Raw genomic sequence first — 72,089 nt, 5'->3', positions numbered from 1 at the left:
TTATCCCATGATTTACTCACCCTCAAGTCATCCTAGTTGTATATGACATTCTTCTTTCAGTCGAAAACAATCAGAGTTCTATTAAAAAATGTCCTGGCTCGTCCAAGCTTTATAATGGCAGTGAATGGCTGTTTCTGTTATGAAGTCCATTATAGTGCATCTATCCATGGCGCTAGCAACGCCAAGGTCATGGGTTCGATTCCCAGGGAAAGCAAGAACTGACAAAAATGTAAAATGTGTACCTTGAATGCAATGTAAGTCGCTTTGGATAAAAGCGTCTGCCAAATGCATAAATATAAATATATAAAGGCCTTCTGAAGCAAAGCGATGCATTTGAGTAAGAAAAATATCCATATTTAAAACTTTACAAACTGTAATCTCTAACTTCCGCTAACTGTCGTACGCGCGTTCCAGCGTATGACGTAGGACGCTCCGGTGAGAATATGCTAGTTCTCGTGAGAACCAAGTTTTGTTTTGCTCTATCCTCGTCACTGGAACTTACGGTATCCTGCGTCCTACGCTAGAACGCCAGTCTCTCTTGAACGCGCGTACGACACTTAGCGGAAGTTACAGATTACAGTCTGTAAAGTTTTAAATATGGATATTTTTCTTACACAAACGCATCGCTTCGCTTCAGAAGGCCTTTATTAACCCCCTAAAGCCGTGAGGAGCACTTTTATGATGGATAGATGCACTTTTATGGACAGAAACAGCCATTCACTGCCATTATAAAGCTTGGAAGAGGCAGGAATTTTTTTTTTTATAACTTCGATTGTATTCGTCTGTAAGAAGAATGTCATATACACCTAGGATGACTTGAGGGTGAGTAAATCATGGGATTATTTTCATTTTTGGGTGGACTATCCCTTTAAGGTTGGAATACACCACCCCCCACCCCATGCATCTCCTAGCAATGAGGTGCATGTTTCTGCATGAGTTTGTTGTTTTTGGAACCACTTGAAAGTCTGGTAGTGTGAAATCCTCATTCGTTTTGTGCATGATGCCTAGTGTTTTCAAATCTTTTCCCGTTATAAAAGTTGCGCAGTGTATTCCAGCCTAAAGAGAATAAGTGTTTCACCAACATTAAGACTTTCTGCTATGGCTTTCTCTATGTCACTGTCTTCCAGCTGTCGTCTCTGTGCAGCTTCCTGAGCGCTCAGTCTCATGGCCAGGTCCAGCATCTCATCTTCTGTCATCTCTGAAAATTCAAGGGTCTGAATGAAACGTACAGCAAAGATTTCAGGCACAATTTATAATTTGTTAGGAAATTCTGAGTTGCAGTACCTTGTAGTTGGGACTTGTTCTCTCTTCGTCTCCACCGGGCTGTCCGAGAGGAACGTTTAAGGGGACACTCATCCTCCTTAGGATAAAAAAATTGAAATCTAAAGTCAATTTATTGTCATTCCTTTCCTTCTATTTAAAACAAACCCCTGTTTTTTACTATAAAATGTTATAGTTATTAAAGTCTCCGTGAAATGAAGTTCCCTATCGTGACGTATATCCAAGTGAAACGGCTTCTGGAACAAGAAGAAATGTAGGACGGGAATTGATTAGATAGTTGTGGTTTGTTATGGTGGATCTCATGCGAGTGACAGGATGTCCCGCCCTAGTATCAGTAAACACGTCATCAGGCAAGAGATGTTGCAAAAAGGGAGGGGAAGTTATTTTGATTAAAGTTTACAAGAGCACATGATTTTTTTGAATGTTGTGCAATGCATTGAATGTAGAATATTTTGAAAACCTGTCCAATTAATTTTGCAATTCCATTTGGCGAGGTTACTGGCACAGAAATTAGCATAACACAGCCAATACTGAATATGTGGTACTAACTATGAAATTGAGCAGAAACAATTATTGCCATGGCAATTCTCAAAGAGAAGTTGTTGTTTCCCCCACTTAGCCAACTCTCAAACCTTTAAACGAACGCAAACCAACACAAACACATAGACACTAGATAGTTGTCTACTGCACACAGAGTACCTCTTGTTCAGAATCAGATATGACCAGGGTCTCCTCATTGTCCACTCTGCTGACTTTCGCCTTTCTTCCGCTTTCATCCGGTGAGCGCTTCCGGCGGGGCATCCTGCGACCTCAATAACATTAATTCTCCCTCTCTATACACACCTAGACACACTCTATGAGACGCTACCTCAGCTAACTGCTCATAAACTTTTACTGAACACGTTCAGTGCTCATTGTCGGTAATACGATGTTAGTACGGACAGTCAAAGGCTCGAAAAACAAGGATTTCGACTCCAGGATATTTTCACAAGCGATTGTCAAGTCACGTGAGACAAGAGACACAAGGAAAGACGTTACGTCATAGCCGACAGCGCGCGCACTGGCTCGAATCATTTCCGTGAATCGGTTCGTTTCAAAGAACCGGCTCAGTGATTCTTTTACGTCATTACAATTTTAAATTTACGATCCAATGCAGTGCTGATGCTTTTACCTAATACATTTATTATTACAAATAAGGTCAAGAAAATAATTTCGTTTAAGATATTGCACACATTTTACCCCGCTAAACATTTTCTATCCATGTTTAACAAAGACTTGGATGTAAATAGTTAATTTTGTTCTTTGCAACCAGAAACTGTACCTCATATTTTTTGGCACTGTCAATATACAAAGAGGTTATGGATGGAAGTTTCTAAATGTATTAATGACAAATTGGAATGCAATTTTCTTTTGTTATACGAACATGTAATATATATATATAATTTTTTTTTCAAAAAAAGAGTCTGGAAAATGAAGCTTATGTTATTAATCTTGTGATTATATTTGTTAAGTTTCACATTCATCTGTGTAAATTTAGTAATTAGAAACCTCTTTTTTCAGTGGCATTGAATTAATTAGAAAATATGGTTTCCCTTAAGGACAGTACAAACAAAAAACCTGTCAAAACCATTCATTTATTGAATACATTTAAGATTTTGTGAAATATCAAAGCCTTTTATTGTTTGGTCTATTAAGGTTTTAATCACTTTCTTGTATTTTATATTTTTGTATCCTTAAACCTGGCATTTTTTTTCTTGTTTGGTTCTCAAGACATTTAACAAAAACACAAATGCAACAATAAATACATTTTTAAAAAAATTTAATAAAAGGACATTGCAAACATACATTAACTTAACAGAGACATTTTCCTTTTAAATTTTATAGACTCAAAAAAGTTTCAAGTTCAAACAGGGTTAAGTCACTCCACTTACTCTCTAATGAATATAACATATTTCCATAAAAAAACAGTGTGGTATATTAATGCTCCAACGTCCAAATAAATCACATTAATTAGCTACTTTATAGGCACATAGCTGTTTATTATTTTTTATTATTAATTTTATAATGCTGTTTTTATGTTTCTCAATACAGTTTGCTGAAACCAAAAACATTAATTTAGAGAGGGGAAAAAACTAAAGTAAAGTAATATTTCCACCTACAACAATAGCACGAGCGTCCAAATAAATCGCATTAAGACACATACTGACTGTGTACTATTTTTTACACTAATTTTAATGTTTTTTTTTAGTAACTTGTGTGTCTCAGTAGTTTGCTGAAGCTAAAGACCTTAGGGGAAAAAAAACTAAAGTTCAGTTAGCGAGAGAATTGGACTTCGTGAATTCACTAATTGGACTTGTACAAGATTTGAGGTGATAATAATTACATCTTTGTGTAAAATCTGTGGTCTTTGGTCTTTTGCGTTACTTCAAATAACAAGTTGGAAGATTCACCGTGACTTAAAAGGATGCCAACTTTACTTGCCAAGTTAGAAAGTAACGATTCCTATAGCAAATAAACAACTATAGCCTACCAAGTATAGCAACACGTCATGTTTACCTGTTCTAGATTCTCCTAAAGATCCTTGTGTCATCCGCATTGGTTAGTGCATACAATACATTTTTTGAACCATGTAGGGTAAACGATGCACATGTTTATATTTAAATATAATAAAAATGGGTTACAGCATATCCGTATGAAGAGACTTGTGCAGCGCATGTATCGTCTGCGCATGCGCGACCCGCCTCCTGCAAACATCATGGCGCAGCAAGAGCCGAATGGAGATTTTCCATATTTACCTTCAGGGGCGGCCGAGGGTAAGAGAACGGCGACACTCATTCAGAAAAAAATGTGTTGCTTCCGATGCTTTATTTATAAGTAAAACATGACATTTATTCGGAGATTGTACAGTGCCTGAGAGTGGGAAGGAGTGTAAACCATGGTAGCCTAGCTCCGGCTCTTGGGCTGCTGCTGCTTTACTGTCTGTAGGCAGAACAGTGTACACAAGGTCGATGGAAGACATAGTCTGATACTTGCAATTAAATGCAAAGAAAATCTATTCTAGGTTTGATTTGAGCTTTGCATACTTCGCCTTGAAGTTGTTTTGTATGTTTCTTTTATATAACAATGAAATTCCCCTTTGTAGTGACTGTTTTTGATGCTGACCTGTCTTTCAGTGAACCGAATGATAAAGGAGAACAGTGACTTGTTCTCTGATTCTCAGTGTAAAGTGTGTAGCGCTGTCTTAATCTCAGAATCCCAGAAACTTGCACATTATCAGGTAAGATTTCACATTCACATAGACAAAGTTTATATGATCGCACCACATCCTTTGTTCTTCAGCCAAAACGTGGTTTTGAGGGCTAAATATTGATTGCAAGTATTTCAGGCTGTGTTTACAATTACATACTTGCATACTACTCATACTATTTTCTGCAGTATGTATACTTTAAATTATTATTATTATTATTAAAGTATTATTGAAATGCATACGTCGAACGCCTGTGTATGAGTTAAAAGGTATACTTTGCAAGGCTGTGCTTTCAACTGTGCATACGCTCACATACATACAAATAAAAGAAAAAAAGTATACTTTCGGCTGTCCGTGTGATATCATTTTCATCATCACTGTGGGTCGGCAGACGCATTAAACAGCGCTTGTGCGAGTGACTTGAGCGCTTGAAAACAAAGTCCACTAGATTGCGTCTTTTTGCCACGCTCACGGCAAAAGTAGTAAAGAGAATATGAAGCTACGTCATGTTACATGCTGGGAAGGCTCAAGTTTAACAATTGTGGTGCGAAAGTTTATCACTCGCACGTGTTTTAGGTCCTGTCAGTTTAAACGTTCAAGAGATTTTAAACTATTCAGAGAATTGAAAAGACGCGAGAACACACACTTGAACGTACACATACATGCAAAATTGTAAAAATGTCCGTCTCTGTGAGTATCCTCGTAAACACAGTTGCTTATGGCTTAATTGATCGTAAATAATTGAGAGAGAATGGATGTGTAACATTATATTGGATCCATGAATTCGGTCTTAAAGTGACAGCAGCCTAAAATACCCGCTGCTGTCTGTCATTTGATGTTAATCAAACAACAAAAAACTAAGAAAATCACTTTTGTAGCTTTATAATTTTTTTTGTATTATATTTGAATAAAGACTATATTTGAGTAAAGACTATGCATTATTTATTATTATAGTTATTTTACATTTAATTATTCTATTTATGTACCCAAATACTGTTTGTTAACTTTCATGTCTCTTGTTGTAGAGCAAAAAACATGCGAGCAAAGTACGCCGGTACATGAGCATTCACGGTAATGAGGAGCCCATTGCCAAACGGTTCAAGTCTTCAGATGATGCTGTAAGTCAAAAGAAAGACTTATTGCATATTAGATCACAGATATGTTTGTGCCCTGTATTAATGGCCAGGGTTCTGTTTTGCAGACATGTAATGTCGATGAAGGGGCCAAATACAAAGCCTGCAATGTGTGCAACATGACATTCTCTTCCCCAGTGGTGGCACAGTCACATTACCAGGGCAAAGTTCACTCCAAGAACCTTCGCTTGAAGACCTATGGTCAGCAGACTCCTGGTAAGAAGACTTGATTGTCATCAAATTTAGGCCTTGAAACTAATACTTTGTGAGAACTTCTATTAAATTATTTTGTTTACTTATCTGTTCAGAATCGTGGGAGAACCATGATCTTTATTTGAAACAAAAAAAACAATTGCGATTCTCAGTTTATCCAGAAACGTGCTGCTCTACTGTGTCATGTATTCATACTGCATTTCATTCTGTTTTACATGCTAATTGTTGACAATATACAGTATACAGGGAGTGCAGAATTATTAGGCACGTTGATTTTCTGATCATATTTTTTTCCAGGCACATTTGACCAATTCCAAACCACAGTAATCCTAATAACTACAATTGATTTAGTATTTAATAATGTATAAGTGATATATAATTGTTCATGAAGGCTGGAAATGAAAATCACCTTATATTCAGGTGTGCAGAATTATTAGGCATGTTTTCTTTTACAGATAAATTGAGCCAAAAAAGAGATTTAACTCAGACTGAAAAGTCAAAAAGTATTAAATGCCCATGAGAAGGATGCAATACTAATGCAATACTAGACATTGCAGTTAAGGCATGACCATTGGACAGTGAAATGCTCGTTGGGTCAGCAGGATCTGACAAAAACAGGTGGTGAAGAAAAGACACCTGTTAACTGCAAAAGAATTAAGAATTAAGGTGAAGAATTAAGGGTGAAACCATCAGGAACCCTTTAGTCTCCAGCGCCACCATTTTCCAGAGCTGCAACCTACCTGGAGTCTCCAGAAGTGCAAGGTGTCAGGATCTCAGAGACTTCAGTTAGGTAAAGAATCCTAAAAAACGACCCCCACTAGATAAGAATCACAAGCTGAAGTGTTGTAAAATACATGAAGAAGGTTTTTTTATAGGCTTTATGGACAGATAGGTTGAGAGTGACTCTTGAAGGACCAGCACCACATCCTCTAGTACCACTGTTTGAAGAATTCATCTTCCAGAATCTGGCAGTACGTTTTGGGAGTTCATTTTTAGTCCATCTCTGCAAAACGGACTTCAGGATGGACTAAAATGAACTCCCAAAACGTACTGCCAGATTCTGGAAGATGAATTCTTCAAACAGTGGTACTAGAGGATGTGGTGCTGGTCCTTCAAGAGTCATTCTCAACCTATCTGTCCATAAAGCCTATAAAAAAACCTTCTTCATGTATTTTACAACACTTCAGCTTGTGATTCTTATCTAGTGGGGGTCGTTTTTTAGGATTCTTTACCTAACTGAAGTCTCTGAGATCCTGACACCTTGCACTTCTGGAGACTCCAGGTAGGTTGCAGCTCTGGAAAATGGTGGCGCTGGAGACTAAAGGGTTCCTGATGGTTTCACCCTTAATTCTTCACCTTAATTCTTAATTCTTTTGCAGTTAACAGGTGTCTTTTCTTCACCACCTGTTTTTGTCAGATCCTGCTGACCCAACGAGCATTTCACTGTCCAATGGTCATGCCTTAACTGCAATGTCTAGTATTGCATTAGTATTGCATCCTTCTCATGGGCATTTAATACTTTTTGACTTTTCAGTCTGAGTTAAATCTCTTTTTTGGCTCAATTTATCTGTAAAAGAAAACATGCCTAATAATTCTGCACACCTGAATATAAGGTGTTTTTCATTTCCAGCCTTCATGAACAATTATATATCACTTATACATTATTAAATACTAAATCAATAGTAGTTATTAGGATTACTGTGGTTTGGAATTGGTCAAATGTGCCTGGAAAAAAAATATGATCAGAAAATCAACGTGCCTAATAATTCTGCACTCCCTGTATATTACACAGCATGCTAATATTATATTCTGAACACGGTTAGAACTAGTCATTTCATCTAAAAAGCTGACGTGTTGTTTTCGCTCCTCTTCCAGCATTACCTCAGCCCAAACCACAGGTGAAGAAGGATGAAGGGCTCCCTAAAGGTGTGCAGGGGCCGGCAGACCAGGACCCCAACCGCTTCTGCTCCATCTGCCAGGCCTCCTTCAACAATCCCCTCATGGCTCAGCAGCACTACAGTGGCAAGAAACATAAAAAACACCTGACTAAACAGAAGCTGATGGAGACCTATGGGCCGTCCTCTGCACCAGGTCAGAACATAGAAGGGGGTCTCACAGCCTGTATGTAAAACTTCATGTGGACATCAAACAGGAATTACATCAGTAACACTTACATCTCACATGTAAGGAATTACACCTCAGAATTTCATCCAGCCAGAAAAGTAGTGTTTATTTAGACTGCTTTGAAAAAAACTTTTTAGTTTGTTTTAAGCACCGATTTGACGTATTGCGATTATGAAATCACAAAGGCTGTAATTTTTTCTTTTTATGCGCAGGTTGTCAGTGAAGCACGGCTCTGTGATCAGTAGTAAATGCTGCTCCAACTGTAAGCACTGCCAGTTTGAGTCACTTATAAACTGCATTTGAAAAAAGCAACATGTGTCAATCATCTTTCCAAACATGAAAAGCATTTATGAACCTCTTTTCCAACAATGGACAACATTTAATAACATGTTTTTAAACTCACTTTGTAATGACAATTGCGCATCCTTGTATGAGATGTGGCTTCTTACAGTACACAACATTATTTCATAATATTCTATACAATGATAAAGGCTTTGTCGATTAGCATTGAAGTATCAATATACTTTATCATCATGAAATTACCTGAGAAGGCTTGAAGAACTCGAATAAAGCATATATTGTTGTAGTCGTGTGTTTATTAGTCATGTTTAATCAATCAATGCATTTCAATCTTCTGTTTATTTAGCCACATGGATAGTTTGATGCCTATTAGGGATTTCCTGGAACAGGGCTTTCCGATGAAGCAGCATTTACTGCTGATCACAGAGCCGTGCTTCACTGACAAGCTGCGCATAAAATAATCGCAGCCTTTGCCAAATTGCGTGTGGTTTAATTTCGATTAATCGTGCAGACTTACTTTCGGTGGTAAGCAACTGCATCTCTAGTTAACCTGGAATGTTCATTTTGAACCTTTTTAAATTAAATTCCTATTAATCGACATGATTTTTGCCATAAAAACTGAATAAATTGCACAAAACACAAGGAATATCATATGCGTGCACATTAAATTCTGTTTAACGGAATAAACTGGGTTGAAGAGACAGTATATTCTGAATATGATATTCCTTCATATGTGATTATTTTAAGTAGTGGTCGACAAACATATCGGCCGATATTTGAATTTTTCTAATTATCGGCATTGTGTCAGAAGCAGGACTTTCATTTTGATGGTGGGTTGGACTTTTATTTTCCCGGCGCTAAGAACGGCAGTGCATGAGCACACAGCCCCCCACCCCCCCTCCCATTTTCTGTTTTCATTAGTTTGCCGTCTCTCAGTTCTGTCTAATACTTTATCAGAGAATATGTGACCCTGGACCACAAAACCAGTCATAAGGGTTTTGTCATAAGGAATTTTTTTTCCATTAAAAAAAAAGCTTTCCATTGATATATGGTTTGTTAGAATAGGACAATATTTTGCCAAGATACAACTTTTTGAAAATGTGGAATCTGAGGGTGCAAAAAAATCAAAGAATTGAGAAAATCGCCTTCAAAGTTGTCCAAATGATGTCCTTAGCAATGCATACTACTACTAATATATATTTTTTGTACATTTTCCATACTTCATGGAACTGGATTCTTAATATCCTAAGGATGTTTGGCATTACAAAAAAAATGGATAATTTTAACCCATACAATGTATTGTTGACTATTGCCACTAATATAACCATGTGACTTATATGACTGGTTTTGTGGTCCAGGTTCACATATTTTTCTCTGTTTACAAAGAGTAAACAGTATATGAGAGAATATATAAAGTTTGCTTTTTTATTATTAGTAATAGGACAGCTGAGCAAACAAACACTAATATTTTCTCATCTACCGTCAACTTTCAGCAAACACTAATTTATTCAATATAATCAACTATTTTAATATCTAATAAATCGGATTGCCCCGAGCCAATCGGGTGGATCAGAATTGGGGACCGATTAGGTTTTTTTTCCCCCTGCTATCCTGAGCCTGATCCTTTATTTGACTTCAGCTGTCACGCAGATGTCGTGCAGTAGGTGGTGGTATGCACCTTCAAGCAGGTTTGCCAACCACCATTAAACAGTTAACATTAGGGATGCACAATAAATCGGCCACCATTTCATTATCGACTGATATATGTTGGTTTTTAATGTTATCATTATTGTCCCAATAAGACAATTTGGCCGATATATTAAAGCCTTTAAATAATGGATTATTTGCTTCAGCTGAGACGCTTCATATGCGCATTGTTCGCCATGATTGTATTGAATTGCTTGAAATATGATTGGAATCACTTAAAAAAGGAAAATACGGTCAAGTGAAACATGTGCAGTGCAAGTCTGTCATATAGGCTACATTAAATTATAATGGGAACATTATGATTCTGTGCTTGGGTAATGACATTTTTATATTTAAAAAAAAATGAATTAGAGTAGAAACAGAATTCTATCATTAAATTATTATAACATTATTATAAAAAAACTACCATATTTGTATACAAATCTGTGCCTGATATATATCCGAATGAATTGAATTTGGAATTCAATCAAATCGCAAGCTTGTGAATGGAAAGCGAACCATGAAATTTGTCAGTGCCCAACCTTAATCTGTGGAATCTTTGTGTGTTTGTCACAGCAGTAAATGTTACTAAAATGTTAAATGTAATTTCTCTCAGCCTCCACACTGAAGGGCTACCCATGTAGTGTGTGCAATATTGAGCTGAACTCGGTGGAGCAGTACCAGGCCCACATCAGCGGCTCCAAACACAAGAACCAGTGAGTATCTCATGCTGCTTTCATGTTATAGCCCTCTTGAAAAGATTTCCTTTTCTTATTGGTCAACACATAACGTATTCCTCCATTTCGACAGCACCAGACTCAAGAAAGGGCCAAATGCATTCGCCTGCCCACCCGATAACTACCAGCCCGATTTCCAGTATCAGGCCAACCAGGAGGGTCTGGAGGCTGCGGGGGACTGGGACAGCTTCACCGAAGGCTACGAGTGAGAAGATGCCCTCAGCGTTGGCTGCCCTCTGCTCATTTGTGACAAGCTTCCTCTGTTTAGGCACAGGTCAATGTGTGTCTGCACTGTGCATCTCCAAATGCCAGCTATTCTCCACAATACATCTCTTCCCGTCCATTGATTCCTTCTGTCACTCCCACACACAGTCGAAGGGACCACAAAAAACTTTCACCGTTTTAATTTTTTTCTTCTCTCCCTAACCGAAAGCAACGGAGGCGAAACTTAAGAGTGCTGCTTTTCTTTTCCAGTGTTAGGAGTGTTAGTGTTATGTATTTGTTTGGTTTACAAAACTTCATTTCCACATTCTCCACGTACAGATGCAGGTCCTGGAGGTGGTTTCAGGAGATGTTTTGTCTATATGATCGATACTCTTACTCTTATTTGTTGCTTTTTATCTTAAAATGCTCAAGCTCTATGTTTTGTGTTTAATGAATTGTCTGTGGAGTTCAGAGCCGTTGAATTTGGTAGTGTGCAACGTTTGGAAGGTTAGGGTTTTTTGGGGGGGAGCTTGGAGTGCTTTATTTCTTAAGTTCTGGTTTTCTATGTCAATTTTGGAGAAATCTATGTATTTTTAAGCAATTTTAGTCATTTCTTCTGTTTAGACTGGGCAGTAGTTGTCTTTCATTTCTCATGGCTCCTTTCCATTTCCATGTAAACATAATAGGAAGTATGTTGTAATTTCATATGCTTAGAGATTTAAGCTAAAGCTTCAGTTCTCACATCAAACTGAATTTGTCCTAGTGATTACAATTGTCCAATCATAAATTAGTGCCACTCCATAAGAGTGATTGATTTATTTTAGTTTCCATTTAGGCACAAACACATAAGTTCATCTTGACGTTGTCAAAAACGTAGATTCTTGCAGTATATTCTGGTGTGTAACTCTTTTTTACAAAGAAATTGATTAGTTTCAAACGTACTTGTAAGTTGACCGCCTCTTCTCGAATTTCAAGTAGGAAATGAAAAATGTAACAAGTTTTCGATGACTGTTGAGCACATGTGTAATGTACGGCTTGCCCTGTTTATTTTTGCAGTGTACATTGCAGATTGTTCTCGGTATAAGAGACTGATGTCAATGCTAACAATTAGTGTTTAGCACCTCCATATTAAGCTTCTGAATACAAATGATTCAGTTTAAGAGTCCGGGAATTGTATCTTGAAGTCATTGTGAAAGGTTGAAGCGCTGCTTTGTCACTAAAGAACTGAATGTGAGAGACCTGTAATCCTTTTGTTTTCTCAACCAGAAAGACCGTAGATTTTTTTCTCCCTTACGTCTGTTAGATGTATGTTTAATGGGGTAGGAAATCATACAGACTCATAATACATTATGCTATTTAACACAATAGGAGTCGGCAGAAGAACTACTGTAAGTGAGTATAGACAGTGCTGCCTAGCTAGGGAGCCTGAGATGTGATACTAATGTTTTTGCAATCTTATAGGCTTCCAAGCAGCGCAACAGCAATTACGTGTTTGATAAGAGCCTTCAAACTTGGTAGCATTTATGTTTTTGTTGTCATTTTGCTTTTATTGGTCAATTTTCTTTTCAACAGACAGTGTGAGCCTAAAAAATGTATGTTACTTTTCATCCAGTAAAATGTTTTGAGAGAACTCTTGTATTTCAGACATGTTTTAATGAACATACCTGAAATTGCCCTATCAAACCTTATTTTTTAACGTGGAAGTATGCTATTTCTCATAAATGTGCATGAAACGACATTTTAATTGATAACAAATTAATATGATAAATACTAATCTTATCGTAACTTTTTGAAGCGTAGACTGTTTTCGGACAGCTAAAATAACAAGCGGCTGACATCTGAAGCCTTGCATATTTCCTTGCATCCTGTAACATCTTTCTCGTGGTTCGCAATGACCCAAAGGCACAGCCTGTATGTAAAACTTCATGTGGACATCAAACAGGAATTACATAACTTTAATTTTAAACAAAACAATTTTTATTTTTTTTTTACCTTTAAATTACTAGATTTGGTCAATAGAGAATGTAATTTAAGCACATTCTTTACATTCTTTTAACTTAAATGCAAAATAACTCTCCAACACATGTGATAACCAGCTGAAATCAGCTCAAAATAGTCATGTGAAAAAGTTAGGACACCCTATTGAATTCCATGGTTTCTGTATCAGGACATAATTAAACAAATCATCTGGTCCTCGGCAGGTCTTAACATTTGGAAAATAAAACATCAGATGAACAGTAACACATGACATATAACACTGTGTTATTATTAAAATAAAAGCCAAAATGGAAAAGCCATGGGTGACAAAGTTAGGACACCCTATCATTCAGTTGCCTGTTGATCCACTTTTAGCAGCAATAACTTGAAGTAATCATTTTCTGCATGATTTATCAGTCTCTCACATCAATCTGGAGGAATTTTGGCCCGCTCTTCTTTACAACACTGCTTCAGTGTGTGTGATTTATTTTAATTTTATATATATATATATATATATATATATATATATATATATATATATATATATATATATATATATATATATATATATATATATATATATATATATATATATATATATATATATATATATATATATATATATATATATAACACAATGAAATATATTGGTTTAATAAATATAAACTCAAAGTATTATGTTATTTTAACCACAGTAATTATCTAAGTTGATTTGACAAAAGATAAAAAGTTGTTACAACAAATAATGAAAAAAAAAATTTTTTAGTGTATATATATATATATATATATATATATATATATATATATATATATATATATATATATATATATATATATATATATATATATATATATATATATATATATATATATATATATATATATATATATATATATATATATATATATATATGCTGTTTTTAAGATGTCATCAAAAGAGCATTAATGTTCAGACCTTGTCCTCTAGAGGGTGCACTTTACACACTAGTCTTTAGCTTTTCTTGATCCCTACTTTTGGTGCAAGATGGATATTGGCCCAATACATGGCTAATATATCTTCTCTGAAATGTAAACTTCTCAAAATCGAATCAGTCTTTTTGCTTATATTGTTGACGGAACCATTCGCCATCTGTAAATCATCATGGATGAAGGTCATAGATTAGAACAGACGATTCTCAATGGCAGCGTTATTGTCAATAAACCTTTGTCTTTGCTACTTAAACATAGATAATAAATCAACTCAAATGAGTAGAACCAACAAACAACCATTGGTTAAACATTTATAGCTGCTACACTGTAAAATGAACTTTTTTGAGTTGAGACTACTAAATAATTTTTGTACACTGTAAACCCTAACACTTAAAATAATTAATTGGTTTGAGTAGAGCCAACTCAAATTAAACAAATGAGTTCACTCAAATTAACTTTTATGAGTATTTTGAACTTTCATTTCTCAAAACTGACACATTTTAAGTAATCTGAGCCATTTCATTGTTTTGAGTTTTATAAACTTTCTTTTAATTTAGACAAACTTAAATTTAACTAAAACTGGGCTGGGATTTCTATTTCCCAGCATGTTTTGCCAAGTTATATCATGTTTTTTTGGTGCAAGATTAACGTTAAGTGGTAGATTTAGTGTTAAATGTTTTGTTATGCTAGTTTAGAAGAGTTTCTGTTAGGTTTTTTTGTTTTGTTTAGAGTTACCATCATGGTGACCTTAGTTTGAGAGCCGATATATGTTAAATGTATTATGCTATGGATATGCTAATGTTACCAAAGCATTGCATTACCAATTAGCATTTATTGAATTAGCTAGTTAAAGTTAGTCAAGTTTCCACTACTAAAAATTTGAGATTACATGATATTTTCAAGTTAAATGTATGAATTGGTTTATTCAAATATTTCAAGTTCACACCAATTAAAATGTATGATTACAAAATAAAAGTTCTGCTTACTTAAACTTCTTAACTTAAAAAATTTGAGGCAACTGATTGCCTCAAATTTGTTTGAGTTTTGCCAACTTATTCGGGGTTACAGTGTAGCATAAATGGAAACTAAATAGTGGATGTGGCCTGGATCAGGAGATTAAATGTCGAAATTAAGTGTTATGTTTAAGTAAATGGATTCAGTTATAGGGCTATATGATGTTTAAAAGAGTTCTGTTATATTGAGTTTTTTTTGTGGTTGCCATTGTGTTGAAGAGTAGAGCTTGTGCAGTTTATAGTGTAGGCTATATTATGGATACCCAGTAAGCGATAGCTGTTATAGTGTTAGCAGTGACAAACAACTTGTTTGTCCATTGCAAATGTTTGTCATGCTAGCCATAGAAAAGCTAACGTGCAATAACGCATGATGAGTTCATATTACTCTCTTTTTGTTAGCATTAGATGTGTAATAAACCTACTGACTACAAATTGTTACCTCAGTTTAATTGAGTATAGATTCTAGGTTTGCTTTTACAGTGTAGCAACACTAGCCTATTTCCAGTTCCTATATCCCTCATGTGCTGTAAAAATCAATGCGGCTAGATTTAGCCAGGTATTTCCATTCATAAAAAGGCAGTGGGGAGGAGGCTTGACTATTTTCATTGATAAGATCTATTTACTCGAAGGGGGAGGTATCTGGTGCCTTTCCATTCACTGAGAGAGAGGGGTACTGCCCCTCCAGCGAGGCGCCACAGTGTATAAACAACCCAGTTCTACGTATACCAGCATGCTGAAACATAGACTCCCCTGTGTGAGCAGAACAAACCCCACCCACCATCATTTAAAGCGTGTATGTATATTCATCGCAGAGATATTGGCACCGTGTTAGGTTTAGCTCTCCAGTGAATTGCTGTTATTTACAGGCATGACAGATTAATCTCTACAAATTTGCCCCGACAAAGACGTTTAGAATTACCTGGACCTCAGTGCTGTGAAAAGAGGATTGTGTCGAGCTGGCTGTAGCGCAACGTGCTGTAACTTTAGTGGTTATAGTCTGTAGTTTCATAGTTTGACCCCTACATTTCATCCGAAATGAGGCCCGGGGAGCTTTGGGTCATGTTGAGTGTAACTTGATGAATGAGTGCTGGACTTTGGCAGACCCATTCAAGTTTACACTCGCGTTTCTAAACATGCCCTTGTGTATTGAATGGCCACATGGACACAAGTGCTGTTTGCTGAACCCCTCTTTGGGCTGTGTAGTCATCCTTTATTTGCTGCTTGCACGCTTTTTGGCCTGCATGGAATAGACCTCGAGCAAACTGTCCTGTCTTTCTAATTTAATGTGTAGATATTTATTTTTTTCTGTTATTTATCCTAAGGCAAGACACCACAGGTGAATAGGATACAAATGTTAATTAACAATGAAATATGTTTAATGTCTGAAATATGTTTATTTGATATGCGCTAATTTGCACACATTTCCAGAACAGAAATCTGAATTGGATAAAGTCAGGTTCAAAATTCTTGTTTCATATTGTTGATTTGTTAAACAAATGACATGATCAATGAGTCATGACAACATATGTGTTTACATTATTTCCACTAATTAAAATGGGTTAAGCCATTTTAAACTTTATTCTTTAAGTTATGTGAGATTCAACTAATTTTTCACAGAAGGGATATTGGATATCTTTTCACTCCATAAATCAGAAAGTACTTTCAACAGCCAGAAAAAAAGATCACTGCGTTTTTAGGAATAAAATGTTATTGTGGATGATTTATGAAAAAGCTGGGAAGTTCTGGCTCAGTGCAGGAGAAAAAAACTAATTTTGAGGAAGCAACCTTTAAATATACACTATATTGCCAAATGTCTTGGGACGCCTGCCTTTACATGAACATGAACTTTAATGACATCCCATTCTTAGTCCGTAGGGTTTAATATGGAGTTGGCCCACCCTTTGCAGCTACAACAGCTTCAACTCTTCTGGGAATGCTTTCCACAAGGTTTAGGAGTGTGTTTAGGGGAATTTTTGACCGTTCTTCTAGAAGTGCATTTGGTATGTCAGGTATGTTGTTGGACGAGAAGGCCTGGCTCGCTGTCTCCGCTCTAATTCATCCCAAAGGTGTTCTATCGGATTGAGGTCAGGACTCTGTGCAGGCCAGTCAAGTTCCTCCACACCAAACTCGCTCATCCATGTCTTTATGGACCTTGCTTTGTGCACTGGTGCGCAGTCATGTTGGAACAGGAAGGGGCCGTCCCCAAACTGTTCCCACAAAGTTGGGAGCATGAAATTGTCCAAAATGTCTTGGTCTGAAGCATTAAGAGTTCCTTTCACTGGAACTAAGGGGCGAAGCCCAACCCCTGAAAAACAACCCACACCATAATCATCCCTCCATCAAACTTTACACTTGGCACAATGCAGTCAGGCAAGTAATGTTCTCCTGGCAACTGCCAGACAGAGAAGCGTGATTCGTCACTCCAGAGAAAACGTCTCTAGAGTCCAGCATCCGTCGCTTTGCTTTGCACTTGGTGATGTAAGGCTTGGATGCAGCTGCTCGGCCATGGAAACTCATTCCATGAAGCTCTCTACACACTGTTCTTGAGCTCATCTGAAGGCCACACAAAGTTTGGAGGTCTGTAGCTGTTGACTTCTGCAGAAAGTTGGCGACTTCTGCGCACTGCGCAAATAGAGAAATTGTAATAAAATAAACAATTGAATGTGCATTTTGAACATCCCCCACTAGTCTGAAAGAAGATACGTTATGGAAGGAAATCTGACCAGTGCCAAAAAAAATTTTTTTTTGCCAGTATGTCTTGCCTTAATAATTGTATTATTTATGCATTTATATATGGTACTTTCCAAAAAAGGAATTTCATGATAATTTTATGGAGCTTAAAAATTAGTTTGTTTCCCACATGATTTTTTTATGCAGTTTTGAATAACGTGAGGATGAGTAAATATATATATATATATATATATATATATATATATATATATATATATATATATATATATATATATATATATATATATATATATATATATATATATATATATATATATATATATATATATTTATTTATTTATTAATTTTTTTTGAGTGAACTGTCCCTTTAAGAATACCTTATGATTTATTATAAACCTCATAAAGAACCACGGTTTAGATTATTTTGAATATTTTAACTGATGGTACAGTATGTGTTTGGACAGTCAGGATACAGGAAATAGGGGTTGGGGGTTTGCTCATGGGTGAAGAGAGAAAGTGTTGTTGAGGGGCATGTGGGCGGCAGGAGGCTGTATTCTCTGTTTTGCCTGTCACAGTTTCAGGGGGTTATTGTCTAGGATGGAGACATCCGGAGGTCAATGCCTCAAACCCTGTGTGAGGCAGGGAACAAAACAGCCCTGTATAAGAACAGACCAAATGGGAATCACAGGTGGCAGGAATGGACTACATCTATATGGAAATGAGCTCACTGTTCTCAGCGTCCCACTGCAGCCACTGCTAATTTGCTTGATGCACTGCTGGCCTCTTATTTTCACATGGAAAGAGAGTTGTAGGGTGGATCTCACGAAAACTGAGAATGTCCTGGTCAAGAAATTGTTTTTATAAAAACTTTTTAATGACATATAAGCACATTTTTAAGCAAATTGTCTTGCTGTAATGTGTCCAGATTTTTTATTTTTTTTTCTCAGTAAAATAATAATTAATCAAGACCTTTAAAAGTAATATGTTACAGTATTGCAAATGTTAAGGCTCTTTCACACCAAAAGTGAAATAAATAAGCCTCAGGCTGAAGGAAACGCACATTCACTCCTGTACAGTAGAGGACGCCGCTCAAACAAACCTTTCAAGCTTTTATTTTTTATTTGATTTAACTTTGTTTGTGTGTAAATATGCACGTATACATGGATGTATGTATGGATGTTATCTGTTAAACCCACGTGAGCTGTGTTGCTGTCAGTCTTGACCAGGACACTCTCGTAAAAGAGATTCTTGATCTCAATGTGCTTCTTTTCCTGGTAAAGTAAAGGTTATAAAAATAACTGTGCTGCTATTCTGGATTGCAGAAGAAAGTTCAACACTAACTTCAGCAAGAAAAAACCCCACATATGATGTTTATCTAAAGTCATTTTTGTTAATTATTATTGTTGAATCGGATAATTGAAGGTCAGCAGCAATGACAGTGGATAATAAAGGGAGATTAAATGCATAAAGTACATTTGGGTTATTTAACATATTTAATTATTGCAGGTTTAAGTAATATTCAGAGTTTGCATTTCACTGTTTATATTCATTTTGAGGAATACTGAATCTGTTTTGTGCAAATGATACATTAATGCTCACATTTATACTAGAACTACAATAACATCGTTCACACAGCGCATACAACGCCTCTGTACTTACTCACGCTTACTCTTACACTTACTCTCAACATGAGGACAGAAGATGACGTGTGTGTGTGTGGCGTTTTTAATAGTCCTGGGGCACGTTCAAGCTCAAATCGGTGCGTAACATTTTGCTATGCAATGACATCATGTTTCCTGGGAACGGTGTGCAACAGGGTTTGAGATACGTTTTCTCTTGTTTGGTGGGTGTGTCAAAAATATCAGCCCAATCAGCAGCAACATGTGTATAAACCACGCAGTATTAAAGAGACAGCTCGTGCAGTGGGTCCAAGTAAAGTCATTTACACACTCTAAAAAATGCTGGGTTAAAAATAACCCAAGTTGGGTTGAAAATGGACTAACCCAGCAATTGGTTTGTTTGAACCCAGCAATTGGGTTTCTTTAACCCAGCGGTTGGGTTAAATGTTTGCTTAAAACAACCCAATTGCTGGGTTAGTCCATTTTCAACCCAACTTATTTTTAACCCAGCATTTTTTAGAGTGCAAATGTGTCCGCTGCAGCTCGGTATACGCAACAATTGAAGATATTAGAAGACATGTTTGTCTTTTCATCCTGAAATGCGAGGCAAATGTTGGATCACAATAATTAGGAACCACATTTTCCACAAATCCCTTCACTCGATTGGGATGTTCTCTTTTATTCTGGACGGCAAGGGCAGTGACTGTAGCGTCAAGTGTATGTTGCAGTATTAAACACGCATTTACACCGATTTCATCATGCTCCGAAAATTCTTCAAAAAGAACACAAAGAATGTAGCCTGACAAGCCAGACCCGCATCAAGATGTTGGGTCTGGGAACACACCATTGGCAGGGCTCAATCCGAGGGGCGGGATAAACGGTTGTCTTTCAAATTCCCTCTGCACGCAATAGGATAGCGCTACAACCAACCAGAGCAACGAAGAAGGTGAAGCGGAGCTAGTTGATAGATTAAACTTTCGCCGTATCCGGTCAGCAAAACTCCGAACACATCTTCCTTTCTTAAAGGGTTAGTTCACCCAAAAATGAAAATTCTGTCATTAATTACTCACCCTCATGTCGTTCGACACCCGTAAGACCTCCGTTCATATTCGGAACACAAATTAAGATATTTTTGTTGAAAGCTGATGGCTGAGAAAGGCTTCAGATAGGCCTCCATTGGCATTCAGTACATTAATCCTCCCAAGACCCGTAAAAGGCACTTAAAACGTCGTTACAAAGTCCATCTCACCACAGTGGCTCTACAATAATTTTACGATGCGACGACAAAAGTTTTTGTGCGCAAAAAAAAATCAAATCACCTTTATCCAAATTGTTCTTGTCTTCCGTGTGTGCCTCCACGACGTTTGCACGAGAATATGACGTAGCGCCAGCGTTCGGGAATCCATGAAATGCACACTTTAACCCCATTTTGAGAACTACGCCGAGACCTAAAGCACGATCAATGTAGAATCCAACAGCTTAGACACGCGCGTCTTCCTCTGCTTGTAAACAAATCGCTTCTGGGTCATGTGTCCGAACGCCGGATCTGCGTCATATTCTCGCGCATGCGTCGTGGAGGCACACACGAAAGACAAGAACAAGTTGGATAAAGGTGTTATTTAGATTTTTTTTTCGCACAAAAACTATTGTCGTCGCATCGTAAAATTATTGTAGAGTCACTGTGGTGAGATGGACTTTGTAACGACGTTACTTGGGAGAGTAAATGTACTGAATGCCAATGGAGGCCTATCTGAAGCCTTTCTCAGCCATCAGCTTTCAACAAAAATATCTTCATTTGTGTTCCGAAGATGAACAGAGGTCTTACGGGTGTCGAACGACATGAGGGTGAGTAATTAATGACAGAATTTTCATTTTTGGGTGAACTAACCCTTTAAGAAAGACTTCAGTGCCGTTCTTTTGTTCTTTTCTCAAAGAAAAGCGTAACTCAAAGTCTTCCAGAGTCGCGGCCAAAGCCAATTCGAAAGAATCGAACTTTACAAGTAGCACGCGGAACCGCGCAACTCTGACGTCATTATGTTAAGCCCGCCCACTGACTCTATACATGATGTGATTGGCCTGACCAGAGTTGTTTTTTTCAGTTCACAAGCCAACGGAGAGTTGCTAGACGACCCTGGCTGCAAATTACATTTGCTGCTGCTAGGGTGCGTCTAGATTTCTAGGCTACAAAGAATGGCCTTCTCAGCTGCCATAGTTGCAACTCTTGCGTCATCAGAACAGGGAGTTCAACACACCACCGTTTCCATTTAAAAAAAATGTGCAACATTTTGTCTGGGCTGAACGCAGCCCTGGAAAGATGCCATGATGCCAAACCCCTCATAGAAGAAGAACATCATCATGTTTACAACTCTGACATTGAGCGTTATTCAGGAACTAAACTGGATTTTCAAAAGTATGTAAAGTTTGCAGCATATACTCTTTAAAATATGTCCAAAAGTTTACCTGTTCTGATATTGTAGGGACATCAACGTTACATTTCCACACCCCTAAACATGACGCAAACTGTGATTGGTTGTCCTCTGGGCGGTGCTTGGCCAATGAAAGCTGCTATGGAGTCCAGACATTCTGCTATCAGTCTGTAGGTGTGGCTACATAAGACTAGTGACTCAAGACCATGACTAATTATTAGCAATTGTCATTTAATATTTTAATATATAATATAATAATATGTTTTTTGTAGCAAAATAAAATGGACAAATGAAGTAATATCCTCACTTTCCAAGAAGAACCTCTTACAGAGACACATGAGAAATGAAACAAGCACAGCTGTTGGCTCACATTTTTCAAAAGCTTAGTTTTAGCCACAGAAAGGGTTGAGCCTTTCTCCTGAGATTTTGCAACAATTTTCAAGTGTTTATCCTTTAGAAACAAACAGCCCATAAGATACATTTATTTCAGCTCAAACTTATATAAAAAAAAAACATATTTTCCCTAGAGCCATGGTTCCAGGAATTAACACCACCAGACGTTCATGGGCAGTTATTTCATAATGTCAAGTCGGATGTTTGCTTGACATAATCCAACAAACATGAGAGAATGTTGAACTGGTGATAAGAGGGGGCCAAAAATTTGTTTGCCTGATGGCTGGGACTTTTTAGCTTTATGGCTGCTTTAGTTTGCAAATACAAAACTAAAACGAATAAGACAACGACTGGAGATAAATAAGTTATTCTTAATGTCAATGACATATAAGAGTGTCCATGATAAAGAAAAAGAAAAAACACAAATGTACACTGTGTATTCATGGTTTCATGATTTAATAAAACAAATCCTTTAAAAACATTTTCAAAACATAAAATGTCATGTGGTGTAACCATCAAGTAAAAAAGGTTTTTAAATATGTTTTTCAAGATTATTATTATTATTATTTTTTTTTTTTTACAAATACAATGAATTACACATTTCGCACAAAATGGAGCTTTATAACATGAACTAACATTGCCCCATATTTTATGAGACTTATTGACCCGTTTCAGCATGTTAGACATTTTGGCAGCCAAAAGTTTTCAAATATTAATAAGTATAGTGAATAAATTTTGTATTATTATTAAATAAAGGATTAATAATATTTATATAATAATAATTATATAATAATATATTTTTAATTGTATATATGTATATATATATATAAAAAAAAATATATATATAAAAATATAATAAAACAACATTATTAATAATAATAATAATAATAATAGAAGACTGTCAAACAAAAAATGCTTCATTGTGATATACAGTTGTATCACTGACATTTTTTATTTTATGCTCCCCTAAAAAGTATCAAAATCAATTGCAAAAAAAAAAACATGCTTATTAAAAATAAGAGTATCAAGTCACTGTATTTTAATGTATTTTTTTTTTTATTAAACGGGACAAAATGCTCCTGATATCACTTAGTTTGAAACATATAAATGCATGTTACAATATTTTGTTGAGTCCAACATTGTCTCCTAAACATATCTAACATTAGCAGGATATTCCTAAACGAGTCCACCGATAGAGTGAATTTCATACCACCCCTAAACAAACCCCATAAAGGAAGCCGTACATGTCTGCATGCAATTCTCAAGTAGGATTAGTTCACTATGAGAGCTGAAAGAAAGTCCCATGTACTCCATTTCCTGGGCTCTGAGACAAGTGCAGGTGGCTGAGGGGTTCGGATTACACCCCAATGAAAGTTCCCCCTACCCTCTGGTCCCTCCTTCCCTTCCAGCCCCCCTTTTACCCACCAAGCCAAACCTTTGCATGATCTGAGAATTCCTGCAAACTACTCCTAATTCTTCTGACAGATGGACACACTTAATCTGCAGCGGTCAGGCTGGAAGTAAGTGCTACAACCTGTGAACAGGCAACTAGGACAGCCACCTGTCAGGACCCTTGTCACATGATAGGCACCGCATGGCACACAGCTAAGCTATTGGGACATATTGTGCATTTATTTTTATATAAAGTTTTACACATTTGATAAGTATTGAACAGTTAACGAGGCAATAAATACACCCCAAGTGCATTTTAATCCCTGAAATCCACAATTTTCAGTAGGAAAAACACCATTTTGAGATATTAAATCTTTCTTCTGGTTAAAAAATATTAGGTTACACTTTATTTTAAGGTGCGATTGTTACAGTGTAATTATACAGTTAAGTACTAAGTAATAGTAATTAACTACATGCATTACTATATAATTAGGATTAATGTTTTGTTTAGGGTTGGTTGCATTTAACTATGCATAACTGACTGTTATTACTAGTAACTACATATAAATTGTGTAACAGGGACACTGTAAAATAAAGTGTTACCAAAAATTATTGTTTTGTTTACTGTAAAACATTGTACAAATGCTTCAGTAAACACCTGTTAATTGATTACAGGAAAAACTGTAAGAGATCTAAACTTACATTTCATGTATACTGTAAAAATTGTATGATCAATAAGATATGACAACACATTTACATTGCATTAACTCATCAAAAAAAAGTTTAATAAAGTTTAAAAGTTTAAAATTAATGTTTAGTGCGTTATTTTAGTGTCATGTGTGTTACCGAGTTGTATTTGTGTGTATGACACTGTGCACCTTCTATATATTAGTATTTGTCTTAGGATGAGGATATTTGTGATGAACTTTGATTTATTGTGTCTTTCTCTTTATTACTAGTGCTATTATGGTGCCTGTCGGTGAATGTTAAAGATATAAAACAGATTTAGAAGCAGCTGAAAATGTTGGATTTAACTTTTTTGTAAAAAAAAAAAAAAAATTGAAAGTGATTCATTTAGAGCCTACTCAAGATGACACTACTCTAATTTCAGCCCAAAAAGGGGGTGTTTCCCACAGCATGCCAACAGATGGATATCATTTTGATAGTTTAAGTGTCCGAGGAAGCAGAGACGGAGTGCTGCTCTAAGAACCCATAGACCAGACAACAGGTGAGCGGTTACGGTCAGCCGGCAAATCTCACTGATATTCTAACCTATTGAACTTTCCCAGAACAGGGTTCCCCCTGTAGACACACATTATTGCATTGCAGGACCTGTTTCATGCGCTTTGATCCACTCAATGTGAAGCAGATCTGTGGCGGTGGCCTTAACAGTGAGATAATGAAAGCAGGCTGGCTGGGAGAGAACTGACCCAGGACAATGCTTCTCTTTCAGGCTGCTGGCATGAGCCGGTGGATACTTGTACTATATACAGCTAGTAAAGTGACTTTCCAGCTTCAGCACCTTTAGCTGATAAAGTGGAGTGCAAACAAGAATCAGCTTCCTTTTCGGTTCAGAAAGATCTTTCCCTGAGTAACTAGCAGTGCCAGGGTGTTTCCGAGCTTCTTCCTTTTTGCCCTGCTTTTGTATATACTCTGCAGCATAAAGTCATCCAGCATACGGTATGTTTTGCATGCTGGGAGCAGCATTGGATGTTGGTTTGCTGGTCACCAGCATGGGAAGCAGGAGTGCTGGTGGACTAGCTAAATCGGCTCTAACATGCTCGTTTATGTCGGATTTTTCAGTAGGTCAATGATGGAAAATTATGAAGCAATGGAAAACAAGATGTTTACATTTTCTGAAGATAGCATAAGTTGACAGCAGGGTCTCTTCATTGCACCACACAATAATTAAATGCTTATATGCAATGTACTTCATTCTACTTTCATTTGCACATTACCATATAGCACATGTAGCACATTCGTACACTTCCATTTTGCACATAACTTTACATGTAAATAGCATTTCTACATACTTAATTCTGTCTATTGTGAATTTTCTATATTTGTATTACTGTATTGTGTTGTATTTCATTTTATAGTGAAATATAAAAAATCCATGCAGGATTTGAACCGGGGTCGCCGGCATGAGAGGCACGCCCACTAACAAGGAGCCAGCGTAACTCTTGGGGCCAGGAGTCTGAGGTTTACACGCACATCTCTTGCTGGCCTACGTCCATTATACTCATCCCCCTAAGCCTTACTCCCATCCGGGTCACAGCTAGCCTGTATGCCAGCCGAACTTAGCCCTGCCCATGACATTTGAGGTTGGGAAGTTCGGTCTGGACGTGATTCGTTGTAGAGCAACTATGCTCGAACCAGAGCGGTTTGGACAAATCAAATCGTCAGGGCAGGCTTTATACGATGATGGACAGATGATCAACAGTAACATAATCATCCACGTCACCAAAGAGGGCTTGGGTTGAATTCGTTTACAAAAAAGTTCTAATCCTAAACTGAGAACTATCAGTCGCTAGCGCATCTCTTACTGGCAAGGTATTCCTCCATCTTAGGTACGATTACAGTCGAATGGGAGCGAACATGTTATTTTCAAATAAGTGAACATCAATTCATCACTTCACAGGAAGTGGAGAGGGAAATTGTACATTGCACATCACTCCAGCACTTGAATAATTTGAATAAAATAAAGGCGGTGAAATAAAATAAAGAAATTGAGGATCCAATGTTATTGCTGAATATAAAGGTGTCATGAAACGAAAGTTGAGACAGTCTTTTCTTCCCTATTGTGATGAATATTTAAGTGAAACGGCTTCTTGACTTGATTTTGTCAATGGGGAATGGGGAATTTACTATTGGTGGATCTTCTGTGAGTGACAAGTTGTCCCAGTTTTCCAGACGTAACAGTTACAATGCAACTATCGTGATTACGGTAAGATAAAAGACACATCTAATGTAGCCACATTATGTTTATTTTCATATTAAACATTGCAACAGGCAATTATCTCTTAATTTAGCACTTTCAAATATGACATTTTATTAATTAACTATAATAGGCCTACACATTTATATGAATACACATCTACAACTGTTAATTACACAAATGTATGGTATTTTATTTAGCATTTATTTACAAAAGTATATTGTGTCATACCTGAAACTCCTCTAATATGCGTAACTAAATTTTTTCTGTCAGTGAAGACATTGCAGGGTGTTCAGAATAAACACATTTAATCGAGTGAAGTGAACTTCAACTGATATCCCATCCTCAGGGAGAAGAGAACGGAGAACTGTGTAGGGGTCCTGTCAATCAGAACGCAGCTTAAATCTCGTTTGTGAACAAAGATTGAACAGTTTGGCATCAACAAGGAGAATGTATATATTTAAGTCTACATAAAAATGGTTGACGACCATACACACACAAATATACACATACAAATTGCATACTAAATAGGCACTAATAGTAATAGTCGTGGCCTAATGGTTAGAGAGTCGGACTTGTAACCCGAAGGTGGGGTGAGTGAATAACCAGCCCTCTCTTCCACCGTCAATCCCACAACTGAGGTGAGACCCTTGAGCAAGGCACCGAACCCCCAACTGCTCCCCGGGCGCCGCAGCAATATGGCTGCCCACTGCTCTGGATGTGTGTTCACTACTGTGTGTGCACTTGGATGGGTTAAATGCAGAGCACAAATTCCAAGTATGTCACTTCACTTTCACTTTTTTCACTTTCACTACATTTGATGAGAAACAAACTTCAGAAATGTTGAAAATGCATGTTCTGTAGGCTATAGTTGTGAGTAGTATGAATGAAATCCAGACGTACTACATTCGACATCCGTCAGTTGCATCACTGCCATTCACAAATCCGTTGCGTCCATTGGATGTACACTTTGGATTCTCTGCAGAAGAAGTAGATCATCCAAACTTTTGCCTCCATAAATTCCTGATTACTGCTTATTAATCAGTAGTTTAGGTAAGGGGTAGGATTAAGGGATGTAGAATATGGTCATGCAGAATAAGCCATTAATATGTGCTTTATAAGTACTAATAAATAGCCAATATCCTAGTAATATGCTAATAAGCAACGAGTTAATAGTGAGAATTGGACTCTAAACTAAATTGTTACCCTCATCTCACATATTGTTTTTCGTAGGGTATAACCTGATCTTTTATGGGGAACTCGGGTCTTTAGTAACGGCATTCACTGCCCTCCTCCTCATTTATTTTTTAAAATAATCAACTTTATCACACATCAACTTAGTATTCCTCAATCAGTTCATTATAAACAATAGGCCTATAACAAAAAAAAATATGGTCCCTCTTACAACCCCAAATCAGAAAAAGTTGGGACATTATGGAAAACGCAACAAAAAAAAAAGAAGACATCAAGAAGACATCTTTTCCAGGGACGTCCATGCATATTTCAACAAGACAATGCAAAACCACATTCTGCACACATTACAAAGTCCTGGCTGCGGAGGAAGAGGGTACGGGTACTTGACTGGCCTGCCTGCAGTCCTGACCTGTCTCCAATAGAGAATGTGTGGCACATTTTGAAGCGCAAAATGTGACAACGAAGACCCCGTACTGTTGCCCACCTTAAGACTTGTTTGCAGGAAGAATGGGACAAAATTACACCTGAAACACTTCATCACTTGGTGTCTTCAGTCCCTAAACGTCTTTTAAGTGTTGTGAAAAGGAATGGCAACATTACAAAGTGGTAAATGCTTTACTGTCCCAACTTTTTTTGAAATGTGTTGCAGGTCTGAATGACAGGAAAGGATGCATATTTACAAATGACATGAAGTTGACCAGACAAAACATGAAATATTTTGTGTTCATATTGTCTGCAATGAAATACAAGTCAAAGTAAATTTAGAAATCGCTTCTTTTTTTCGCGTTTTCCATACTGTCCCAACTTTTTCTGATTTGGGGTTGTATATAGGTGTGTATATTTTACAAATTATATTTTTTTCTGCACAACAATAATTTAATCTTTGATGACTGAATAAGTGCAATTCCCCTTTATTCCAGAAGGTGGCGACGTCTGATACACAATGATGAAGTGATGTTTCACTCATAGTTACTGCAGGTAGAAAACAAAATAATATGAAGTATCATCAGCAAAACTTGAAATGGCTCTGTGATTTACTGCAGAGCAAGGACTGAACACATCAAATATTAGTGTCACTGTCACTTGATAGTGGATCAGGTGAAAATGAGCTCTGATGGGATAAAACATCTGCTCAAACTGAAATCCAAGCTTCAAAAGGTAACAAAATATGCTTTATTTTATTCTTCTGTAATTGTTCCTCCAATATCAAGAGAGATCCATCCGAGTTAGATAGATCTGGGTCGCTAAAGACCCAAATATGAAATAATGATTGGTGAAACATTCATGCATTTAAGGGGTATTTGTTATAGCATTGCTGCAACATTATAAGCTGCAAAAGGAGTCACTGAAATGTCACTGTCATGTCTGAACCTGTGTGGTGAATGGACTCATGAACAATTCGAGTCATGTGAATCGAAAATCCCTGTTAGTGCATTACAACAGCTTCAAATGTGGCTCATCCAATAAGAAACTTATCTGTTTTATAAAATGAATGTATCCTCTTGAAACACATTCTGAGCTTGAACTCAAGGAGAACCCAAAACACATTTGTTGCTTCATAAGCTGGATGTTGCGCTCAAGTTGCGCTTTTGTTTTGGGTGGTGGGGTGAAACAAAAGGCTGGGATTTGGCTTTTGGGTTTTAGCCTTCCTTCGGACTTATGGAGGAAGGATCTTTCACTTTCCTGCTTGTAATAAGTGACTTCTCCTGTTCCATGAACACAATGGTCACTCTGTTGGGCCCTTTTTAAAGGCGTTGAGCCTGCACAGTTCGGCAGCCCTCCCTGCCGTTTGCTTAGCCACCCAAACGCCAGGCGCAAGGCAAACAGAGCCAGCCTCCACCGTAGCCTTTCAATGCTCCGTCCTGCCTCTAAGAGGCTTATGTCCTCACCCAGGGGTGGTAGGAAGCACAGGATGAATGGATGAAGGAGGGAGGGGCAGGAAGGAGGAAGGTATCGGCCCAATCAGCCGTTACCGCTGAGATCAGAGGAGCTGAAGAGTGACCGGTAAAGTGAGAATGAGCATTGCTGCTGTATCTCTCCGTTAAGATTCGAAACTCCCCTCGGTGAACTGTTTGGTCGACTTTCAAAGAAGAGATGAGGAAATAGCAGAATGCCGGTGATGTCACGCTTAGCTGGAGATGCAAACGTCTTTAGAGGAATCTCCTCTTTTCTGGGCTCTAGGGGTTTTGGCAATGCAGAAGGATCCATAATTATTTGCTAATCTGGGAGGAAGTGCTGTTTGCATGAGTACATTGAGATAGAGGAGAAGGATGGGTCTATTAAATAAGACCCCATTCAGTGAATGAATGAGAATAGAGGGATGAATAGTTCCTTGCACAGATGAATACAAGCGTATTGCTTTGCACAATGACAAGACCACAGGGACCTTTCTTTGAAATCGGGAGTTAATCTGGAAAATTCCTGGCAGCAGGCACCAAATGCACAAATCCTAATGCCTGGAGAATGGCACACTGGCACAACGTCAGTTAAAGGCCATTAACATGGTTTTACAGCCCCCATGCAAGTCCAATGCGGAAGAGATGAATACAGCCAGCATGTTTTCTAGGCCAGTCTCGCTTCTGTGTCATCTCCGGAGTGGAGTATTTGTAACGCTCATTTATTTTTGTCCTATCTAGTAAAAAAAAAAGCTATTTATACATACAATAATTTGAATACATGTTTTACATCTTTCTTTTTCATAAAAGTAAAAAAATAATGAGGCTATATAGCTGTCCCGAAAAAATCTCATTATAAGAATGACGTCTTAAAAAAAGACCTTGATATATCAAAATTAATATAGTTAATTGGAAAAAGTTAAACATTTCACAATCAAACAAAAACATACAGGAAAAAAAACATAAAACAATGATTTATATCATACAGCCGTGGCCAAAAGTATTGGCAGTAAAATAAAGTATTGGCATAAATTTTGTGTTTTGCAAAGTTTGCTGCTTCAGTATTTGTAGATTATTTTTCACGTTTCTATGGTGTACTGGAAAACAACGATAAGCATTTTGTATGTTTTAAAGACTTTTATTGGCAAAAACATTCAATATATGCAAAAAGCCATTATTTACAGTGTTGACCCTTTTTCATAACCTCTGCAATTCGCTGTGGCATGCTGGACATGAACTTCTGGGCCAAAATCCTGACTGATGTAGGTCCATTATTGCCTTTTTAGTGCTCACAGTTCATCACAGTTTGTGGGCTTCTGCTTGTCCACTCACTTTTTGAGGACTGATCTCAGGTTCTCTATGGGATAATTACAATGTTTAAACATACCCCCCCCCCCCCCCCATTTCAATTTAATGATCTCCGAACTACTTCATTATTACTCTTGCCTTGTGACGTGGTGCTCCATCATGCTGAAAAAGGTATGGATCATCACCAAATAGCTCTTGGAACGTTGGGAGAAGTTGCTCTTGCAGGGCGTTTTGATACCATTCATGGCAGTGATTTTGGACATAACTGTGAGAGAGCCCACTCTCTTGGGTGAAAGGCAACGCCACACATGGATGGTCTCAGGATGCTTCACTGTTGGCATGACACAGGAACTCATGTAGTGGTCACCTTTTCTTCTCCGGATCAATTCTCACTTGAGATGAGATGAGATGAGATTCAAGTTTATTGTCATTATACATGTACAAGTACAATGCAACAAAATGAAGTTTGGAGCAAGCCTCCGAGCCGCAGCTATTTAAAGCGCCGCCACACGCTCTCCGGAAATAAAGAAATGCAGATTGCTAAGCATACATGCAAACATTACATACATAGTACACACAGTACACGTGGTCACGTGATGGGATTTTTTGTTGGGAATAGTAAGGGAGATAGGAAAAAGGAAAGGGGAGGCAGACGGTTGGATGGGGAGCAGGACCCAGCTGTCAAGCTGACCTCCCAACCGAGAGATAAGGACAAGCTGGACGTTGGGATGAGGGAAAATATCTTAATCCATTTAGCTGATCTTCGGTAATTTTCCAGACCATAATCAATCAATCCGTTCTGATCCTCAGCGTCAGTGGCGAGCGTCCGGTTCATGAATGGACCTGGACATTTCATCCAATTTCACGGTCAGACCAGACATACTGGTTCACTAGCCTGACCCCCGATGGAGCCCACTCTTCCCTGCGTCTCCGCAGTCCGGGCTGAGATGTTACGATACAGCTCCTCAATCAATGTCATTCTTTGATCTAATACCTTCAGTCGGTCACACACATCCACGAAGCACTCTTTAATTTAATTTATCTTTTAATAATAGCGGCTGGGTGAATTTACTGGCAGCTGTCTTACCAATTTTACGATAGGTCAGGGCAATCCCCTGAGAAATAGGAACCCCACTATCATAATGCCAATTATGAATAAATCCTCAAAATCCTCCACGGACAGGACTTCCAGGCCAGTTGTTCCAGGCGTCCCGCGTGTAGCCCGTGGGGAAGGTCCCGTCCGGGCAGGTGGGTTCTCCCGGAGCACCTTTCCTCAGTGAGAAAATCTTGTCAATCGCGCTGAGAGGCCATTTTGATGAAAAGCAATGATGGCTGCACATCTTTCTTTGGTGGTAACCATTGCTGACATAAGAACAAAATGAATGGAAGCACTTCTTCTCTCTTTTATAGCAATCAGTCTGCTCTTATAATCCAATCAGAATGATACTGACAAATACTCATTCAGACTTCCCCATGTGCTGATGATATGATTAGTGTAATGATGTTAGCTGGTCATTTTGTGCCACGGGCAAAACTGTGAAATTTGGGTTTTTGTGATACAGTTGTTTTTTTTTGGCAAATTAAGTTTTACAATTATTTTAAATGCATCTGATAACTCTGCACAATAATCTAGAAAAAAATGTGAATCAACATCACACCAACTTAAGCAGCAAACTTATGTCACTGAACTTATGTCAACTGAAAACACAAAATGTATGTCACTGCCAATACTTTTGGCCACGGCTGTAGAGAGGACCTGATATTTAGTTATTTTACATATCTGATATTCCAACCAAAGGCAATGTTAGTTCAGGTGCACTGTAAACTATAACTCATCAAATAAGTTAAGCAATTTTCAACTTTTTTGTTATAAGTTATACAAGATTCAACTTTTTTTTAAAAGTCAGTTTAATGTTATTTAAGTTGAAATGACTTAAACATCCAAGTTCATTGTACTTAAAAATTTAAGATAGCAACTTTTTTTTTTTACAGTGTGTCAAATGATGAATCTCCCCATACACTTGATGATTAAACAAACTTGAATTAAACTAATAATTAATTATATTTGTAATAAAAACATTTCACTTTAAACTTCCTACCTTAAACTTTTTGAAAATAACTAATAACTCATGAATCACTTGTTGTATTCCTCATTTGTAAGTTGCTTTGGATAAAAGTGTCTGCTAAATGAATAAATGTAAAATGTGAACACTCACATGTATTAAATATAGAGAAAATATTAATTTTTACTTGATAGTTACACCACATGACATTTTAAAATAATATAAGTCCAACATGAATAAACAGTGTAAAAAGAGTTTAAAAAAGTACATTTGCACTCACAAATTTGTACATTACATTTGTACATTTTTAAACGATTTTACCCTTTCTTTATCATGAACTCTCTTATATGTCATTGACCCTTGAAGTGGCCACCAAACTGTCTCAAGACAGCACCACTTCCAATACTAGTTAAGTACTTCCTTTACAGGAAGAGGAGGAATGCTGTGCTCTAATGTAAACACCAACATACAGATGTGGCGCAGTTCGGAACTGTGATTCAGATCAACCGAACACAAGACTCATTCTTCATTGTGCAACGGCGGCTAACCTTTTTGTGCCATAAGCCAGGAAATCCTGGGTTGGCGTGCCGGTTTGGCTACCAGTCCATTGTCTAAACCCAGCATCAGAGACTCCATTGAAGTTCTCCATCCAGCTGTAAAATTGGGTAGAGACGGGACCCCCTCTAAAAACAAGATATTGCCCCACTCAGTCGAGTTAGAGCAAGCTGAAGGTGTAAGCTTTAGGAGGGCAAACATGCCGTGTTCGCTTCCTGCCTCTTCCTTCTCAGGATTTTAGTTTCCTGCCTGGAGCTATTGCGTTTCACGGTGCATTTCCCCACATTGGTCGCATGCATTCTGCAATATTAAGGAAGGCCAGATTAGCATAACAGTCCCTCCAGGAATGCTGTCAGTGGAGGAGATGTTTCCTCAGGAAGTGATTTGCTATATAATCTTCACTGACCAAAAGCAGAAAAAAAAAGAAAAGAAAAAAACACTCCAGGAATATGTTATTGTCAGAAGGCATGAGTGAGCACAGCCTTGTCTGAATGAACACAGTCAAGGAAATCTTGGGTTTGGAGTGGACGAGAATCCAAAGCCACAGCCTATTGGTTTCTGTGAACAAACTAAACATGCCTGACCAAAGATCTCAGATATGACCAGATATTTTCCATAAAATTAACTAGAAATGATTTCTTTCAAAAACATGTTCTCTTGTGTTCTCTAACATGTTCTTTCGCATACTTTGGCGTTGCATTATCTTCCAACACAGTGCAGCAAGCTTACCTTACAACATGAGGAGAGTCCCACCCAGTGTTCATCAGTTTTAGAAGACCTGTTATAGAATTACATCGAAGAACTGCCTGCCAAAAGTTACAGCTTTATTAATACAGAATAATCAATATGATGGATATAATATAACATAAAGCATATTGCTTTTATAAAAACATATATATATATATATAAAATATTATGGACCCATATGTTCAGTAAAACATTATCTTTTTATTTTAATAATTTTAAGTGCATTTTAAAAGGATTTAGTCCCTGTCACACAAACTAAGGCTGTGCAGTGATATACACAACATCTGCTAATGAGGTGTCTTGTTTAATAGCTGTTACTATATTGTGTATTTTCATATGACTGGAACACTATATTGATCAGCATCCAGGACTGCACCTATCCATTTTATGATTAAATATTTTAATAAAATGTAATACAATTTATTCATTTGTTGTAGAACAAAGTCATCTGTATTTGGCCAGTACTATGATATATATATATATTAGTCGTGGGCATAGATTATTTTTTTTAATCTAGATTAATCTCACTGTAATCTTGGAATTAATCTAGATTAATCTAGATAAAAATGGCTCACTTGAATTCTGCCGAAGGCATTCAGAATGTGCTCGTAAGTGATCGTTAGTCTTTTTGTAGTTTGAATAATAAATAACTTCTGTCCCTTTAAGACCTTACGCACGCATGGATCCCACACACTGTTCCTGTGAGTTGGTTACGACTGTGTTTACGTTAAAACTCACCAAGATGGGCATTGAGACATTTTTGAGTGTATTTGACCATTAATAAGATGGAAAAAGGACCTCATTTTTGCACTTGTATGTCAGAGGCGACTTTATTATGGTGTGTGTGTGTGCGCTTCAGATGTGAGCGCGAAATCAGCGGGAATTAGTAGAATTAACGTTATGTGCAACCCTGCGCAAAATTCAGACCGGTCACACCAAAACTAACACGCTGTCATGAGGTAAAATCCAGCAGAACACCCATTCGCAATGTTCAGAGAGTTAACTGGACTGAATGAGAGGAGACGGGATGCGTGTCAACTCGCTGTCGGTCGGAGAGGAGAGCGCAGCTGATATCGATACTGTAGAAAATGAGTATCGTATCGTTTCAGATATTTCAGTATCGATATATATCAAAGTATGGATATTTTTGACAACACTAGTAGGCATACACACAGGTTCGAAGACTCGTTCTCTCGCCCCTACAGTGCAATTCGGCTAGGTATACATCAGCGCTAAAATATCAAGATGAAAGTCATCATAGCTTGCGTAGTATAGACCCAGCTCCCAACCCAACTTTGAGAATAAATTAACGGCAATATTTTTTTTATCGCCCGATAAGAGTCTCACGTTAATGCAGCACGTTAACCCCGATAACGGCCCACCACTAATATATATATATATATATATACACACCGATCAGGTACAACATTATGACCACTGACAGTTGAAGTGAATAACACTGATTTCTTAATTGCAGAACCTGTTAGTGGGTGGGATATATTAGGCAGCAAGTAAACATTATCCTCAAAGTTAATGTGTTAGAAGCAGGAAAAATGGGCAAGTGTAAGGATTTGAGTTTGACAAGAGCCAAATTGTGATGGTTAGACAAGTGGGTAAGAGCATCTCCAAAACTGCAGCTCTTGTGGAGTGTTCCCAGTCTGCAGTGGTCAGTATCTATCAAAAGTGGTCCAAGGAAGGAACAGTGGTGAACCGGCCAGCATGTTTGAACATGGGCTGCCAAGGCTCATTGATGCACATGGGGAGCAAAGGCTGGCCCGTGTGGTCCGATCAAATAGACGAGCTACTCTAGCTCAAATTGCTCAAGAAGTTAATGCTGGTCCTGATAGAAAGGTGTCAGAATACACAGTGCATCACAGTTTGTTGAGTATGGGCTGCACAGCAGATCAGTCAGGGTGCCTGGACTTTAGAAAACTCAACGCTGTCTCTAAGTATGACATACTGGAAGGATACTAGCAAGTTCCACTGGAGAAGAAGTCCAGGAAATACACTGTGTTTGGGACACCCACAGGCCTCTTCCAATCCACTACTATGCCGTTCGGTTTACACAGGGCTCCGGCGACATTCCAATGACTTATGGACTATACTTTCCAAAAGGAGGGGGGTCCTGTGAGGACTTGCTGTGCCGCTTACTTGGACAATATCGTCATCTATAGTAACACCTGGGACAATCACCTCCAACATTTGAGCCGAGTCCTGAGCAAGATCAGTGAAGCAGGCCTGACTCTAAGTGTGAGTGGGCAAGGCAAGAGGCCCAATTCTTGGAAATTACTAAGTGAGACCTCAGTCAGATGGACAAGGTTGAAGCCGTACACAGCTATCCCAGACCCCGTACAAAAAAGGAGGTATGTTCTATTCTAGGACTATAGTTGGTACTGGTGCTTCATACCACAGTTCTCCAGCTTTACCCCTTACTAACCTGACCACAAAATCTGTTAAAAACCTGATGACTTGGACTGAGGACTGTCAACAAGCCTTCACACAGTTAAAACATCATCTGTGCACATTCCCAGTCCTGCAAACACTTGTTTTCTGACAGACAGGGCATGTGGAACAGTGTGTATACGTACATCTGTGTTCATTGATGGCCAATAAAAGCGAGAGCTGATTCTGTGGTATGTTTTCTGATGCATCTATGTCAATATTCTCTAAAAAATGTATTTGTCACACAGCACGATTATTTAAACTTGTGGCATTTAATTTTTTCTAACAATGGTAAACGATTACAGGACCTATAATTATGCACTTATATTCATTGTAGTCAAGACCACCTAATCCGATAACAAGCCAAGACTAAGACCAAGACTTTGAGGGGTTGAGACCATCTTTGCACTGCAGAGGTGGTACAAATTAGAAAATGATTTATTGCATCTGAAGCAGTAAGTTTTACATCCAATCACATTAATGATGTTAAAAAATGAATCAGACAATGCATCGGCAATTTAGTTATATCCCAGCAGTTGTGGTCTTGACCGTCTTGAAACAAAATCCAGAGTCCTCTAAGTATAAAACAGAGACAAGACCTTCAAAAATCTTCTTTAGACCGGTCTCAAGTACTTCAACACTATGTACCCCTCTTTAGATGGGGTGCATTCCGGTGATCTTTCTTTTTGCTCTTGGTGTGAATAGTCTTGAAGGTCTTTTGCCCCGCTGATGGGCTGCCAAGCCAAAGGGCACACCTTACTGTCCATTCGCACACAAAGACCACATTGAGTCTGCAGTGCTGGGCTGAGAGTCTTGACCTGTAGCCCTGAGATAAACCTTCAAAACAACAGCTGTGGTGGAGGAGGGGTGAGACCTGGGCCTGTGGCCATGGTCACGCATGGAGGCCTGCTGTTCTTCAATTGAGAAGGCCAGATCCCTCCACTTACAAGACAAGCGCTTTTTTTGGAATTAGTTCAATGAGTGGTTTTGAATCAGGATATGGAGAATTTTCTGTAGTATCTTTGTGTTTAGTGTGAATACTATTGTGAGAATCTATCTATCTATCTATCTATCTATCTATCTATCTATCTATCTATCTATCTATCATCTATCTATCTATCTATCTATCTATCTATCTATCTATCTATCTATCTATCTATCTATCTATCTATCTATCTATCTATCTATCTATCTATCTATCTATCTATCTATCTATCTATCTATCTATCTATCTATCTATCTATCTATCTATCTATCTATCTATCTATCTATCTATCATCATCTACTGTCTGTCTATCTACTGTTTGTCTGTCTGTCCGTCCGTCCATCCATCCATCCATCCATCCATCCATCCATCCATCCATCCATCCATCCATCCATCCATCCATTTTAATTAATTTCATAATAGCTGTTTTAGTGCTCATCGTCTCTACCGCCTCACTCACTCAAACACATACAGCCACAGTCGAAGCTTAAAGATGTTTTCAGCTGTCATTGCTGGCTACATAAGTGGTTCTTTGTTCCCCGCATGCTGTGAAAGTGCCGGTTTGAGCCACTGCCGGCCTCCCCGCGGCTCCCCTCCACCCCTCAATTCAGTGACGTGAGGTCACCGCTATGCCCTACCTGAATCGAGGCCCTTTGTCAAGCCAGGAGACCCCACCGATACTGAGGGAGACCTGCAACTGGATCTCGAAGTTCCTCTGGCTTCTATTCCACTGTTCTGTTTTCTCTGTCAACAGAGCACTTGAGAGAGTGAAGGGGCAAAGTACTTCTGGTCTTATGGTGATATGGGAGTGCAAGGACAATTTAATCCTCCGCGGCCTCTTGCCCTGAGACCTTTATGGCTGGTGTGTTCCTTTGAGAGGCTAAATGAATGTTCCGACGCACAGCTGTGCGAGAGCTCAAACGAAGTTCGCTTCATGACATAAATCTGCCCTTGAGTGTGCTTTATCTCCTATCTGAGCTAAAAAGGCAATCCAAACATAATTCAAAATATTTGTGTTTGCTTTCTACGAAACTAATTTGACGCACTTAATGTTGTTTTTTCATTGACTTTGTCCAGAGCTTTTCATAGTTCCCTTGGCATTGCAAAATATCAACATTTCTTTTATTTAATTAAAGTTACAAATCATGCATAAGTGCTTGTCCTCTTCCCAGAACATTTCACAACACAGTTTTCCCTCTGAAAGCAATCTTTAAATGAGGATTTTCTTGTATGTTTCGAGTAGGCCTCAAGCATGATCGAAATACCGTACTCTGTTACGTTATTAGATCTTGGCTCAATTTGACTGTAAGTCTCCAAACAGATGAGATGCTTTTGGTCTCAGATGAGACAGATTTTATGTCTTCGAATTAAATGCCTTTGATATCGGAGATTTATTTGACATTTATTGTGGTCGATTGTCTGATGTGGAATACATAGCTATAGCTTGTAAGCCTACAACACTACAAAACAACTCTGAATCCAATGGGACATTGTGCTCTTAACAACAGAGAGACTTTATTGAGAATTTATGACTCTTGGGAAAAGCTCAGCACAAATGAATAGTGAATTAAGGGGGACACTTTTAGTGGCAACATAAAAACAAACTCCTCTGCCAGTGCTGAGAATGGAGCAAAACCCTGATTTATTCCTGACAGAAACATCGTTGCAAGGGCGTGTGAGCGTTTTGAAACATTTTAGAGGATAATTTACCAGCCCACAGCATTTTGTGGCACTCAAAAGTGTGCTTACAGAAAAAAACGCAGAATATTTCATTCATTGTTAATTAGTGTGATGCCTGGAAATAACCCTTTGTTTAATTAATCTCATTTATTTATTTATTTTAAAATCAAACTTGCTTTTTATTTTAAATTGAATTTACTGCCATAAACAAGAAAACAAACAAGCATACAAACAAACAAAAAAATAAATAAACGAATGAATGAATGAATGAATGAATGAATGAATGAATGAATGAATGAATGCATGAATGAATGAATGAATGAATGAATGAATGATTGAATGAATGAATGAATGAATGAATGAATGAATGAATGAATGAATGAATGAAAATTTGGACCAAAAAATTAAGATTTTTTGACTAAAAGTTGAAATCATTCACTTGATTATTTTTATTTTATTATATTTTACCTTTTTAATATTTTGTTTTGAATTGTATCTACACGATTGTATACAATGCAATAAATAAATATGTTTTGGACCTAAAAAATGACAAAAAGTTGAAATAATTTGCTTGATAATTTTCAGTTGATTATATTTTAACTTGTTTACATTTTGTTTAGAATTGTATCTACAAATATTATACAATGCCACAAACAAACAAACAAACATGTTTTGGACCTAAAATAAAATTGGACTTAAAGTTGAAATCGTTCACTTGATCTTTTTTCATTTATTATATTTTTACTTTTTTTATATTTTGTATTGCATTGTATAAAATCTTATACAAATAAATAAACAAACAAAAATAGATAAATAATCAAAAATAAATAAATAAATAAATAAATAAATAAATAAATAAATAAATAAATAAATAAATAAATAAATAAATAAATAAATAAATAAATAAATAAATAAATAAATAAATAAATAAATAAATAAATAAATAAATAAATAAATAAAAATAATGTTGGGAAAAAACAAGTTTAAATAATTTTGCTTGATTATTTTTTATTAATTAATTAATTTTTTACATTTTACATTTTGTTTTACTTATCCACTGCAATAAATAGAAAAATAATAGACAAACAAACAAACATGTTAGAACCTAAAAATGTATTATTTATGACTAAAATTTTAAACAATTTGCTTGGTTATTTTTTAAATAATTAATTTTATTTTTACATTTTAAATACCATGTAAATGTCTTGATAACAAGACATCAGTTGCCAAGACAAATGTTCCATATTGTTATAGTAACAATTTAAATTTTTGATCAATTTAATAGAGGAGCAAAGGAATCATGACATCCCAAGATGACATGCTACTAAATGACAAATCAACAAAAATGGCAAATGGTCAAAAAGGCAACCATATTCATACCCCAATGCATGCTGGGAAGAATGCAAATGGGTCCGTATTTTTTTCCCAGTGTCTGCGTATCTATATCTGCGTAATAAAGCATTAATCCCGCTCACCTGCTGTTTCCTGTGTCACTTCAACCTAAAAAGAAAATCACAGTTTATCATTATAGAAATTTATTTATACAAGCATTATTGACAAAGTGTATTTTTACAGTGTGTGTGACCTTGTTTTCTTGTGCGTAAGGAATGACAAACAGAGGTGAAGCCGGGAAGTAGAGAGACAGCACCGAGAGCCCCGGGGACCGGCTGCTGGTAATGGCTTTTGACGCTCACTTCTTCTGTAATTTGCCGATTAATGGGTGACAGATGCGCATAATGCTTCTGTGCGTGGAGCCAGCCAGGAGAGGATGGACCGGGAGTGCTCATGGGATGAGATAATGCCTATGAGAGGAAAAAGAGTTAGGGCCCTCTATCACCCTCTCTCGCCCCTTTTCTCCCATCGCCACTGCCCCGGTGTGATTTCCAACAGATGTTCAGCACAGAGAGAGTCGCTTGCCAGTAAGTTCAGCATCCTGAGAAATCTTTTGGATCAGAGTTTTAGACTGGGAAAAGTTTGAGACGTGGTGTCAACTTGAAATCATCTGTAAAGGCCTGGGGGTCTGTGAAGGTTCTCCAGTGTGACAGATATGAACAACATATGATTTTTTGTAACACTTTATTTCGATGGTCCACTTTAGACATTCTACTAAGTAACTTTGCAACTACATGTCAACTAACTCTCATTAGAGTATTAATAGACTGTCTGCTTAATATCTGTAAACTCTTTATTGTGATGCTCCCTAACAGACATTCTATTGACTATGAGTAACTTGTTGACTAAATGTCAACTTATTCTAATAACCCAAACCCTCACCTAACCCTAACTAATACTACTGCTAATCTACTCTAATGAGAGTTAGTTGACATGTAGATGCAAAGTTACTTATAGTTGATATGTTTAAAGTAGTCCATCAAAATAAAGTGTTACCTGATTATCTTATATAGGCCTACATATAAAAAATATTCGACATTTAAAAAAAAAAATAAGAAGAAGAAATCTAAGGCTGTCAAAGCGTTAATGTATGCAATTGATTTCTTTTAAGCTTAAGCATGCCAAAATGCCAGTTTTGTCCAGTATACCTGTAGGCACAGTCTTAAATGAGTTTTTTTTAAATTCTTAGATGAACGTAAAGAGTTTTGAAAATAGGATGTGTGTCAGATTTGCGTCATGTGCGTCAGGTCTTAAAGTGACAGTAGCCTAATAAACCTGCTGCTGTCTGTCATTAACGTTAATCAAAGAACGAAAGAAAAAAGAGAAAATCACTCACCAGCCTTAATAAAAATGAATTTATATTTAATTTATAATTTATGCAGTGAAATTAAGTGTGAAGTGTTTGATAAGTATTACATTTCTGTATATTTCCCGCCTGATCGATCAAATATTAACTGTCTTTATGTTGATTCTACATTCATTTGAAGATTGAATGTGAAATTATTATAATATAAAAATATATTAAAAACTTTAATGTTATAGGTGCAATTAACTTGATTTATATAAAATGTGAGATTAATGCGTTTTTTTTCTGGTGTTTTTTTTTGTTACTTAATTTGCACACACGTGCACAAAAATATGTTTAGGACTGCCCTTCAGAAGCAACAGAAGATACTTGCATGTTTCCCGGAAGACAAATTAAGTACAATTTACCTTAACCTTAACCTAACACGGGGTTAGTTGTAACACGCATGGTTTAAAACTTTCCACACATGCCAGGATGACGAAACTAGTGTATTTACTAGTTGCCATATCAACATTACAGAAAAAATTGAGCCAAAATTAAAAAATCTTATAGATATCACTGAACATCTATTTAACCATAGCAAAAGTACATTTCTTACTCTAGTTAATTTTTCAACTCTGTTTTTTTATGTTTATTTAAAATTTGACAATTCTGATATTATTGTAATCTTATATCTGTTATTTAACAGTTAAGCTAGTTCTTTAATGCTGATCTAACCAGCGGAAGACACGTGTCGCGGTTTTTTGTGCAGATGGGGTGCGTTGTAACACTGCGTTACAATGAGCCCCTATTAGAACTACGCTATTATATTCTATAATTTTATGAATTCTTTTGAGAAACCATGAGAAAAGGGTGAATAATGACTGAGAGTCAATGTTCAGAAATTATTAGTATAACTGTGTTTTACAGTGTGTTTGCTGTCAAACTGAATGATTAAAAAAATTCTTTATTTTAATCAAAAAAGTGAATAATTGTATTCTATTGAAAATATTTTAGTTTGTCTTGGATATTGGATACACTGTATTAATGAAACAACATAATTGTACTAGACGCGTGTGAAATTAATGTGGGAAAAAATAAATACTCAGAACCCCAAGAGGATTTACACAAACTGAAAAAGTCAAAAAGCATTAGGTTGTGCCCCGCTCTCCCCTATATGTAAACATTTTTTATGTAAAATATCTTATTCAGGACAGTACTAAATAAAAAAAGAACATGCATTTTCCCTCACAATTTTTACAGGTTCTGCAAGGGGTGTGTAAACTTTAGAGGAAGACTGTATAAAAGGAGCTCCTAAATTGACAATGCAATTTGAGTGTGAACAATTTAAAATACTAACATGTTTTTCAAGCACTCTAATTTTACAACACAGCATGTGTGTATGTGTGTGTGTATGTGTGTGTGTGTGTGTGTGTGTGTGTGTGTGTGCTGAATGCTGAGTAGATTTCCTGCAGCGAGTTGCAGGGCTCCGGATCTGAGGGCAGCGCGCCCCCACTAATCCCCCTTTCCTGTTTTGTGAAAATGCAGCGCCGCAGAGGAAGAGCGGGATTTATTTGATAATTAGGCAGATAATACCTTACAGCCAATTACCTGAGATGGGTGGGTTACGAGTGTGTTTTGTGAGCGTGCAGGACTTGTGGAAGGGGTGGTGACATCCGTATCGCTCCACACTTGTTAATAAACATTCACTGATCCAGATTTGTCCTGTTGGCTGGGTGAATCACTGCATGTGGAAGCTATGCATCCAACTGAATGCTGTCAAGTAAACAGGCGAGCGTCGGAATCTGGAAGAGTTTGTGGCTTTGCAGTCCTGCCTAAGCAATTTCACCCTGTACTCGCCTCTCCACACACATAAATATGGCCATGGATCAAAGCCTGGCCCATGAAATAGCATCAGTGTGGAGATGCTTCTGTAATGTGGTTTGGAGAACCAGAGGGTATTTTTAAGACCGAACGACTGCGAGAAATCTTTTGGAGTGAATGAGTTTTTGAGCCCTGTAATCTGATCAATTTTCTTTCGAAGCTGAACTGGAAAAGAAAGGAATGTGCTCTAAAGGAAAAGACCGATTTACTCTGCTAAATTAGTCTGTGAAGGAAGTCCTTTGTTTATTTTCAGCTGTAAATGGGATCTCCTGTCAGCACGACATTTGCCTTGGCCTTCACACTTCTGTTTATTGGTATCTGTGGGCAAAGAATCCCCTGCAAGGCTTCCATACTCTGAAGAACATCCACATAAGGCTCTGGCTTACTTTGTCTGGATATTCGCAGAAATACAAGGAGACATGCGTTTGAGACAATGAGCCAATCCGTTGGTCTTTAAGACATCTTAAACACACTTCAAACTTTCTTGATGTATAAGGCCGAATTTGATAAACCCTCTTGAAAGGGTTCTCCTTAAATATAAAACAATATTCTATTACACTTTATTTCGATGGTCCACTTTGTACTAACTATAAGTAACTTTGCAACTACATGTCGATTAACTCTCATTAGAGTATTAGTAGACTGTTAGATGATTAGGGTTAGATGTTAGGGTTTGGATTAGTAATTTGCTGTATACTTTCAAAGTTATTGTCTGTTGGGGAGCATCACAATAAAGAGTTTGCAGATATTAAGCAGACAGTCTACTAATACTCTATTGAGAGTTATTTTACATGTAGTTGCAAAGTTACTTATAGTTTGTTACTTGTAGTTGGTAGAGTGTGTAAAATGGACCATCGGAATAAAGTGCTACCAAATATGTACAGTATGTATAGGTCAAATATGTAAAAGCATGATAGACAACATTTTTACTTGATAACATGTTGTTTGCAAAATGTGTAAATAAAAAGTAAATAATAAAAATGGTTTATTGCCAAAAATGATTAAAATATTTTCTGAAAAATATTGCTTATAAATATTGATTTTTTTAATAATTAATAAAATTATATATTTTATATTATACATATATTTTAATTGCACTCACTGTTATAGTAATTTTACATTGAATAATCTGAAGAAAAAACGGTTCAATCCAAATTGTGTAACATTTTTTTTTTACTTTTTTTAACAATATATATGTATGTACTGTATATATATATATATATATATATATATATATATATATATATATATATATATATATATATATATATATATATATATATATATATATATATATACTTTTAAAGTTTTTTTTTATTAGATTTCCTTTTTACATATTCTGTTTTAATATAATTTTTGTGTAGTTTTTTAGTTGTTTATGTTCTTTTTTCATTTTATTTAATTTTTTTAATATTTCAAAATTGTAAAAAAAAAATGTATAAATATTTATCATTTATTAATTTATATTTATATTTGAGTTATTTTAGTACTTCAATTTATTTCTGTTAGTTGGCAAGGCAAAATGTCTAATTTCCGTTTAGTTTAAGTTATTTATCCAATATTTATATTTTATTCATTTCAGCTTTATTTCAATTAATTATAACAAAAATAGTTTTAGCTTTTGTTAACGATAACAACACTGGTCTTTAGATATCAGAATAAAACAAAAACATTTCGGGGGGCCCGGGACCCCAGTTTGAAAACCTCTGGTTTAGAGCATACATGTATTGCTACTAATCTGCAATATATGATATTTTAGCCATAGAAGCTAAATTATAGCACTTTTGTCTGATTTTATTGGTGATTTGACATATAGGTTATTAAAAGCTTGATAAACAGTTTTGGAGATTGTCTTACCTCATTCAAAAGCTGTAACTCAATGGGGCCGCCAAGATGGCCGCCAAGGGGACTGACTTGCCTAAAAATGACTTTTATATTTCTCATGTAAACCCACTAATGAGTTGAAATGCTGTTTCCACTTCATTAAAGTGCAGACATTTCCCATTTTGGTCTTCACTAAATTTTTTACACTGTGTAATGCCTCAACATTCAGTGTCTGAAAACTGGCTCTTTTACACTTCATTGAAGGCTGCCATTTTCCAACATCTTGGGCTGGATCCCCGTCTGTGCCCCCGGCATGCGTGTCGCTCCTCAGCTAAAGTGCTCGCGTGGAAGATCATATCATGTTGGTTTAGCCATTCGATACTGACAAACATTTATTCACCCCTCCGCCCTTTCTCATTGCCCTCTGCTGTGCCACTCCAGGTCATTAAAAACGTGTCACAGTTTGGGTCGGTTTAAAGGATTGGCGTGGATAAGTTGCCGTCACACGTCTTGTTGTGGGAATGCTGATAAAGTGGGTTGGTTTGGAAATTATGGCAGACTGTGAAGGAAGTGAGGCGGAGAAGGGGCCCAGATTCCCCATTCCGATTGCAGGGGCCCAGCACTCCTCCCATGCTTGAAATCCAAGCCAAATCAATTACACTCCCCCAGCACCTCAGAAATTACAGAGCAATAAATAACCCCCCAGAAAAATATGATGGAGTTATGAGGGTCTGCAGACGCTGGTGAGGCCCACCGCACCTTCATGGTTCTCTCTTCTCCCCCTCCTTCCGTCTTCGCCGCGGTCTTCCTCTTTCAGTGACTGTAGATTAGGTCCCCTTGATTCCTCCTGCATCTCTAGTTACAGGGCTTTCTGTTGTCCATGACCTAGAGTCCAGCTTTAGGATATGTGATCCTGTGTGTAGCAGGCGCCCTGCTTCTCCTGTAGCCGACAGGGATTGTGGGACATTTATATTGTTTCCTGTATTGGACCTTGAGCTCTTGGTAGCCCTTAATGGAAGCCAATATCTCACATTTTAGAAATTCCTAAATATGTATATATATTTGTCTAAAAATATTTTAATTGTTTTGATATTTATTATTTATGAATGTTTATTCTTCTAATTAATTATAGTAATTAAAACTATTATATGTAATATTGTACACTCAAAAAAATGCTGGGTTAAAAACAACCCAAGTTGGGTTGAAAATGGACAAACCCAGCGATTGGGTTGTTTTAAACAAACATTTAACCCAATAAATAAAGTTATTGTCTCCCAAAAGAAAGAATCGACTCTGAACCGTCTATACGAGTCATCTGTAATTCGGATCTCACTGCGTGATGGTTCTATACGTCACTAGAAAATACATTTGCATAATGCCATTCGATGTTGTACGTTGTCCGTCCGCAAACAGCTTGACCAGTCAAAAAAAAAAAATTATATATATTATACTGATGACTGCTTCTCAAATCTCGGAGTTCAATGCGTGATTTGCAAAACGCTCTCTCTTAAAAGCTGGGTCAGTACTCAGTTTATTTGGACCAGCTTGCTGCTCAGAATCACAACCTGTAAGTATGAATCATTATTGATGTATATATTTTCTACCGGGTGTTCAAAATATGCATTTTTGTATTTTATATTGTGTATGTATCTGGCTAACCGGCTAACTTACATTATTAATGTCTCACTGAAATTCTTCTGCTAATCAGCTGTGGGCCACTATTACTTAAAACTGTGTCTATTAATGCAGATTGTCTGTCGTTCTTACTACTTTAAGTAAAGATAAAGGATGGAGCAAGATTTGTTTTACAAACGTTTGTTACGTCAGTCATTCACGTTAGTGCTGGGCTAATCTGGCGCTGTTATTGATACAGTTCCTGCATGTGCACTGCAGTAAATTCGAAATACGCACATGGGTTTGTTGATGGACATACTCTTGTTAATGCTGATGGTGAGGAATTACAGTTGAAACATCTCATAATGTACCTCAAACTGAGTAGCGTATCACTGAGAAACGTCCTGCTCAAGTCCTTGCAATGGAGGTTCGTGTTGAATAACTAGTTCTTCCAATGTTTCATCATCGGACTCGGACTCGGACTCGCACTCGCACTCGCACTCGCACTCGGACTCGGACTCGGACTCGGACTCGGACTCGGACTCGGACTCGGACTCTTACTCGTACTCGTACTCGGATTGATATTGTAAGATCAATGTCCTCGTTAATGTCTTTTCAGTGTGTACAATCACTGAGCTTTAGGAAATGGAACTGAAGTTTAGGGTAATGGGCGTTTCCGAAACATGTTGTAAGCGGTAGACCAATCACAACAGACTGGCCGTCTGGCCAATCAGAGCAGAGTAGCTCATGGAAAAGGAGGGATTTAGAGAGACTGATTCACCCAACGAGTTGTTTGAGAATCATTGAAAAATGCAGTGATGTGCAATGTATATTATAAGAAAAAAGTGTTTTTTGACCTTTGATGCATGTAAACCTGTTGTAGGAGAAATTAGGAGCCTTTAAAATAGCAAAATAGGGGCACTTTAATAATAAAATGTATATTCTGTATTTTTCTCTAATTAAACAAATCATGATTTTATAAATGCATTTATTCTTTCATGAAGACATGAAAGTTTCTTAATGAAGGCTGTGATTCAGCTACACCAACACATTCGCAAATCATACGGATTTTTCGTTTTGGTGAATTGGAGTTCATATGTCTCATTCATACCTGTTTATATCATCTCCTTACACCCACTGACGGTTGGGTTTAGTGGCGAACCTTTCTAGCATAAACTCTTTCCGTCCAGCTGTTGTACACACAGCATGATGGTGACTGAAAATCCCTTGTGCAGTCTCATAAATGCTTAGCTTAGCTTTTGTTGTTTTTAGCAATTTTAGCTAAATTTTACTGAAAACAACAGCATAACAGCATTAAAGTCTACTTGCAAACTAGTTAACTAATGAAATGGTTAGGTTTACTCATTGTGAAGACCACTTCACTCAAATTTGAGCCAATTTAACATGAAGAGTACTGAAGAGCTCATGGAAAGATATAGGCCTACTTGTCAGACGTCAAGTTTAACTTGGTAGAATGGCAAACTCGACTATATAATCCAGCAGCCATATATCTTCAACATAAACTCTGACATTTTCCAGGCCAGTTCTGACAGTCCATTTAAATGAAGAAGTCCAAACCTGTGTGGAAGTGTAAGAGCCAAAATAAAATGGCGCCATTTACTGGGGGATGTTTACCCTTCACACTTCCTGGCCTCACACACTCTAGGCATTATCCACAGAGGCTCTGTGTATAGACAAGTGTTCAAATACTTCCCTTGATCAGCAGATAGAGAGAAAGAGAAAACACACTAACACACGCACGCACACACACACACACACACACACACACACACACACATACACACAGATAAGCCATTGTGCTCTCGTCCGGAGCACTGGGCTGAAGGCTAAGCGGTTGAACATTAACTTTGAACTGCTGGACGGTTAGCATGACTCAACTACAACGAGTCCTTACATCATGTGTGTAACAGTGATAAATTATACAAGATTAAATATTCTATAACAAGAGAAATTAGGTTTGTGAATGAGTCTAATGTTTTCTTCAAGAATGTGAGGCAATGTGTCCAGATTAAGAGAGATTTTGTAAGTGTGTGACCTTAATTGGAACAGGATACAGGAAGGCAAACAGCTGATGTAATATTCTAAAGTAATTGCTACATAATTACTCTGGCTGGCCTTACTGCTGCACTACACACTGGTTTCTGGAGATAAAAATGACATTGATATAGTGCCCAGTGTGAGATATTTCCATCGGCATACATTCCGTTAATACTTTGCTCTTTAGCAATGTCACTACTCAAGAGTTTATGATATTAAGATTGACAAATGACGCCATGTTGCATGTAACATTTCAGTTGTTTATCCTGAGTATGTACTTTTCAGGGCTACATGTGTACGTAAAGGAATATGTATCAGTTAGAAACACTTATAGGAATCAATGGTAAAGCAGTGGTATCAGATAATAACAGTACTTTGATTTCCCTTGTGAAAAAGTACACTTTAGCAAACTTATTACGGAAGTACTTTATTAATGTTTTTCGACACTTAATAATTACATACAATTTTATTATAGTTTGAATTTATATTAAATGCAATGTTGAACTTAAGAGTGCTTTTTTTGAAGTAGAACTTAAACGGATAGTTCACCCCCCAACACAAAAAAAAAATTGTGTCATTGTTTACTAATTAATTTATTTCTTCTGCTGAACACAAAAGAAGATATTTTGAAGAGTGTTGGTAACTAAACAGATCTCAGGCCCCACTGACTACCATAGTATTTTTTTTCCCTACTGGGGCCTGAGATCTGTTTGGTTACCTACATTCGATACTATCGACCACAACATTCTTTTGAATAATAACTCGAAAATTATGTTGGGATTAGTGGAATTGCATTGGCATGGTTTAAATATTACTTATCTGACCATTATCAGTTTGTAGCAGTAAATGTAGAGATGTCACACCGATCACAAATTCAGTATGGAGTACTACAAGGCTCAGTGCTAGGGCCGTTGCTTTTCACCCTGTAGATGCTACCACTGGGAGATATCATTAGGACGCATGGCTTTAGTTTTCATTGTTATGCTGATGATACTCAGCTCTATATTTCTTCACACCCCTGACAAAACGTACCAATTCACAAGATTAACGGAATGCATAGCTGATATAAAAAATTGGATGACTAGTATTTTCCTGCAACTTAATTCAGAAAAAACAAGTCACAGCGGTGGGGGAACCGGGGCAGGCGGATTAATGTGAGAATGAAATACAGGTTTTACTTTGGAAACATGGAACACGGGGGGAATCCTCCCATACGCTGGAGGTAGTTTGAGACGGACTGTCACCGGACTAATGATCTTGGCAACAGGGAACAGACCAATGAATTTGGGAGAAAGCTTGTTACACACGGAGCCGAGAGGAGTATTCTTGGATGAAAGCCACACCTTTTGACCAACGACGTAGATGGGAGGCTTAGACCGGTGGCGATCGGCTTGGGTCTTGGTGCGTGCTCCCACCTGGAGCAAAGTCTCACGGGCTTTGTGAGGGCTCCATGTGTTGTGACACCTCTGGACGAAGGCGTGAGTGGAGGGACCTGCGACTTTGGATTCCAGACTAGGAAAAATTGGTGGCTGGTAACCTAAACTACATTCAAACGGAGTAAGGCCCGTGGACGACACTGGTAACGAGTTATGTGCGTACTCAACCCATGACAGTTGTTGGCTCCAGGAGGAAGGATTCTTGGACAAACTCTATTGGAGTTAGGCAACACGTGTCAGGACCCACTCATCGCCATAATCATACTTTAGACCTAATATTGTCACATGGAATAAACGTTGATACTGTTGAAATTTTGCAGCAGAGCGATGACATCTCAGATCATTACCTAGTATCATGTATACTTAATTTAGCTAAGGCTGCAAAGCCGCCCCCTCATTTAAAAAATGGCAGGACAATCACTGCCGCCACTAAAGATTGCTTTTTAAATAATGTTCCTCATCAGTATCATCTCCTCAGCATCCCAGATAGCTTAGAAGAACTCGATGTTGCAACAGAAACTATTGACTCTCTCTTTTCCAGCACTTTAGACACAGTTGCTCCCCTGCACTTAAAGAAGATTAAAGAAAATAGTCCAACGCCGTGGTACAACGAGCACACTCTGGCCCTTAAAACAGCAGCCAGAAAAATGGAGCGCAGCTGGAAGAAAACAAAACTAGAGGTCTTTCGTAATTTGTGGAAAGAGCGCTTGATCGCATACAGAAAGGCTGTTAAAACTGCTAGATCTGCTTATTTCTCGACTCTCTTAGACGAAAACAAACACAACCCTAGGTATTTATTCGATACAGTGGCTAAATTAACCAAAAATAAAGCTTCAACTTCTGATGTTTGTAAACAGCACAGCAGTAATGACTTTATGAACTTCTTTACATGTAAGATTGACAATATTAGGAAGAAAATTTTAAACATGCAGCCGTCTACTACAGTATCACATCAGATAGAGCATTGTAGTGTCAGTGACGAAAAATTACATTCATTCACTGCTATAGGAGAAGAAGAATTGGCTAAATTCGTTAAATCATCAAAATCAACAACATGTATGCTCGACCCTGTACCGACTAGGCTATTAAAAGCGATGCTACCAGAGGTCATAGATCCTCTTCTTAATATCATTAATTCATCCTTGTCATTAGGATATGTACCGGAAACTTTAAGCTTGGCTATTATTAAACCACTTATTAAAAAAACTTGATCCTACAGAATTAGTCAATTACAGGCCAATCTCAAATCTACCCTTTCTGTCAAAAATACTTGAAAAGGCAGTGTCTTCACAATTATGTTCCTTTTTAGAAAGAAATGGTATCTGTGAGGATTTCCAGTCAGGATTTAGACCGTATCATAGTACTGAGACAGCTCTCATCAGAGTTGCAAATGATTTACTCTTATCATCCGATCGTGGCTGTATCTCTCTATTAGTTTTACTCGATCTTAGCGCTGCATTCGATACTATCGACCACAACATTCTTTTGAATAGACTCGAAAATTATGTTGGCATTAGTGGAATTGCATTGGCATGGTTTAAATCATACCTATGTGACCGTTATCAGTTTGTAGCAGTAAATGAAGAGATGTCACTCCGATCACAAGTTCAGTATGGAGTACCACAAGGCTTAGTGCTAGGACCGTTGCTTTTCACCCTGTACATGCTACCACTGGGAGATATCATTAGGACGTATGGCGTTAGTTCCCCTTCGAGGGAACTCGCACTGCGTCGTCGAGTGACGACACTTTGGGAATGCCCACAGCGTTGCGCATCTGAAGTATGAATGAAATCAAGCCAATCTGATTGGTGGTGCGTCATGACGTAGTAGATGACGGCATACCCGGAAGATACAAAAGGGACGCTGATGCAAACACACAACAGCTTTTGCTCTTCAGCGGAGCGCTCTATGTGAAAATTGTCTGTCTATTTGGTGTTGTTTTGTCAATATATATATATAGAAAGATGACTAGTGGGCAACAATTTAAAAGGTGTGTGCACCCGTGTCCGCAATTCCTTTTGGGCACGGACACACACCTTTTGTGTGTGCAATGCCTGGGCATGCAGCACGCTAGGGCGGCTCTCGAGGGAGCCGCCTGCAGCGAGTGTGATAAGCTGCCGCTCAGGGGTGTTGCGCTCACGGCTGGCCGTGTTTGATGAGGCCGGCCAAGCCCGCGAGCCCCAGGGATCTGGGCCCACGACAGGATATGGGACTGCTGAGGCACTTTCCTTATCCTCGTCCGAGGATTCCGATGTTCTCCTGCCCCGTGTGGAAGCCCACGAAGCGGCTTCTTCCTGCGGGGCGAAGAAACCGATGCTTCAGCTGTCTGGCTCAGAGGAGTCAGATGTGCTGAGCGTCGAGGCGGGTGACGTGGAGCCTGAGCCATCGCTTCACGCACCCGCTCCAGAGGAGCTAGTGGAGGTTTTGACCCGCGCCGTGGCCAAGTTACGAATTGACTGGCCACAGGAAGAACCGCCCAGTAAGCTGGATGAACGGTTCTTCAGGCGCAGGCCTCAACCTCCACGCCGGGGCCTACCGTTCTTCCCAGACTTACACAATGAGTTGTGTAGGTCTTGGGACAAACTCTACTCAGCCAGAGTTTCCAACCCCCCAGTATTCGATTTTGGTAATGTGCTGGGGGCAGCTGAGCAAGGTTTGGGACGCTGCCTCGGGTGGAGGAAGCTCTCACAAGCTATCTTTCTCCCAAGGCCGCTTCGTCCCTTAAGGCCCCGGTGCTACCCACCAAGCCAACCCGTGATACATCAGCGCTGGTGGGTAGGGCCTATATGGCGGCCGAGCGGGGGGAGCTCGACGAGGGCGAGGGCCCGTGTCCGGACGACCTCGAAGGAAAGCCACCGACTTGTCTCTCCGCATCACCAAGGAGACGGCCCGGGCCATCGGCCGCTCCATGGCTGGTATGGTGTGTGTGGAGAGACACCTCTGGTTAAACCTGTCGGGGATGAAGGAGAGAGATAAACACTTTCTCCTGGATTCCCCGATTTCGCCTTCTGGGCTTTTCTGCGGCGCAGTTAACACCGTCGTCGAGAGGTTCCAGGAGGTGAAGATACAGTCAGCGTCTTTCCAGCAGTACCTCCCTCGTCGGTCCAGCTCCTCGGGGAAGGCTGTCTCAAAGGGGCAGCCTCGGCCGTCTACTAGCTCCTCGCACCGGCAGGTGCAAAAAGAGAGCGTCGCTGCCCAGTGGCTTCAGTGCTGGAGTTCCTCCAAGATCGCTTCTCCTCTGGTCTTACCCCGTCCACCCTGAAGGTGTACGTGGCTGCCCTTGGGGCTTTCCACGCACCACTAGGTGATGGACCCTTGGGGAAGCACCATTTGGTTGTACAGTTCCTCCGTGGGGCTCGGAGGATGAGGCCTGCGGCTCGCTCCAGAGTCCCAACCTGGGACCTGGCGGTGGTACTTGAAGAGTTGGCTGAGGCCCCCTTCGAGCCACTGGAGTCGGCTGAGCCGAAGAACCTGACCCTGAAGATGGCCTTTCTCCTCGCCATTACCTCTCTCAGGAGAGTGGGAGATCTCCAGGCCTTGGCGGTCACGCCAACTTGCCTGGAGTTTGCCCCTGGCGGAGTTAGGGCCAACTTACACCCTAGACTGGGCTATATACCCAAGGTTCCATCTCAGGGAGCACGGTCTCTGGTTCTTCAGGCTTTCCATCCCCCTCCCCACCTGACGGCGGAAGAGGGGAGACTTCACCTGCTCTGCCCTGTCAGAGCCTTAAGTATTTATTTGGAGAAGTCTTCCCAGTGGAGAAGGTCAGACCAATTGTTGGTGTGCTTTGGCTCACCCAAGAAAGGGCTGCCTGCATCGACTCAGACGATCAGTAATTGGATTGTCCAGGCTATAGCCGTGGCTTATAGGGTGCGCAATTTGCCTTCACCCATGGCCGTGAGGGCGCATTCCACCAGAAGCATGGCATCCTCGGTGGCCCTCCTTTCTGGCGTCTCGCTTCAAGAGGTTTGCGCACACCTTCATAAGATTTTATAGTCTGCATCTCCCAGTGACGCCTGGTGCTAGAGTGCTTGCGTCCTAAGTGTGCCTGGGTTCCAGCTTCACACTAGGACGTGGGGTGATATCGGTGTGGCCTAGTGGGTATTAACGTTCCCAAAGTGTCGTCACTCGACGACGCAGTGCGAGTTCCCTTGAAGGGGAACGTCTCGGGTTACGACTGTAACCCTTGTTCCCCGAGAAGGGAACGAGACACTGCATCTCGTCGCCACACCTATCACGGTCAGAGCGCTCGCTTCATCGCAAGTGCTTTTGTGTTTTTGCATCAGCGTCCCTTTTGTATCTTCCGGGTTTGCCGTCATCTACAACGTCATGATGCACCACCAATCAGATTGGCTTGATTTCATTCATACTTCAGACGCGCAATGCTGTGGGCGTTCCCAAAGTGTCGTCACTCGACGACGCAGTGTCTCGCTCCCTTCTCGGGGAACAAGGGTTACAGTCGTAACCCGAGACGTTTTCATTGTTATGCTGACGATACTCAACTCTATATTTCTTCACGCCCTGACAAAATTTACCAATCCAAAAGATTAACAGAATGCATAGCTGATCTAAAAATTTAATGACTAGTAATTTCCTGCAACTTAATTCAGAAAGTTTCTTTTTTTAATTATTGGACAAAAAAACTCCACGAGTAGTAACCTAGAATACTGTCTAACACTTGATGGCTGCTCTGTCAAGTCCTCGTCGTCAGTTAGGAACCTGGGTGTGCTCTTTGATCCTTTCGTTTGAAAGCCACGTTTCTAGCATCTGTAAAACTGCATCTAAATTACGGCATATGCTTTCAATGCAACATGCTGAACAGTTAGTTCATGCGTTCATGACCTCAAGGCTAGATTATTGTAATGCTCTACTGGGTGGTTGCCCTGCTCGCTTAAGAAAATAAACTCCAGCTGGTCCAAAACGCATCAGCTTGTGTTCTTACTAGAACCAGGAAGTATGACCATATTAGCCCGGTTCTGTCAACACTGCACTGGCTCCCTATTAAACATTGCATACATTTTAAAATCTTGCTTATTACTTACAAAGCACTAAATGGTTTAGATCCCCAGTACTTGAGCGAGCTCTTAACACATTATACTCCATCACGTCTATTGCGGTCTCAAAATTCGGGCCAGTTAATCAAAATCAACTGCAGGCGGTCGATCCTATTCCTATTTAGCACCTAAACTTTGGAACAGTCTTCCTAGCATTGTTCGGGAAGCAGACACACTCTGTCAGTTTAAAAAAAAATCTCTTTACTATGGCATACACATAAAACATGTTTCAATTAAATGATTGTTAGGCTGCATTAACTAGGTCAGCCGGAACCGGGAACACTTCCCATAACACCTGATGTACTCATCATAACTTACATCATAAAAAGAATGGTATCTACGCTAATGTTAGTCTCTCTGTTTATCCCGAGGTTTACTGCAGTCAGCTGGATCCGGGCTGTATCCAGATCAGATGGTGGACCTGCGCCCAGACATGACCAACGCATCCCTGAAGTGTCTACAGAGACCGTGCCAATTAGACTCCCCCCTGAAATTGCCTCACTGACACGGCATCCTCAATAAACCCGTCTCTGGCGTGATGACTCCGATCTTTCGAATATTCTTATTTAATAATTGGTTAATCGACACGTCATCCTCAATAAACCCGTCTCCAGCGTGATGCCTCTGATCTTTCAAATATTCCGATCTAATATGACTTCTGACCTGTAAGGTTGCCAGAATAATAATCATACACTGTTTTTTCGTTGGCCAGAGGAGAACTGGCACCCCGACTGAGCCTGGTTTCTCCCAAGGCTTGGCTTGCTCAGTTGGGGACACTAAATTTTCAACTAAAATATCCAAATAAATCTAATAATTAAACTAAATTAACTATATCAACTAAATAACTGATCTGCCCGCATTGTCACTATATGATAATTGAAATGAGCTGGATAACATCACTTTCTTTCTCCAGAGAGGCTGTACAGCCGAATCAAATTCTGTTGTATTATTTTCCTGTTTAACACTGTGAAGCTGCTTTGAAACAATCTGCATTGTAAAAAGCACACTATATAAAAAAAGTTGACTTGTCTATGTACACCCACCTACGTACACTACGTCCCACCGCGGGTCCCTATTTTGCTGCGTCATGTTTCTACTGTAGCCCAAACGGACAAACTGCTCTACAGAGCTCTAGCTACTCTCTGCTTTCTCTGACGATGACAACACCTTTGTCCTGTGTCGGCCACCGTAGCCTCTCTAAGTGCTTCGAAAGAGAGGGGTGAGTGGGGGGGTTGCAATTTGCAACCTCACCACTAGATGCCGCTAAAATTTACACAGTGCACCTTTAAGTGCATCTTTATATGTAATTTCATAATGACTTCTATTGTCTTTAAAATATATTTCAAGTGAACGGCCAACTGAGGCATTTATGGTAAATCATGTAACCCATTAAAATTAAAGTAAAATAACGTTTAAAAAAAATGATAATCAAGTACTTTACATGTGATTTAGTATTTCATTAAAGTATGCAAGATCATTTAAAAATGTAATTATTACAAAAGTGCACTTTCGAAGATGGTATGTATTCATATACCATCATTTATTTAGCGCACAGTGCTGCTAGCAATGCTATGGTCATGGGTTCAAATGCTTGAACTGATTAACTGTATACCCTGAGCTTGGATAAATGCATGGAATATTGAAGATGTTCAGCTACATTTGGTAGTAACTGCTTGTTTGGCTATGACTGGATCATAATAAAATAGATTAGTCTGTCATGGTTTTTATACTGTTCAAACCATATATTCTATCCCCCTACACTAACCCTACCCCTAAACCTACCCAAATGTACCTGCATTTTTATTTCTAATAAAAAATAGTTTAGTATGTTTAATTTGCGTTTTGAATTACAAGGATAACAGCATGTCTTCATAATGTAGGGGGCATGGCCTGAAACCTGAATAAACAACACAATATAAGGACTTTGCATCCTCATAATTTAGGTCAAACCAGTGCACACACAACCACAATGACCTCAACTTCTTGCTGCCAACCGACAACCAGCATAAAAAGCTAATTTTTTGATCAGTAACACCAGAACAGTGATAGAAAAAAATATCTTGGGATGTCTTGGGATGATGCAAGAAAATATCTCGAAGGTTGGCTTGAAACATGCTTGCTTGGATAATTTGAAACAAAGACACAGAAGAGATGTACTGTTTGACTGAATTGGGTCAGTTTAAGTCAAATCAATCAACAAAGACAAAATGGCCGCTACTGACAGATTCTGAAAGACAGTGAAAACTTACATCATTGAAGTTACTTAATTTCAAATGAATTGCCTATGAACTAAAAAACAAAAAAACAAGGACAATTCTAGTATATTTTGGCAGGGATATTTCCAAGGACAGCTCCAGCCAACAAAATCGGGTACTGTCCCCGGACAACGCGGACATCTGGTCACTCTATGAAAAAAATAAATGAAGTAGGAAGCCAGAGCTTGATGCAGTACATGGCATTTGGTAGGCTGGTTTGGGCCTTTGCCCTTTGGCTAAACATGCTGGACATACAAAGACGAGAGACGCCTATAGTCTTATCTAACCAACACCAGCTGGCTGAGATTGTCTCCACGGAGAGACAGACACATGTGGACTGTAGAGATAGTTGTCCCGATAATCATAATGGTTTGTTACACATGAGAGATAAGTAAGTGATGCAGTAGATATGCGTCTAGACAATTTAGATGGTGACAGTCAATCTGCATGATTAAAGCAGACGAAATACAAACAAAGAATTGTGTGAAAAGGATGCATTGATCTGATGTGTATGGAATAAGTACTGGCCTCATTAAATAAAAATAAACGTTTGATCAGATATTCAAATCCAACTCCCACGCTATACCCATCACCCATCACCTAGTTATAGATTCACAGAAACAAGACACAAAAATGGCTCAGTATTTTAAATTATACTTTATTTAATATAAAACAACCAATAAACAAATAAATTAAATATTTCTAAAATAATTCTTCTGAGGGGAAATTTATAATAACATCGATTGTTACATTGGGGAATACACAAATGGAATGTCATGTGGTTTATAATTCTTTGTACTCATTTTTGGACACAAAGAATGTGCTTTTACAATTCTGGAGATGTCATGGATTGCTTAAGAGTTTGTTTCTCATTCAGAGGTCAAACATCCCTGTAGCTGCCTGGAAAGAGGATTTCGAGCTCTCGTGATAAATTGAAATTGAACAATTTTGCTCTCATTGGGGAAATCAACCACCAATTGTCCCAGAATGTGCCCAAAGGGAAGCGTCCCTGGATGAGAATGCAAAGTACAGGGTAAATTAACTTGAGAAAAGACATTGGCTTCTTATCAGCTTGTGGGGTGAGGCTTTGCATTCCCTGAAGGACATTGCTGAGTTTGTTTAGAAAGGCCAGCATTAGCATTTGTATATTAAAAGATAGTGCAGGATAAAGATGGGCAGCTGGAGCCATTAGCATAATAAGGGGCTTTCTCATTTGCACACAGGCCTTAGACAGCCCCCCAATCACCCTGGCCAGCAGTCACACACATTACAGCTGCATGAGACCATTGTCCACCTCGGCCTATGCCTGCAACCCTCAAACAAACCGGGGTGGTTAAAAGGTTACAGCCAAACAATGGAGGATTCACCATTTGAAATCAATCAATATCAAGGCATTTCACATTCGGGCGAGTCCTTTTCTTGCGTACAGTACTGACAATGGAAGCATTGCTGGTCCACGCAATGTCTCAGTTTGAATGGTCGGGGAGAAGACCACGACAAACCATGCTTACCCAATGGCGAGGCGTGAAATGAACAGAACAAGAGGAAGTTGAGTGCTCAGAGGTTTAGCCTTGACAGTGTACAATGGTACGAGCAGCGAACAATAGCTATTGTAAATGTGTTGATGAAATGATGGATTGTTCAGGGATAGCTTCAGGACAGATTTACATAATTTCTTCACCTAAGTAACACCTTCACTTTATATCATTTAGAATAATTTATAAAATGTAATTGTCTTCTGTAATGATATGTACATAAAAATATTTTAAGATATTCACAGGAAATCAAAAAATCAGGCACTTTGCTGCCACTACAACATGCAAGATCCTGAGATTTAAGACAGTTTTTTTAAATAAAAAATGTAGAATAATTTTATATAGAGAGAGATTTATATTTATCAACGCTATTCGCTTTTTATATCAAAATAAATGTTCTCTTTTTTAAAAATTCTGGTTTGAAAACGCTCCTGTATGCTGCTCCAATGCTTTCTACATCTAGCAGCACCCATTCAATAAAAACTTTAAAGAAAATAAGCTCATGACCAGTCCTCTAGTAGAAATCTGATGGTATGAGAGTGAAAATGATTCATCATCAAATGTCATAGTGCCAAGCATCGTTATAATGTTCTTAGGCAGAGCAACAAAGGTGAAAATCCTTTTCATAGCAACGTCTGATGTCCACAAGCTTGAGCCAAAAAGGCCTATCGCCTTGTCGTCTTGAGGTCCATCCGAGAGCGCACATCGTGGTAGCCAAGGAGGCATGGGACAGTTGACATAGCATCATGGGTAAACACTGAATCATTGTCTGAAGAGCAAGAGCTGGAGGTGTCCTCACAAGATGGGGAGTACTGTTCGAAAGGGGTGGATAGGTCCAGGTACTGAAAATGTAAAAATACAAATGGTTTAGAGGTTTGGATGCAAAACAACATCTTGTGAGAGTCAAACTGTTGTTGAAATAGGTGTTTACCTCATCTGAAATGGACACCAGCACCCTATCAAGCTCTTCCACAAGCTGTTTGAATGTTGGTCTTTGCGTTGGAACCGCATGCCAGCACTCTCTCATCTTCATGTAGCTATAAAAGCAATTTGAATACAAGTAAATCACCTTGAAGACTGAAATTAAACGTGTTTTTGGTGAACAGATTGATGCTTACAGTTCATGGGTGCAGTTGGAAGGTTTGTCCATTCGATGACCTTCCTTCAGCAGCTTAAAAAGCTCCTCTACCGGTATCCCAGGGTACGGCGATCCCCCCAGTGTGAAAATCTCCCACATCAGAACTCCAAAAGACCAACTGCGGAAGCAAGAGTCCAAAAATGTCAGTGTCAGTGCATCATGTAGGATAATCAGCTTGAGCCGTGCTAATTCAATCCTCTTGTTGAGAGCATATTTTAGTCATTAAAACGTCCACCATCAAATCAGGATTAGACTATACTGGTGCATTCTGGTTAATCTGAACGGTGCGGCATTCCAGCCAGGGGGATCCCTGCTCAGCTGATCCTTTGGCATAGCTGTAATGATTAGCCAGACTTACACATCGCTCTGGTGTGTGTAGACTCTGTCAAACAAGGCTTCTGGTGCCATCCATTTCACTGGCAGACGTCCCTGAAATTGGAAACAACAGGGCTGTGAGTGGGACAGTTAGCTGCCACACAGGCCGAGCCAAAGCACTCCACTTTCTTTTGATCCACAAAAATATGACTGCCCACTCTTTCGCTAATCCCCGCCCCCCTTTTCCCAATTATCTTCTATTAAGCTGTCTGCCAATCAGTATGGACACATTACACATCTGTCTTTCAAAGCATTAAGGCATCAAACAGGGGCAAGCAGCCCTGATTACAAATGAAATGTCTTCAAAAGAGCAAAAAACAGCAAGTAGAATTTTTTACTTACATTAGTTGTTTTTTTGTAGTAATCGATCTGATGCACTCCTCTTGCCAAACCAAAATCAGCGATTTTCATCACGTTGTCCTCTGTCACAAGAACATTCCTTGCTGCTAAATCTCTGTGAATGCACTGAAAGCCAAAAAAAGAGATTTCTCTTTTGTTAAAATGACACAAACAATGTTTCACAGACTCTTTTCCGCTTCTGGTAAGTAGATAAACATGATCACAGAGAGGCTAGAGTTTTGTTCCCGCAAACCAGATGAAACAGAAATGACTAACTACTTTCTATATGAGGTCTGCTGTCTAAATCAACATATAGTAAGCAACATTTGCAAAAGTTTAAACAAGCCTAACTTTAAATAGACTTGGACTTCACAGAAAAACAACACAGAGCTAGTTTCTGATGTAAATGCATGTCATTAAGTTTATTTTGGTTTTCATTTTAAATAGAAGTGGTATTTGAGGATTTAAAAACGAGGACGAAAAAGGCCCCTGGTTTGTGGCCCTTAATGGAGGGGTTTCAGACGACTGCATTCTTAGCAGGCCACAAAAAGCTAGTAATACGATCCAGTGCACAGGCGGGTCCGAGCGCCTGCTTGCTAACAGATTTATGGCAGTGCTAAAAAGGACAAAGCCCACAGAGACAGGATGGACACAGCGGTAAACACGACACACCACCACTCCACTAAGGAATGCTTAGCATCACGTGTCAGACAAAGGGATGTGTTGATAAGATGCAGGGGGGCTGGTTTCAAAACGAAGCTAATTGAGCCCTGCAAGCAACTTACTCTTTTGGAGGCCAGGTACTCCATGCCTCTTGCCACTTGGTAGGCACAGGAAACTAAGTCTTTGAAGGTGAGCTGTTCCTCAGGAACCTTGGTCACATCGAAGGTGTAGTCCATGCCTGGAGGTCGACGTGCTCGGAGGTATTCTCGTAGGCTACCCTTAGACGCATATTCAACCAGCACGTACAGTGGACCTGATCCAGTAACATAAATTTATGATGTCAAATGTCCAAATGAAGTTACAACTATGAAATGTCACTGTGTTTATAACTTACCATCCTGTGTGCAAACACCAAGAAGATTTATGATGTTCTTGTGCTTGTCCATCACCTTCATTAACTCCATCTCAGAGATGAGGTCTGCCAGGTCTTTGTCAGTTGCATCATCTAAAAAACAAATGACATCAAAATCCTTCTAGTCTGAAATTCAGAAATATTCAACATTGAATATGTACAATAGGTACATATGTACCTTTTAGCATTTTAACAGCTACAGTTGCCGCATGATCTTGATTTTCTTTGTTTATCCCATAAGCCTCAGCTCTCACCACTTGACCAAAACAGCCCTCTCCAAGTGGTTTCCCTAAAGTCAAACTAGCACGAGAGAATTCAAATAAATAGTCAGTTCACCATCGTATAAAAGGAAACATCTTTTACAACTTCGGTTGCTAGTACTACTTACTTCTCTCTTGGAAACTCCCAGTCAGGGTCATAAGGCAGTTCAAACTCCATAACTCCAGCCAGCATTGGAGAACAACTGGAGGAAAGACGAGCCACCCTCATCAGTGACGCACTTGATTTTCCAGAAGAATTGGACTCCACAGAATACTGTGATTGGGTCCAAAACACACAGGATTAGAATCCAGAATGCTCTGCTGAATACCATGTTCTTGGGGAATTATCATGAGGTTTGTTCAGAAGTCTCATCTTACCTGTCTGCGTAGAGGAAATTTGGAGAGTTTCTGCACTGGGAGCGTATCAAACGGCTCCCGACTGGGATGAACCTGCATGCGGCAGAGGACTACGATAACTATGGCCATCACCAGTGCCAGGAAGCCAGATGCATAGATGATAATGTCAGTGTACTTGGCCTCCATAAGGTCCATCTCCTTGGCCACGTCCTCCTCTGTGGAATTGATACGTTTTTATTACTTGTAGCTCTTTTTATTATTTGTGTTGTCAATGTGTCTATACAAACAAATCTACCTGATAAGACTGTAAGCCAAGCAGACTGATGAGAGAATCCAATAGAGTTTCCAGCCAAGCAGGTGTATTCCCCAGCATCCTCCATTGTAATATTGGTAAGATATAAGACTTCAACTTCAGACATGTTTAAACTTCCTGTCTGAGAAGGTGGAAGAAAAAAAATCACCATTTAATGCTCATTCATTCTATACTGATCTGGTAATGTGATTTACCACCAGAAAGTGTAATTGCTAGATACCTTCACGATCTTCACATAAGGAAAGCCATCAGGTCCATAACGGCTGCCATTCATCTCTATGTGCTTTAGCCACTGGATGTGAGGCTGGGCATCACTGTAGACTTTACACAGGAACTGGGCATCTCCACCCACTATAGCGGTAATGTTTTTGGGAAGACCAGCTTGAAGGATGGGCCTGTGTGGAGAGCGTTCTGAAAGAAGAAATAGGAAGGTTCAGTACTCTGATACTATACAGTTCTATCAAAATTCTCAACATCCAAAAAATAATGTTACCAATGAAAGTTTACATTCAAGAGCATTTAAAGATAGTCTAAGGCACTGGAACTTTCAGACAAGCGGCACTTCCAAAGCAGATCAACGTTCACTAATTAGTTCCATTAAGGGATTGTTAAAACCAGGCCCATATATTGGGTCGCTTTGAAGTCGATGGGCCCTTTATTCCCTGTTCTTTCCCCCCTATCTGCTAGGACACAGCAGTTGACCCCACGCCGGACTCTTAACAAACAGGTCTGTCACAGGTCAGGTAGAAAATTGGTCTGGACGCCTCAACCCACAGCGCTTCCAGGCACGTACCCACAGACCGATGCCAACCCCCAACCCGCATTCCCCTGCTGTGATGATATTTATTGCCCCCTTCCAGAGTAGTTCTTAAATATCTGTATAGACATGTAGAGCCTCGGGTGAACCCTGGTGCCTGTGGTGCAGCAGTGTGCCCTGTGGCTCTCTCTGAGGTGCATTTGGTGCCTGTCTCGCTATGTGACGCCACTGAGCTGCTGGTACAGGATCTCACTGATTTGATGCTTATTGCCTCTGACACTTGCTAAGCATGGCAGACCTGCGATGGCTCCTCATGGAGCCAGGCGGCTGTCTAGAGCAGGCAAGCAAAAGCCCTCTTACCCAACACGTCCAAGAGGTAGGTGTGAGCAATGGACCCATATTTGTTCTCCACCACACAACTGTAGTTCCCACGGTCTGAGGGAACCACACTCTCCATGACCAGGCTCCAGTGTTGATGTCGTAACTATGAACACAAAATGGTAATGTGTAAGCATGAGGCGGTGCTGACGTTTTGAAAAGTTAAATTCGTTGATATTTCAATCTCTCACCTTGATGCCTCCGATCCGGTGCTCTCCTCTGAATTCTCTGCCATTCTTTAGCCAGCGAATGGTGGGAGGAGGGTTCCCTGTGGCAGGGCAACGGAATTTGACAGTGTTTCCAGCTGGGACTGCGTAAAGCTTTTTCTCCATTCTTTGAGTATGAGTCCAGTATGGTGCTAAAACATAAAAACCAATGGTACATTTCAAGCTATTCTGAAACTGAATTTCCAGTAAACACAACTGAATTTGTAGATGCAATGAACACTAACCTCTGGAGATGTAGACCTGGTCATTTTCGGACTCAGGACCAGTGTCATCAATACCATTGTCCTCATCATCATCTCCTGATCCTACAGCATCTGCAAAGGAGCATTACGTGTTCAATTTATTAGATGAACATTCAAAATGAAGACTACAAATCTTCTTAACGGTCACCATGTGGTAGAGCCTACCTGCCACTGTGATAGTGAAGTTGCGTAGAGCCTCTTTGGTGCCACGCAGCATACACACATACACTCCTGAATCTTCATAGGTGACATCTGCAATCTCCATGACTGCTGCCCTTATCTGGATACGAGCATTGTGTTGAACCCGTACACCACCCTTGAACCACTGGACAGCTCCAGGGCGATTGGTGTCACAACGGAGTTTTAGTACATCTCCAAGCTCTAGAAGTAGATGCTCTGATGTCTCCTCAGTTGGCTCCTCAGAAGCTACTTGGACAAAACATGAAAAACAAAGTTGTTAATGGCACCACCATCACACTAAAGCTTACACCTTAGCTGTGACCTTTTCACTGCATTATGTGGTTTGTCCAACTAAATACTCATAAAATGCTCTTCATAGCAATATAACGCCAATGGCTGACCTGTCAGAAAATGATGGAAGAGAATGATGGCAGCCCTGAAGATGACAAGGTTAGATGTTATCAGATGCTATGGCTTACCTGATAAGACTTCCAGCCAGGCAGAGCGTGTAGTTTGACCAACTGAGTTTTCTGCCTTGCATACGTACTCTCCAGCATCTTCCACGGAGACATTCACTAAAGGAAGAATGTTGACTTTGGAGAGATTTTCAAGAAGAGGCTGCGGGGGAAACAAATGTAACATTACTCCCTCTTTCCAGAAGACAGAAAATATGCATAATAGAGGATCTTTAAATCACTTTCTCACCGTAAGCGCTGTAAGAATTGGTGATCCATCAGGCCCCTGGCGATTGCTGTCCTTCTTGAACCACTGGAGACGTGTTGAGGCTGGCTGGTGGAGTTTACACACCAGCTTCACATGTCCTCCAACTAACACAGTAGCATTCTCAGGAAATCCAAGAATAAGAATTGGTCGAGAAACTCGGATTTCTGGCGGAACAGAGAAAAGAGGGTTTTGAACAACTACTCCCATAATTAGTCTGTGGAATAAACCACATTTAATAAACACATCTAATTAACATAGCTTCTCGCTAATTGCTAACTAGAGCCTTTCTCACAGAGATCACCACTGTTTTGGAGCAAATCAGGCAAACAAAGCCACAAACAAAAGAGAGAACAGAAACACAATTCTCAGCTGAGAGTGACCTAACTTCAGAGCAGTGTTCCTTGTGGCCCGGAGGTGAATGTGATTTTGAGCATTTGAGTGAAGAATGCCCCTAACCAAGCAATGTCACCTCCAGCACTGAAGCATAACATTCTTCCACCAACACACTAATGAACTTCACTGAATAAAACCAGGGCCTGGCCTGTATCTGACCCTGAAGAGGGTGTGAATGGTCAGCAGGAAAATAAAGGACAAGCTAAACAAAACACACAAACACATGAGGCCACTAAAAATAGGCTGAATGGCTCAACTGGCAAACTTTACATGAAAAATATGCCTCTTGAGGACACATTTTGTAGGGGCATGCAGTCCACGTTTTTAGGTCTAGCATTTATCATAAGGTTTATCATAAGAGGGTAATTTCCAATCTTGAAGTATCGACTACTAATGGACTAATGGAAAACTACTTTTGCTTTTTGAAACTTTGAGGTCTTGTGCATACTTTTGTTATAACAACTAGAATCCAAGACTCTAATGTTATTTCTGTACATACAAGGAATTAAATGACTTATTAGCTGTAGATAAATCAAATGATTACTATGAGATGCTCGTATTTGTAGTTCCTCTTCAACAAGTTCATTTCTGCCTCTTCTTGTTCTTTTAGCTTTGCATTTCTCACGTGCCTGGGTGGCTCGGCCCATTAAAGTCTTACAGTTGTCAAATGACTTTAATTTCTCCTGGCAGGAACTTAGTGGGGCATTGTTGGGCTGCACCACAGGGTTTTCCAACCTTTATCACCTTCCTAGCACTGTATGTAGCTCACAAGTGTTCAGACAAAGATGCTTTTAACGAACACTTTGCCCCAGCATTGACAAGGGTCTACACCTTTTCCCTTCATTCTCTAGATCTCAGAACGGTGCACTCCGGCTGAGAATATCAACAGCCCAACATAAAATCCCACATAAAGCGTTTGGGTAATCCTGTGACTTAAAAAGAAATCCTCTGATTTGTATACATGAGGCTTTTTCACACACAAAAACTCTGGGAGCCAGATCTGTGTAAGTCTTAATAGCTCTTGGAGATAATCGGATACCTCCCTGGCAGGTACAAAATCAAGACAACCCAGTGTTTGTACAATTAAAAAGGAGACCCATCTTGTCCCCCCCTCTCCCAGCATCCCACAAGCCCCTGTTACTGGCACTGGGCCAGACAGATTTACACTTCCGAGCCTCAGGGCTTTGGAAGGATCAGGTAGCACTGTTTATGGCTCAAGAAAATACTGGGATTCTTTTACTCTCTAAACGATTACATCCTCTCCAACTTCCCCTGTACTTAAATTCTTCACAATGAGCTCAGCTCCATTTATCATCTATTGAATATTCATCAGATATTCAAACCTTTTTAAGTCAAATTCGAAATGTATTCAAAGTAAAATGGACAACTTTGTGTTTTATACTCTGAAAAGTTTGGGTGATTTCAAATGAAATTGTTACATTTAATCCATACCTTTTGCCCGGACTTCCCCAGATGTTATGCTTCTTGAAAACACCAGTTCCGTGAAGCAGATGGTAATGAAAACCTTAAAGATGCTCAACATCTTGCTGAGGTAATGTTTGTGTGTGTGTGTGTGTGGAAGACAGCTGGTCAACTTCAAATGCTTACTCCAGGCATTGGCAACCTCAGTGTAGTCACAAACCTGAGAGAAAAACAGAACTGATTTACAATTCACAGAAGCTATTGTGAAAGATGGACCTTTAGAATGACATAAATGCATAATGCATTGCACATCCTAACCCTGTGCACCAAACCACATTTGAAAATGAATGTCCCATTTTACACCTACATCATTGTTGGACATTGTCTACCTCCCACTTGTACATGAATAACCCTCAGGTACGAATGAGCAGCAGTTAACGACAGTTGTTTATGAATAGAACCTGTACAACATGCTTTTGATGGGTCGTTTCTGTATCCGGAACCTCTACGGTTGCAACAACTAACTGTCCAAACACAAAATGTATTTTTAGACAAAAATCCATTATGCACATTTAAGATTTTTCACTTATTTGCAAACTCCAAATGTGCTTTTAAAATACGTATTTTGCTCAGCGTGAGAGGTAAATAAGAGCAAACGTCAAGCTCCCAGGGTACGGGGAGACACATGTGTTCTCAAAACATACGAGAATTTCACACCGGAGTGAGAGTTTGGTTAAGTTAAATAAATCCATTTACAAGTGTGAAACCACTTGGTAGAGTTAATGAAAGTCATTCTTAACGTGAACCTAAGTAAACATAAACCGAACCAGAAATCAGAAATAGATTTTTGAACGAAATCTGGCTAATCGATACAAGTTTGTATTTACGATTCAAAGCGAGCATTGCGTTTTTAAACGAAATTCCTCAACTGCGCTTAAGCGAAGTTTAAACTAAACAGTATTTAATTTACAATCTAAGTCCATACAATTTTAGACTTTGTTTTCAGATGAATTTATCTAAAGTAACCAATTACATACATACCAATAGATATATAAATAATATTCATGCAACGAATCTGACCACAATTTTGCCATATGCAAATAATAAATTTTACCTATTTTCGTGTGCCCTTTTCCCGGTCCGTATGGGTTCGATAAGGCACCAGTACTCAGTGCCCTTGGATCGTGGTGGCCCTTGAGATACTCATGTGTCCTTTTTTCCCCTCACAGTCCCACAATTATTTATCCTTGCAAATCCAATAAGCAACTTTTGGAAAGTCTGAGTTACGCTGGTAAATCCATTAAAAACAAAACAAAAAGGCTGATAGTGCAAGGGTAAGACTACTAATCTTCGGATTCAAAGTCCAGTGCTGCTTTCCTTTGATGAGCTTCTCCGTGTCTCGCGCTGTGCTCGTGAGCGCTCCCGACTCCAAAACCGCTATATATCCACTGAAATGCACAACGCGGAGGATTTAGACCGTGCCTGTTTTTCTTCTCAAAATGTAAAAAAAAAAAAAAAACCTCCAGCCTTAGATTGTGTGAACGAAAGCATCCAATACCAAACACATTGTAGCGTCCCTCTGTCCTATTTCACTTCAATAATGTGATTTGCGCGCAATGACAGCGGAGTGGGGTTTTGCGCGCTCTCTCTCTCTCTCGCTCGCTTGGGTTCCTGTAGAATGATTTGCTCCACACAGCTTTATGTGGGTTTAAAACTGAAGAGCCGAAGAGTCTCTATCTGGCAACTCTCTGCTTACACTCTGAAGCAGAGCAAGCGTCTGACTGGCAGTGGGAGACAACAGCACTCTGAGGGGAAGGTTCACAACAATGGACTAAAACCAGAGGGAGAGAGAGGGGGAAGGGGGGTGTTAAATCCCCCACCCACAAAAACAAATCCCCAGAGGCAGACCCCAGCCATATAGACTATTTATATTAGATAGATAGATAGATAGATAGATAGATAGATAGATAGATAGATAGATAGATAGATAGATAGATAGATAGATAGATAGATAGATAGATAGATAGATAGATAGATAGATAGATAGATAGATAGATAGATAGATAGATAGATAGATAGATAGATAGATAGATAGATAGAGAAAGAGAGAGAGAGAGAGAGAGAGAGAGAGAGAGAGAGAGATAGATCCTTATCTTTTCTCAGTTTTAATAATATATTAAAACAAGGACACTGCTTATACTTTTAATAATGTATGCTAAACTAGTAATACCCACATTTATTCTTTCAAAAAATCAAGTCTTTTAATAATACTTTTTACAATCTCTGTACAGTTACACCACCTATATATTTATAATTTTATATATTTTTTATATTTTACACCACCTAGATATTTGATTTTAAGCTCCATAAATAAATAAATAAATAAATAAATAAAAATCTTATTTCAGAAATCGAAAAATGCCATCATAGAAGAGATTAAATTACTTAGCTCCGTACAAATACAAATAATAAAAAATATGTGAAATATATACTTTAAATATTTTTTATTCTTTAAATTTGTTATACTTTTAATAGTATTTTTTAAAACTTTTAATAACGACAATAATCTCTGCTAAAGTTACTAAGTAAGTAAGTAAATGTAAGTAAGTAAGTAAGTAAATAAATAAATAAAATGCCATCATAGAAGAGATTAATTAAGGTCTTTTTTGTAAGAATTTTAAATAACTTGGTTCTGGACAAATAAAAAAAAGTCTCATGTGTGAAAAATAAACAATTAATAATCCCACACTAATATGGCTAAATAGACTGTCTAAATAACTCTAAATAACAACTAGATTTATTGCATTGTAAATAAGCAGGAAAAACAAATTAGGCAATTCCTTTGAAAAGTTCACGAGCTCTGTATTCAACAACTGTAAATGACACCTTTCCTTAATTACATTATTGTGTTATCTTTCACACTAGGCCCTAATCCTTTTAGACGTGACGTCACAATGCACGCGTAATTGATTTATTAGCAGGCGATGCCAGGAAGGTCTTTGCGCGTTTTCTTCTTTCTTCTTTTTTTTTCCTGGATCAACATATTTGCGACTGACCATAGGTCTACGTTTATTCAAAATAACACATTATTGTAGCTAATGGAAAGTAAGTTCTGTCCCCATAATGGAAAGTTTTCTGTCCCCGTTGTCAAGTTTCTTATAGCGCATATGGAATTTACATGCGTTTAATGTGAAAACTTTGATAGAATTGACCATGGTCAAGTTTCCGCGACCGTGCAGGTGTTATAATGAACTAAAGCCTGAGGCGGAGAGAGTGAGGCTTAAAGTGCTTACGAGACGGATCTGAGGGACACTTGGTTTGAAATGATCCCGTTTCTCCCATTCATCAGCGGACTGTGGCATAACGAGCCCCGCGGTCAAGTCCAGAGGAGAAGCCCGCTCAGAGTCTGACACCTTTCATTACACACACACACACACACACACACACACACACACACACACACACACACACACACACACACACACACACACACACACACACACACACACACACACACACACACACACACACACACACACACACACACACACACACACACACACACACACACACACACACACACACACACGTTTGTTTTTGTGAAATGTGAGGACATCCCATAGGCGTAATGGTTTTTATACCGTACAAACCATATTTTCTATCTCTTACACTGCCCCTGCCCCTAAACCCATCACAGGAGACTGTGCAGTTTACTTTCTGTGAAAAAAAACCTTGTTCTGTGTGATTTATAAGCATTTTGAAAAGTGAGGACATGGGGAACGTCCTCATATTTCACCCTCTTTTTGTAACACCTGTCATACCCATGTCATTATGCATTTGTGTCCTGATATTTCACAAAAACATGCCCACAGTGAACATTCATTTTACACATAACTGAAAAAGATGATTAACGCATTATGTTGATCAAAGGCTAAACGTCACTCAGGAATAAATAAATACATGTTCATACATTTAAATCACTTTAAAACTGATCCAAATAACATAACATTTTCCCAAAGAAGAACACAGACCAAATATATTAGCCAGACAGACAGACAAACAGTTTATTTCGGTGATGTAAAGCTGAATTTTTTTATCAGCCATTACTCCAGTCTTTAGATCTGAGTATCAGATTTGATTTGTTATTTGTTATTAGCTATTACAGTTTTTCTCAGTCGCTTTGGTACATTTCTCGAATCATCCTCGACATTTGCAAAACAGCAAGTGCATTTCTCAAAACAATTCGTACAAATAGCAAAACACCATGGATTACCTGCAAAAGCCAGTCTCTTGCTCAAAATCCTTAGTTCATCTCTCAAAAGTAAATATCTGTGTCAATGAACTTGTCAGTGCCATCAGAA

The 72,089-nt window shown here is 38.7% G+C and overlaps 3 protein-coding genes across 19 annotated transcripts in view; 1 reads left to right on the top strand and 2 right to left on the bottom strand.

Moving 5' to 3' along the window:
• uimc1 (ubiquitin interaction motif containing 1) overlaps nt 1–4,023 on the bottom strand; it is a 17,427-nt gene extending 13,404 nt beyond the window's left edge. For 3 of the 17 annotated variants that reach the window (XM_079834836.1, XM_079834833.1, XM_079834834.1), the window contains exons 1-4: nt 3,838–4,011; nt 1,981–2,083; nt 1,285–1,360; nt 1,083–1,198 (exon numbers count right to left, since the gene is read on the bottom strand). In XM_079834836.1, the coding sequence (XP_079690962.1) occupies nt 1,083–1,198; nt 1,285–1,360; nt 1,981–2,082 (294 nt within the window). In that variant the 5' untranslated portion in view covers nt 2,083; nt 3,838–4,011. Of the gene's footprint in view, nt 1–1,082; nt 1,199–1,284; nt 1,361–1,980; nt 2,306–3,837 lie in introns of those variants that run through there. The other 14 variants (XM_079834825.1, XM_079834826.1, XM_079834828.1 and 11 more) reach the window with 10 other exon arrangements.
• On the top strand, nt 3,959–12,605 carry znf346 (zinc finger protein 346). The gene is made up of 7 exons (XM_079834840.1): nt 3,959–4,094; nt 4,455–4,558; nt 5,554–5,646; nt 5,730–5,877; nt 7,750–7,965; nt 10,601–10,700; nt 10,795–12,605. Exons 1-7 carry the CDS (start codon nt 3,974–3,976, stop codon nt 10,928–10,930), a joined length of 918 nt encoding a protein of 305 aa, XP_079690966.1. The 5' UTR covers nt 3,959–3,973; the 3' UTR covers nt 10,931–12,605.
• A 46,048-nt stretch (nt 12,606–58,653) lies between these two features.
• On the bottom strand, nt 58,654–69,535 carry fgfr4 (fibroblast growth factor receptor 4). Its single transcript, XM_079835716.1, has 20 exons — nt 68,843–69,535; nt 67,759–67,948; nt 65,896–66,077; nt 65,670–65,808; nt 65,176–65,436; nt 64,993–65,082; nt 64,733–64,899; nt 64,524–64,647; nt 63,627–63,817; nt 63,389–63,527; nt 63,115–63,308; nt 62,865–63,010; nt 62,655–62,776; nt 62,459–62,569; nt 62,187–62,377; nt 61,405–61,527; nt 61,046–61,116; nt 60,668–60,805; nt 60,481–60,586; nt 58,654–60,391 (listed from the first exon to the last, which is right to left on the bottom strand). Exons 2-20 carry the CDS (start codon nt 67,847–67,849, stop codon nt 60,215–60,217), a joined length of 2,763 nt encoding a protein of 920 aa, XP_079691842.1. The 5' UTR covers nt 67,850–67,948; nt 68,843–69,535; the 3' UTR covers nt 58,654–60,214.
• Nucleotides 69,536–72,089: the final 2,554 nt, after the last annotated feature.

The sequence above is a fragment of the Gobio gobio genome (genome assembly GCF_949357685.1).
Source record: "Gobio gobio genome assembly, chromosome: 14".
Taxonomy (NCBI): domain Eukaryota; kingdom Metazoa; phylum Chordata; class Actinopteri; order Cypriniformes; family Gobionidae; genus Gobio; species Gobio gobio.
Note: the sequence above shows the minus strand (reverse complement) of the source record. Positions and strands in the feature narration are given on the sequence as shown.

Bases quoted from the DNA above. Each gene is read 5' to 3' on its own strand.
- fgfr4 (XM_079835716.1), bottom strand. From the start codon at position 67,849: ATGTTGAGCATCTTTAAGGTTTTCATTACCATCTGCTTCACGGAACTG. The intron at 65,083-65,175 runs GTAGGCTCTACC...GCTCCTTTGCAG, and splicing joins CTTCACTATCACAGTGGCAG to ATGCTGTAGGATCAGGAGAT. The intron at 60,587-60,667 runs GTAAGCATCAAT...TTGCTTTTATAG, and splicing joins TCCAACTGCACCCATGAACT to CTACATGAAGATGAGAGAGT.
- znf346 (XM_079834840.1), top strand. From the start codon at position 3,974: ATGAAGAGACTTGTGCAGCGCATGTATCGTCTGCGCATGCGCGACCCG. The intron at 4,095-4,454 runs GTAAGAGAACGG...CCTGTCTTTCAG, and splicing joins ACCTTCAGGGGCGGCCGAGG to TGAACCGAATGATAAAGGAG. The intron at 7,966-10,600 runs GTCAGAACATAG...AATTTCTCTCAG, and splicing joins TGGGCCGTCCTCTGCACCAG to CCTCCACACTGAAGGGCTAC.